At 35.5% G+C, this 72,089-nt stretch overlaps 4 protein-coding genes across 7 annotated transcripts; 2 read left to right on the top strand and 2 right to left on the bottom strand.

Annotated features, from left to right (window-relative positions):
* The first annotated feature begins 21,022 nt into the window (after positions 1–21,022).
* LOC114311862 (protein AUXIN SIGNALING F-BOX 2) lies at positions 21,023–25,514 on the top strand. 2 transcript variants are annotated; one of them, XM_082867712.1, is made up of 4 exons: positions 21,091–21,307; positions 21,879–22,331; positions 23,974–24,469; positions 24,563–25,514. In XM_082867712.1, exons 2-4 carry the CDS (start codon positions 21,880–21,882, stop codon positions 25,325–25,327), a joined length of 1,713 nt encoding a protein of 570 aa, XP_082723838.1. In that variant the 5' UTR covers positions 21,091–21,307; position 21,879; the 3' UTR covers positions 25,328–25,514. The 2 variants fall into 2 exon arrangements, with proteins under 2 accessions (XP_082723837.1, XP_082723838.1); XM_082867711.1 differs by having other exon boundaries at positions 21,023–22,331.
* Positions 25,515–26,450: 936 nt separating this feature from the next.
* On the top strand, positions 26,451–32,680 carry LOC114311778 (uncharacterized). The gene is made up of 6 exons (XM_028257971.2): positions 26,451–26,878; positions 27,790–29,549; positions 29,685–29,933; positions 30,648–30,728; positions 31,489–32,064; positions 32,338–32,680. The coding sequence occupies exons 2-6, from the start codon at positions 28,275–28,277 to the stop codon at positions 32,392–32,394; spliced, it is 2,238 nt and encodes a 745-aa protein (XP_028113772.2). The 5' UTR covers positions 26,451–26,878; positions 27,790–28,274; the 3' UTR covers positions 32,395–32,680.
* Positions 32,681–44,819: 12,139 nt separating this feature from the next.
* Positions 44,820–62,688, bottom strand: LOC114311655 (phytyl ester synthase 2, chloroplastic). 2 transcript variants are annotated; one of them, XM_082867707.1, is made up of 14 exons: positions 61,693–62,688; positions 61,281–61,332; positions 60,955–61,010; positions 59,929–60,087; positions 59,684–59,833; positions 59,014–59,120; positions 58,512–58,633; positions 56,583–56,691; positions 56,198–56,328; positions 51,970–52,339; positions 51,321–51,434; positions 50,829–50,914; positions 46,371–46,480; positions 44,820–45,303 (listed from the first exon to the last, which is right to left on the bottom strand). In XM_082867707.1, exons 1-14 carry the CDS (start codon positions 62,030–62,032, stop codon positions 45,113–45,115), a joined length of 2,097 nt encoding a protein of 698 aa, XP_082723833.1. In that variant the 5' UTR covers positions 62,033–62,688; the 3' UTR covers positions 44,820–45,112. The 2 variants fall into 2 exon arrangements, with proteins under 2 accessions (XP_082723833.1, XP_082723834.1); XM_082867708.1 differs by lacking the exon at positions 59,684–59,833.
* A 535-nt stretch (positions 62,689–63,223) lies between these two features.
* LOC114311503 (Endosomal targeting BRO1-like domain-containing protein) lies at positions 63,224–67,495 on the bottom strand. Of its 2 annotated transcripts, none has more exons than XM_082867710.1 (12): positions 67,201–67,495; positions 66,666–66,905; positions 66,512–66,586; positions 66,354–66,412; positions 65,834–65,969; positions 65,653–65,749; positions 65,491–65,557; positions 65,017–65,115; positions 64,249–64,338; positions 63,985–64,139; positions 63,778–63,879; positions 63,224–63,675 (listed from the first exon to the last, which is right to left on the bottom strand). In XM_082867710.1, the coding sequence occupies exons 2-12, from the start codon at positions 66,865–66,867 to the stop codon at positions 63,507–63,509; spliced, it is 1,251 nt and encodes a 416-aa protein (XP_082723836.1). In that variant the 5' UTR covers positions 66,868–66,905; positions 67,201–67,495; the 3' UTR covers positions 63,224–63,506. The 2 variants fall into 2 exon arrangements, with proteins under 2 accessions (XP_082723836.1, XP_082723835.1); XM_082867709.1 differs by having other exon boundaries at positions 66,666–66,839.
* Positions 67,496–72,089: the final 4,594 nt, after the last annotated feature.

Here is a 72,089-nt window from a genome sequence, read left to right as displayed (position 1 = left end):
ATATACATATACCATGTATAGACAAAGTACATACAAATACGACAATATACACAGACATGCATATACGGTATTCATATATTCATATACAGACAAAAATACACACAGATATGTACATACGGTATACATATATACATATACAGATATATAAATATACAGATACGTACAGACATATACAAAGACATACGGATATATACATAAATGGAGAATATTCTGTTTACAAGCATCAGCGGGAAAATGTCGTTACTGAGAAGGCATATTCCGTTTGCTGACATCAACGCACGTACGCAAAACACGCAAAAAAAAGAAAGGAAAAAAAAAATGCAAAGTGCATAGACACGGGGGTTCGACCCTCTGATCTCAAGTTTGGCCTTCGAGTCCTCAACCACTGAGCCATGCCACTCTTGTGACAAAATATTCAAACATATATATATATATATAGGTATACGAGACATATATATACATAAGACCAAAACAAAACAAAAGAAACATTTGTTTGTGGGGTTCGAACCCCTGACCTCGGGCTCGGCCTTCCAACCTTCAACCACTGAGCCAAACCACTGAACCCAAGCCACTCTTATAACCAAATGTTCAAACAAATATATATAATACATAGATATACAATATATATACATATATGTACAAATATACAATTCTCCTGCCTCTCTCTCTGTTTTTGTCTCACTCTCTCTTCCGTCATCTTCTTCAAGCGTTGTATCTGGCACACGATTTCAACAATCGCGGCGCCTGACCGACAGGCTATCCCATCTTGCCCCGATTGTCAATGATCGTCTCGAGCCTTCCGCCCTCTTTGTTTTCTTCTTTGGCTTCATCCTCTTCTTAAGTTGAGGCCTGCGAAAGAGAGAGGCAGAGCAAAAGCCTGCAAACTTTCTCTGCCACCACTCTGCAACCTCTTTCTTTTGCATTACTCTCTTTTGCCATGGCTTCTTCACACGGTTCTCTCACTCTTTTTCCAGACCTGAACGAGTCCACGATAGAGATGACCGAGTCTGACTCTCCTGAACCTCAACCACGAGCTCCTCCTCCTTCCCCTGTTTTCAACTTTCCAGCGATGTCAATTGAACAAATCATGGCAGCACAGTCTGACATCGAAGCAAACTCATATACACTGAGGTCATGTGTGGAGACCGTGACAGCGGTCTCCAACTTGTCCCGTCGATTGCAGAACAGGACGTGTGAAGTACATCGATTGAATGCACAACTTTCTTTACTTCAACATATGTACAAAGATTCTCGAGGGGAAGTTAGTGGCTTGAAGAAACAAATCAAGGAGTTTAAAAGACAGGTGACCGTCGCAACTCGTCATGGGACTACCTTTGACGGCCAGCGAGGGATAATCTCCTTCGGAAGCTCTGCCAAGGCCGAGGCAAAGTCTTCAAGAGCTTCGAAGAAGTAAAGATGAAGCGAGGTAGCTGATGGTAAAGTCAGGCAACGAAACTGTGTGCAAATGAAGCTGGTTGTAATCTTCGCCGCCGAGCTACTGCCGAAAAACTGAGAAAATGCTACTCTCTCTTTTTTTTTTTTTTTTTGTTTTTTTTTTTTTTTTTTTTGTTTTTGTGTTTTGTTTCTGTTTTTTTGTTTTTGTTTTGTTTTGTGTCTCTGTGATCGGGGATGTCCTTCCCTGACTACAATAAAATCAGTTTAGTTTTTGCACATCGATGGCGTGACTAGCATATCACTTTGAACTTGAAAACATTTTTGTTTGATTGAATTTGAGAGTAATCGAATTTTGAACTTTGAATTAAACATTGATTCTATACTGACCTGAATCAAAGAATGACTTAACGAAAGAAGAACGAAGCAAAAAAAATCCAAACACACTTATATACACGGACTGGTATGAATACACCGACTGGTATAAATATACTGACTGGTATGAAAGGAACACAATTATATACACTGACTGGTATGAATACCCTGATTGGTATGAATACACTAACTGGTATGAATACACACTTATATACACTGACTGGTATGAATACCTTGACTGGTATGAATACACACTCACATACACCGAGGAGTTGACTCGAGTGGTGGAGAAGACAGAATCTCTAACTCGACTATGCCCCTAATTCATTACCTTGATTTTTTTTTTTTTTTTTTTTTTTTTTTTTTTGATTTTTCATAAAAATGTTTTGATCAACATGACAGTTAGATTAGCATACTTATTCCATTTTCTATTTCAAATCATGTAAGCTAAACTGTGAGCACTGAAAATTTTCCATTTTCAAATCCAAAGAATGGTCTAAGTTTTACAAAAATGGAACAATTTTTGAGAAAAATTAGTCAGCTTCATTCAAATTAATCAAAACCTATTTTTACAAATGGCCATTGCTCAACTAACATGGAATCAACCATTGGGGTGCATAGTCCCAAACCAGATAATCAAAGGTGATATCTGAACCAAGCCAACCGAACCAAGCCAATCCGAACCGAATGAAGTCGAGCAAAACTGGACCAGACTGAACCGAACCGCCAAATCGAATCGAACCGAACTGAACCAAGTTAAATCAAACCAATTGATCTGAGCAGAACGAAGATACACCAATCAAACACGAATAGGACAACCAAGTCGACTAAAGACACACCAAGCAAACATGGACGAGATGAATGAGTTGAAAAATTATTGGGGCCGAACTTCAAGATGAAGCTACCTACGTATCCCAAAGATAGGAATCAGGCCATCGTAGTTCCGGTTGGGGGTCACTCTGGTATTGACACTCTCCTTTTGTGCTCTAACTTTTGCCAAAGCCGCCCTTTCGGGTTTTCAACCTTGCGAGCTTTTCATTTTTTCATTTTTCTATTTTTTTTCATTTTGTTCATTTCTTTTTTTTGTTTTTCATTATTTTTTGTTTTTTTGATTTTTTTTTTCTGCTCTAAATTCTGCTTGGGTCGCCCTTCCAGGTTTTCAACCCAACGAGCCTCTCAAGGATGGTACTTTTATTTTAGCTTGTCCATGTTGATTGGGTGTGAAATCTCTAGGCCAATGACTGCTACACTTGACCAGTAGATATGATGATGTAGGGACTAGGCTAATTGGGTCTGAATTTGCCCCTAGTGTAATGGATAGGAACTCGACTGTCCTTCAATAATAAAATTCATTCTCTCAAATTCTGGGTTTTGCCTTTATGGGTGATCTTCATTGGGAAACGATTCAGTTTTAACTCTTTGATCACATCCAACCTTTTGCCCCTAGTTCAAGGACTGCTTCAAATCTTAAATCACATCCGACCTTCTTGCCCCTGGTTCAAGGGCTGTTTCCAATCTGAATCACAAGCCCTACATAGTTTTGGCTAAGGTTCACTCGGGTATTGACATTCTCATTTTACGCTCTAACTTTTGCCAAAGCCGCCCTTTCGGGTTTTCAACCTTGCGAGCTTTTCATTTTTTTATTTTTATTTTTCCTTCTTTTTATTTATTTATTTATTATTATTATTTTTTTTTTGTGCTCTAACTTTTGCCTAGGTCGCCCTTTCGGGTTTTCGGCCCAGCGAGCCTCTCAAGGGTGGTACCTTATTGCCCCTAGTTCAAGGGCTACCTCCATTTCAGCTATGCAAGCCTCATACTTTTGCCCCTAGTTCAAGGGCTGTTTCAAATTGATATCACATTCTCTACCCTGAGTTCAAGGTCTGTTTCCAATCTGGATCACATCATTGCCCCTAGTTCAAGGGCTATTTCCAATCTAAATCATATTCGACCTTATTGCCCCTAGTTGAAGGGCTGCCCCCATTTGAATCACATCATGGCCCCTAGTTCAAGGGCTATTTCCAATTCGGCTATGCAAGCCTTACACTTTGAATGATCATTGAATACTTCGAATCAAGGTTTGAAAGCTAAGGAGCTAAGGAGGTCGGACCATGAGTCAAGAGGGATCTTATGCTGTATAATCAATTCCAAGCATGTCTTCGTAGGACCACACAAAAACAGTTTTTGAAATCTTTTAACAAAGTGACTAATCACCCGTACTCTTACGAAGATAAGATAGAACCAATTTGGACCAAGCTAGGATCATTCTCAGTACCCACATTAACAAAAATGATTTTATTCATCAAAGGCTTAGCACACCTCTCTTCTTCTCAGTTGATCAAAATTTGCAAATCCCGAGGAAATTCTTCCTCTTTGTTTTTATCAGAGTTTTGGAAAATATTTTGAAAAACTTTGGTCAATGTAATGAATTAAGGCACAGAGAAGTAGGCAGACTCTATGGCATTTTATTTTTTTGTTTTTCTGTTTATTGAAAAGAGACTATGACTCAGCAATGGCAACAGACTTTTGACAACATACTCAAAAGAAAATGACAAAGAGGACCTAGACAGGACAGAAATGTCTAGGTTAGCACTATCGAAATCAACAAACTCTGACTCATTAGGCTGACTTGAGCCTGACTCTAACTCTACAAGCTTGGTGGAGTCAAACTTAGACTCAATACTCAATTCAGAACTCAGAATAAAACCATTCTCAATTTTGCTAGTCAAAGTGTGGGCCAGCCACAACATTCAAAATAAATTGCTAGTCAAAGTGTGGGCCAGCCACAACATTCAAAATAAAGCTCATGCAATCAACAGGTGGTCACTCCCCAATCACAGAGATGGTCGACTTTGTAGGATATCGACATTTTTTTTTTTTAACAAATTTTTTTTTTTTTTTTGATTTTATGTTTTTGTTATTTTTTTGTTTTTGAAGTAATGGTGCTAAACTGAATAGCCTGAGCCACTCATTCGAATTTGAGAACTCCTGTATAGATCCAATACATTACACATAAAGCAGGAAAGAGAACAAACACCCCTAAAGAGGGTAGGGTTATCCTGTCCTAGCTTGGAATGATCTAGGGTTTCACTATTTACACAAGCGGTATCATACATCCTAGAAATGGGAAAGCATCCTGTCCTAATTTGAAAGGTACTATAGCTCACTATATGTACAAGGTTGGCTCTATTTTACGGGTTGAAGCCAAGGTGACGTTACCAAAGAGTCCTTTGGGTCATAACCAATAAAGATCCCAGGAAATCAGAAGAGTCAAATAGCCTCTCTTCGGAGTCTGAGAACCTTAGATAGCAAAGCTAGATAGCAGGGCTACATAGCAAAGCTACCCTTTTGACAAATCTCAAAAGGTTACAACACAAGGCCTCTAAAGTATCGTAAAAATAGGTGTAGTGTCACAAAAGGCTTACCTGTGCTCCCACCAGTATCTGGGCAACACAAGGACTTGAAGTGCACCAATGAATGCAATGCAATGAACATATAATTGAAAATAAAGGTCATATCATGGAGTTCGAGTCAAGGTTTCATAAAATCCCCAGCAGAGTCGCCAGAAACTGTAACATGCCCGGGGGTTACCCGCGCGCGTTAAACAGTTCGGACTCCCGAGATCTCTTTGATCTAGTTTCACGAGTGTAATGTGAAACGTAGACGAGAGTCCAGATTTGGAAACTTTTATTGATAATCCATTTTATTGCAATTTTGTCAAAAATGGACTGCGTCATCAGATCTCAGAGTCGCCACCTAATATTTTGGGAAATTAGGAAACCCATGACTCGGTGCCAAGGCCACTGTTCGTCGTAACCAAGGATGCTTGGCTCGGAACCTTAGGTATGAGAGGGGAAGGTCAATAATGAGCACCCCCGCTCACCCGATCAAAAGATCGGCCTCTACTAAACCATGATATGACTTTTTATTTTCTTTATATGTTCATGTTCTGATTATTGAATAAATCCTAAAATTTACTATGTGAAGCATACAAGTATAGACTAGTTTGCTCAAATTGGAACAATTCAATTTTATGTTTGTTTTTCGAAAAGGGTTTGAATTTGCCACTTGACAAAGTGGGCTTAAAGTTTGTGAATTTGCCACTACAAAGTGGGCTTAAAACGTACATTTATTAAATTATTCCAATTCAAACAACAAGCCTTCATCCACAGGCATTCATACAGTTTATCACTTAAGCAAATAGCCACATGGTAGGATGCTAAACATAATAAGAAAATCACATACAAATGAGATGCTAAAGCATAAAAACTCACAAATCGACCGGCATCCCTCGAACAACTACAAAACAAAGTTAGTAAAATATGCATGATCTTATATACAGAATCCTAATGCAATTCACTCATGAGATGCACTAAAGATTCGGCTTCTAAAATATGGCATGTGAATCATCTCAATAACATGAGGTAGCGCATAGAATCACAGAAGAATTGATTAAATCCACACATGTAAATGTAGCCAAATCTTAATGCATGAGACATAAATGTAAAGCATGGATATGCATGGCATGTCAGATATATACATATGTACAGTTAGGGAAAGCGATTAAAGAATGGGATAGAAAGAAGCGGGATGGGAGAATTATTACAATACTTAAATTATTACAGATCCAAGAAAAATAAATAAAATAAAATCCTCACAAACACTCAAAATAAAATAAAATAAAATAAAATAAACTTCAACTCAGTAATCCACTGACAGCTCCCACTCCTTTTCTCTACTGGAAATTGGGCCCAGAGCCCAGAGCCCAAAATTATGAAAGTAAGCCCACTAAGTAAGCCCACTGGACCATGGTTTTCTGTAGCTGCTGGTTGGCTACATTTGCTCCCGAACTTGACTTCGGTTGGTGATGCTGGGTGTGTGAGTTGTTGCTGTCCATGGCTGGACTGCCGTGAGTGAGATGTATGTGTGTCTCCTCTTTTCTCTCCCGTGTGTGTATCTCAAGCTGTGTGTGTCTGGGCCTAAAGAGAGAGAGAGTGCCGTGGGTGTGTGTCTTCTCCCCCCTAACCCGTGTGTCTATCTGTGTTTGTGCTGGGTGTGTTGTGTGCATGGGTCTCTAGAGAGAGAGTGCCGTGGGTGTGTGGGTGTGTGTTTCCTGCATGTGTGTGCTTGTGTATGGGCCTCTAGAGAGAGAGTGCCGTGGGTGTGTGGGTGTGTGTTTCCTGCATGTGTGTGCTTGTGTATGCATGTGTTGTGTATGATCGGGGAGAGAGAGAGAGAGGTGCCGAGATGGTGTGGTGTGCCTTTGTTTTTTTTTTAGAGAGAGAGAGGAGCCTAGGAATGTCTAGAGAGAGAAGAGAGCTGGGTTTGGTGTTGCTGCCATGGTGGTTTACCGTGTGTGAGAAGATGAAGTTGGTGGTGTGTGTGTGTATGAATGTGTAATAGAAGCCGCTGCTGTGTGTGTCAATAGATCAGTGTGTGTGTTCAGCTGTGCCGTGTGTGTGTTCAGCTCCAACCCAAAACTGCCGAGAGAGTCAGAGAGCCCGAGAGCAGATGCATGTGTGTATGTGTGTGATCTCTTCATCTCCGAACCAGTTTCATGCCAGAGAGAAAGAGAGGCCAGGTGCCGAGAGAGATCATGCATCTCTTGTGTGTGTGAGCTCGTCTGTGGTCTGTGTGAACCGTGTGCATGCGTGTGCCTGGTGTATCGGCTGTGTGTGGGTGATGAGTGTGTGGCCTCTCCCTCTAAACCCGTGTGTGTGTGTTCAGTGATGAATGGGTGTGTTGAGTGATGTTGTGCATGTGTGTTGGGATGGCAGTGGTGGTGTGGTGAGAGTGTATGCTGTGCATGTGTGTGGTGTGCTGCTGCCGTGAGTGTGTGTGCCGTGCATGGTGTGTGATGGCAGCGGTGGATGGGTGTGTTGAGTGATGTTGTGCATGGTGTGTGATGGCAGCGGTGGATGGGTGTGTTGAGTGATGTTGTGCATGTGTGACCTAGGTGTCTGTGGTCTCTCTCTGCTGTGTAGTGTCTCCCCCCTGTTTTTATCCCAACACCCCCTAAAACTCCATTGATAGTTGCCATGTGAAGAGAGAGAGAGCTCAATTTTCTATCCTCTTCCGACCCAAGCCCCCGGGAAAGGGAGAGAGAGAGCCAAAAATTCATGTATGTTTCTCCCCTCAAAAATGCTGTCCCTCTCCCCCTTTTGTCCTTTCTCTTGCTCCTTTTCTTTTTATCATCACCTACCAGCTCCTTTAACAATCATTCTCTACCCACTCTCACCTGCTCTCTTTTCTTTTCTTTTTTTTATATCACCCACTCCCTCTTTTTCTTATCACCCACGAGACCACCCGCTATCTCTTAAAATAATTTATCATTTTTCCCACCCAAAACCTCATCACAATGTCCACTCTGTTCCCCTTTGAATCCAACAAAAACAAAATCCTTTTCTATCCTAAAACCCATTATCCTCATCTGACCCTCTCTTTTTCTTTTCTTTATTTTCTTTTTCATTTTTTATTTTTTGTTTGTTTTTTTTTTATTATTTTATATAAAAAACACCTAAAAATGTGTACACACACATAAAATTAGATAAAAAATATAAAATACTACAAATTGATAAAAATATTAGTGATATAAAATAATTTGACCAAAATGGGTGAGGTTTGGGATTAAAGCTTCAATTTGATTCTTCAGCTGAGAAATTCATAGAATGACATATTCTAATTTTTATCAACGGGTGGTCAAAAGAAAGTGCCCAAGTCTTAGGGCCGGTCAAAATGGGGTGTCTACAATGACATTCTCGGAAAGTCCATTGTGCTGGAGGACTCTAAATTTTCGCAACACATCTTGTTTTGAAAGTCCCTTATGCTGGAGGACTCTAAACTTTCGCAGCACATCTTGTTTTGAAAGTCCCTTGTGCTGGAGGACTCTAAACTTTCGCAATACTCTCGTGTTAGAGGGCTACGGGCCTTTGTAACATAGGTCCTTTGTGCTAGAGGACTCTAAACTTTTGTAGCACCCTTGTTTGAGATATCTCCCTTGCCACCGACTGCCTTGTGCGGGTGGGTTTGTCTAATCGATTCCGGGTCGATTATTCCTTTGTTTTGAGGGTCCTTTCGTGCTAGGGGACTTTAAGCCTAGGTAGCACCGTCCTTCCGTGCTAGGGGACGTTAAGCCTAAGTAGCACCCTTGTTAAGATATCGGCCACCAACGGACTATGAACGGGTGTGCTCGATGCCGAGGTTATGTTGTAAGTCGACGTATGTTAAGTAAGTAAGTAAGCAAGTTTTGATAGACCAAGGTTTGATTGATGTTTTGTTTCAAGTCAAGTTAAGCTATGTTATGTATGGTTTTGACAAAGATATACTATGTATTGTTTTGAAAAGGTCTCGGGTATCATTCATTTAAAACCTTTATTACTTGTACCATTCACTGAGTATCCAAGCTCACCCTCCCTATGTATATATGTAGGTAACAAGCAAGAAGTCGGCTTCACCGAGATGTGTGTTTTGCATGTATGTTATGTTGGCAATAGGGATGTCGGCAATCTTGAAGATTAAGCTTCTTAGTTATATTTCATGTATTTTGTATATGTCGGCTTGAGAAGCCCTTTTATTAAGATGTAATATGTGTCCTTGTACTTCATTTTATTTATATTCAAGTTTCAAAGCTATGTAAAGATGTATGCCATTCCATTTGACTTATGCACTGCTCTTATAGACCACTTGTATTTTAGATTATTGCTTCTGCACTTGTGAGCCCCATATATTTATACTCTAATTGTATGTGAATTTTGAAAGTTGGCCTTCGGTAATCTCGGATTACTGGCCATCACGGCACCAAACTACTAGGGGCAGTTTGGGGTCGTGACACTCGCATTCTCCGCTCGAGCGCAGGTTTCCTCGCTCGAGCGGACTGTGAAATTCTGGGTTTTTCAAAACAGAGCTTGAGCTTAAAAATGTGATTTCCCTGGCTATATTCATGCATGGCTTGTTTTTAATGCTCGAAAACCTTTCTAAAACATGAACACTTGGTTGTTTACAAATTCTTTTGCTCAAAGTTCATGAATTTACCAATTTGAACTCAAAAACTCTTGCATGGAAGATTTTCAAACTATGTTCTTGATTTTCTCAAAACATGCAAATGATGATCAACAACCTTATGAATTCTAAAACTATGAGCATGCCCAAAACTCACATGCATGCAAGGACTTCAGAACCCAAACTTAAGATAGTAAAATCAGAGGTGTTCAACCATGAATACATATGCAAATCATTTACATGCCCAAAGACCCACTTCTCTTGCTAATTTCATGAAATTGGTTCCAAGATGAGTTGAAATCGTGATGCATGGAAGTTAACTTGCAGAGGATAATGCTAAGGACTCTTACCTAGAGCTTGATTTCAGAAGTGTGGGGTGAATCTTCCTAGTTTCCATCCTCTTCTTTAACTTCTTGAGCTCACTCACTCACTCTCTAGCTATACTCTCTTTCTCTAACACAAGAGACCAAATGAGCAAATTCTAACACTCCTTTACTCAGCCGAAAATACAAGACACACTCCTCACTTTGAGCACCTGTAGACGTCCCCGAACGTCTCGGGAGGGAATCCCCGTTTTGTTCATTTGGGCTCACTACAGTTCGGACTCAAATTGTCACGGTTCTTAATCTGATCTCACAATGTGCGATGTGAGATTGACAAATCACCAAAGAGTCCAAATCCGGAAAATCGTTTTGAAAAACAGATTTTTAGAAAGAAGTGCCAAACATGGACTGCTTTGTCAGATACAGAGTCGCCACCTAAATATTTTGTTTTGGGGGAATTTAGAAAATCCTAACTCGTTGCCTAAGGCCACGTGTTCATCATCACTAATGTTGCCTCGGCTCGGGAACTTGGATACGATTGGGGAAGGTCAGCTATGAGCACCCCCGCTCGCCCGATCCGAAGATCGGCCTGTACTAAGCATGATATTTTGTTTTGAAAACATATGTGTTCTTATTCCAGTTAATTAGCTAGAATTTACTATGTGATGTGCACAACACACAAGTATAGGCTAGATCACCTAATTTGGAACAAAGCATCGCATATCCGTTTTGTTTGGAAAATGGTTTGAGGTTTGCTACTCGCAAGTAGGCTAAAACACGGGTTTCGACGAATTATTCCAATTCAAGCAACCCAACCTTTACCCACAGGCATTTAGGCAGTAAATCAACTAAGCAATTAGCCTCATGGCAAGCATGCTTTCATGTTAACACTCACATACATGCAATATGCTAAAGCATAAACACTTACAGTGTACTCCGAGCCAAAATAAAGAACATGTTAGCAATCAATGTATGATCCAAGTCCATGTTAAAATGGCTAATGCATCGCATACAAAATGTCACTAGAATAGGCTCGGCTAATCTAAGGATGGCATGTGAAATGTAACAACTCGATGCAAGTATTCAAATTGGAATTGAAATACTATACGGTTAGTATGATGCGCCGAGCCCGATGCATGCAATACAGATGAATGGATGCACGCATGCATAGCATAAGGTATGCTAAATCAAATATGCCCTAAAACTAACCATCATAAGCGGTTAAATAAAAGGGAGAAAGAAGTGGGGGTTGAAAGACATGCATCACACACATGCACGCTTATTACATAATTCGCCCTCTCGATGGAGGGTTTGAATGAATAATACAAATTAATTAACTAACAAGCTAATTAAATATTATAGACCCTTAATTAATTAAACAAATTAATTAAATTACTGAAAGCGGTAAAACAACCTCGGGAAGAGGGACGAATGCAAGCACGCTCGGCCCTCTCGGGAATCCACCGCCATGTCACATGTTGCCTCTGTTTACACTGCTCTGAACCTCTGAAGACTGCACAAGTCTCAAGGTTACTTCTGGACTACTCCCTGAGCACTGTGGGAGGTCACCGACCAAGGGGAAACACCACCGGCCATGGAGAACTGGTCATCGACCAAAAATTATACCACCGGCTGGGTTTTGATAGTCGGCTGGCACTGAAAATTGCCGACCGGCCATTTCTTCCTGCAGAAGGCTGGTTTGCTGCAACAGAGGACAGACAAGACATGGCAATGCATTTTCAAAGCAATTTATGCACCACCACCCTTCTCAGCATGTTTGAGACTTAGAGAAGCATGGTTCTCGACCCTCGGGCCACCAATCGTGCATTTCAATGCATGATAGCCAAATGAGTCAAGTGTACAACTTCAATATTAAATGCCCAAAACACAAAACATACCAAGGGACCCCCAACCTCAATCATGGTTGATCAATAGGCAAGGGATGCATGCTCAATGCTATGCAATCCTAAACATGCAATCACACTAGTGCAACATGGGCATGCCAACAAGCAATGTATAATAAACATGCCAAATGTAATGCAACTTAAACTAATATGCAAACATGCAAGGCATGTGACAATATTCATGGTTATGCAAGCATGTAACAACATGTGAGGGACAAACTCATGCAAATATGCAAAGCAATTTAACGTAAGATGCATGCCAAATGCAACACCACTTAAACATGCAACAACATGTCAATGGGCCAAGTATGCAACAACATACAAGGCAAGCATGCAACAACATGCGGGATTGGTCTTAAACCAATTTGGGCAGCTCTCAAATAAGCCCAAATCAGCGGCCAAAATGCTATGGAGATGAGGACAAAAGTACATACAAACATGCATGCCAATTGGCCTAACACTTAAACAACGAAGGGGCAACTTTTAAGCACACTTAAAAGGGAAGATAAGCATGCAAATGTGACAACATTGCATGCTCTGAAATGATGCTAAAGGTGATGCCAAATCACATGAATAAGCCAAGCATGCATGATTAAGGCTTAAGGCTTAAAACTAGGCAAGGGACTTGGACCGAAGCTACACAAAACAAAGAACATATGGCAAGTATGACCCAAAACAGTCCTAAATCATGGCAAATTAAGCCTAAAACATGCAATGAACCAAGCCAAAACAAGCCAAAACAAAGAGGGCAAGGCATGAGGCATACAAGACCACAAAAGAGGCATTACTCTACACCTAATACAACCAAACATGGCGTGATTTAGGCGATCAAAAACAGAGGTATGACATGTCAAAAGGAGCCCAAAAACGCACTTAGATGGCATCCCAAATACCCATGCATGTTGGCACACACAATGTCACTTCCATGAGGCATACAACCCTAACTCTTTAAAGCATTAAAGGAGTTGTCACGACCCCAAACCGCCCCTAGTAATTTGGTGCCGTGATGGCCAGTAATCCGGGATTACCGAAGGCCAACTTGCAAAATCCACACACAACAGCGTATAAATATATATGGGGCTCACAAGTACGGAAGCGATTTATACAACCAGATTAGTCCATAAGAGCTGTGCATGAGTCAAATGAGATAACAACCATTTACATATGGGTTATAACTTGGTTACAAACAAAGAAAAGTACAAATTGCATTTTTACATATTAGCAAAAGGGCTCCACAAGCCGACATAAACAAAATACATGAAATACAGCTAAATACAAAATCTTCAGGATTGCCGACATCCTCACGGCCGACATAACACGCATACAAAACACACATCTTGATCAAAAGGCTTTTCAACCGACGTATGCAACATATAAGTAGTACAAATCGAGAAGCATAATTTTCAAGACTGCCGACGTAAATACAGGTTAAGCCGACATAATCAAAAACCCAAAATAAGCTCCGAAATCACATCTAGGCGTCACCACCTTCTTGTTCATCACCTACATATATATAGAGAGGGTGAGCTTGGATACTCAGTGAATAGTATAAATAATAAAGGGGTTGCATGAATAATAGCCGAAGTCCTTTCAAAACAATACAAGACAAAACTTTATATATAACAAGGAATGGACCTCGTCCGTCTAACAGATCTTCAAAGCTTCAAGGGATACTTACTAGCATCACATATTACAAATAATAACATTCCGGCAAACGTATCCACGCGGTAAACCGTTCGTGGCAAAACAAGACAAAGCAAGAGAGGCATCTTAGACAAAGGTGCTACAAAAGTTTAGAGTCCTCTAGCACAAGGGACCTATGTTACAAAGGCCCATAGCCTTTTAACACGAGAGTGCTACGAAAGTTTAGAGTCCTCCAGCACAAGGGACTTCCAAGACAAGATGTGCTGCGAAAGTTTAGAGTCCTCCAACACGAGGGACTTCAAAAATGAGATGTGCTGCGAAAGTTTAGAGTCCTCCAGCACAAGGGACTTCAAAAACGAGATGTGCTGCGAAAGTTTAGAGTCCTCCAGCACAAGGGACTTTCCGAGAAGGTCATCATGACAAGATCATACTTGATATACAAAATAGGGACAATTATTCATGCTTAACAAACACTTTCAATACAAAGCATAGCAAAGTCTTTATCAAAACGTATAACATAGCTTTATTAAAAATACCACTCACCTAGTTCTTCAAACGTCGGGGTCAAGGCAAGTCCAAGTCCTACAAACACATGACAAAGTCTATTGAATGCACTACTCAAAACAAGTCTAGCATACATACAAATGACCTCGGCATTCTTCAAAAACTAAGTCAATCAAATCGAAACACAGTTTCTTATCTTTGGGGGAACACGCTAGGCAACTACCAGGTCTAGGCCGAGGTCCCACACCTCCTTGCCGAGGTGTAGTCTCGATGGCCCCACTCAAAAGCGGAGTCGGGAAAATCTGGGTTTCCCTCTTGATAAACATGAAGAACATGAGTATGAAGAAGATGAACGCAAGGATCAAAACTCGCCATTACAAAAGCTGAGATTTCATGCTATAATTTCAAAAACATGGACCTGGGTACCCATACGCAAGGATCTTATCAAAACAAACACAAAGACATGAGCCTTAATGCAAACTTTCGGATCAAACGAGGCTTTTCTTCAAGAACACATGAAAACCATTTTCTCTTTCTAAAACCAATCTTTAAATCAATGTATGATGTGCAGAACAGGTTCGATCGCGCAATGCAGCTAGATGTTCCATAAAAACAACAAGAGTAGGTTATGATTCTAACCTTAAAACTCGAATCTAATGGTTCAAGCTCCAACGATCAAGCTTGGAAGTTCACTCTCTCTAGCTCAAACTTCTCCTTCCTCTTCCTAGAGTTTCTCTCTATAAAAGGCAAGATTGATACAAAAAGATATGCTTCTCATGACAATCACTGACTTAATCCATCTGCCGGGACACGTGGCATTGGCTGATTGGCTCTAACCAAAAAGGTGGCTGGCATGACAAGACAAGACAAGACCAAGATAAAGTGTACTCAACAAGCTAGGCGGCAAGAACACACCGGCAAATAACGACATCGGCTAACAACAAGACTCCGGCAATCAAGGGGCAATGACATCGGCTTGGAAGGACAACACTTGACTAAACTGTGCCATTCCAGGAACAAAATCACTCATGCAAGGATCGAGGATCGAGGATCTAGAACGCCTAGATATTAACATCTCGGCCCAGATGATGCACATCTCGGCCTAGGCGACGCGAACCTCGGCCTAGATGGTGACATCTCGGCCAATATGCCAGGGTGAAGATGGAGGTCAACCAACGGGTTCCAAGATAGTTCTAAGTAACAAGGGTCTCGAAGGTGTCTAGGCTTAAGATGACCTCGGCAACGCACCAGACGAGAACAAAACATGCAAGCAGTCACTCAAGCAAACCAAGACAAGATTTGCAAATGCACATATTAAAACAAGATCATTTATAAATGTATGCAAGTATGACTAAGTCAAAATGAGGGTTGTTACAGGAGTTATAAATGCAAGCATGTGAGCATGAAACAAGGACTGAAATATCATAACTAATGGTGCCAAACCACTGAAATGATGCAAATGAAGCATGGTAGAGGAGCCAACACTCAAAGCATACAAGCTAGGTTACATGGTAGTTATACAAAGCAAGTCATGGATGACCCAAACAACCAAAATTAGACCTAAAGCATGCCAAAACATGCATAAAAACCTCATGTAGTCAAGCCAAAATCATGCTAGAAACAAAGCTCAAAGCACACAACATATTAGGGAAATTTCATGGAATTACAAGACAAGTATACAAAGCATGCATGGCATGTCTAAACCAACTTTGGACAGAGGTATACCATGGCAAAATAGCACTGAATACCCTCTGAAATAAAGCCAAATCAAGCTACGCACACATGCTACAACACAAGCCACTTATGCTAGCATTAAAGACAACATGGAGAGGGGATAAACCTCTCCCATTTAGGACCTCAAAACCACCTCTCCACCACTGAAAATCCTTTGGATTTCAGTGGTAGAGAGGTCATGCAAAGACCAAAACGATGGCCAAAAGGTACGGCCTAAAACAAGGCCTAACAAGGCCTTGGAGGGGGGAGACAACCCCAAACCTCAAAGTGACCTGAAACAAAGTTTAAAAGCAAGTAAAAACAGAACTTTTCTCAGTTATACACTAAGCTTAAAAATAGATGCAAGGTAGGTTAAAAGCTTGTGCAAAAACGAGAAATAAAAGGGTAAGTTTCTCACCCTTGTAGACTTTCTTCAAGAACAATGGTCCAGCAGGTTTTTTGAGTCCAAAGCAACCCAAGAACACCAAAATCAACCTCCAATAGGATGGTGTAATGCTAGGTGTTTGTGTGCAAAAGTATGAACAAAACAACCTTATACACACACAAACATGTAAAGAGAGGGAGATATAGAGATAGATAGATACAACTATTCATAATCCTAATTTCAAACCTCTGGAACCCTTGAGAAGGGAGGAGAAGCTCTCTCTTTATAGAATTCCAATCTTGTAAAGCTTCCAAAACAAGCTAAGCAAAAGACAAATCCCTCCATATACGTGTATGGAGGGGGTGAATTGTGCATGCCAGCTGTGCCAGCTGGCACTAAATATTTGCATAAAGTAGATGAATAGGGGTCAGCTGGAAAATATGGCCGATTGACCAACAAAAATGGCCGGCCGACCAAAAACATTGCCGACCGACCAAAATATTTGGCCGATAGCAAGAAAACTAGGCTGGCGGCCTCAAGCCAAGGCCGGTCAGGTGTGGGGATGACCAACAAGCCATTTCCTACCCTCAGAAGCAAAAACACAAGTGTTTGGTCCATGACCAAGTACAAAACAGTCAAGTTAAGAGATCTTGAGGCAAGGCGCGTAGCTGAGACCTCCGAGAACTCAAAACGAACACGAACATTGATGATCACCGAGTGTTCAAACGGTGACGTCCAAGTCTTGAGGACGGTCAAAAATGGGGTGTCTACAGCACCAAACACGTGCACACACATGCACACTTCCAACACACACACACATGGGTTTTAATCCCCTACACTCAGCACCACAAAATGCCTCAACACATTATACACTCAATCACATCTTAGATCATTAATAGGATTAGATTAGGTACCAATCATGCATTATTTAAATCAAACATAAGTAACCTTAATTTATTCAAGTTAGTGCGAAATTCAATTAATCCAAATTAGTTCCCATCAAGGTTCAATTTAATCACATGCGATTTTTACCGAACCGAATCAATTCTTAATAAAATTTGCCATAAGGTTCTAAAAATTCCAAATAACATATCAGTGTAGTCAATTTCGGTTTCGGATGCCGATAAGGCTTTCAATTTACATATTAAAGTGGAATTCCAAACAGATATTCCTACAAGTAACAGATAGTAAGCCAAATATCATGCAAATCACGAAATAAACCATAATTTATTTTATTCACTTAATTAACATCCTTAACTACCGATTAGTGGCTAATTGTGGATTGGGGTTATTACAACTTCACCTAGCTCGGCTTAGCCCGGTCCAACTTCCAAACCTTGGGCTAACTCAGCCGCATGATCTATAACCTCGGCCAAACTGCCCTCGGCTATGCCAACCCGGTCGCATAATTCAACGGCAAGGCCCAAGTCACAACTAACTCAGCCCGTTTGCTTGGCGCGAACTCCCCTCTCAAAACCTTTTGATGACTTTCCTTGATTAAAACCTAGAGACATCTTTGTTGGCGACACAACAGTATCTATGTATTTATATTTGTCTTTCTTCATTTTCTTTTGACATCGGGGATAAATTTGACATAAAAACTATTATATTTCAATTAAATATTTTATTATTATTACATATTATGTGGCTTTTCAGTATGATAAACTCAACTATTTACTTCATGAATATATATATAGGAAGTGAGAAATAACAATAAATTAAATTCGATAAGAAATAACTTTTTTTTTTTCATACATCTATATATAAATAATTTTGTGCTAATTTTAGCTCCACCACCATCAATACAGTGCAGTGCAGTTGACTAGTTGAGTGGGGGGATGGTGATGAGGGATGGAGCATGGATTGGATTCAAAGAGTGTAGTTGGAAGCAGAGATTAAACAAAAGAGTTAGGCCACTGGAACTAATAAGGAGTACCCCAACGTCACATCTCACATGGCCTCCATTGTTTGCTCTGTTGCCCTCTCTCTATTAATTTCCCTAGGGCTAAGGGATATATGACCAGATGATCAATGATTGATTAGGGGAGACATCCACGCAAAAATTTTTATAATTTGATGTTAAACATTTGAGTCATCAATGATTGATTAAAAAAAATATTTAAGATCCATACAAAAAAAAATTAATTTGATTTACATTAATATGATACGATAGACATTAACATTTGAATTATCAATGATTGATTAAAAAAAATATTTAAAATTCATACAAAATTTCTTATAATTTGACCAACACTGATGTGGTACAATAGAAGTTAATATTTGATTTGTCACACACTCAATTGTGTAGATTACATCTCCTTTGTTACATCATTATAAGTAAATGTAAGAATCTAAATCGTGGATTTCTAACACTTCTCATTAATTAATTAAATAATTTTATACAATATATAGATTATGAGAAATTCTATGATTTGAGGTGTGTACCATATCATGTATTTGTAGACATGATTTTTGTGTATTTAATTATGACTTATTGTATTGTTAATTATGACTTGTGATGTTGATATGGCATTATTTTAATTATAATTAATTTTTTTTATTATATTTTATGTGATGTTTGATTATAACTTAATTTTTTTAATTATAATTTTTATACTATTAAATTATATCATTGTAACAATCAAACACACAAATAATATAAAAAGGGTGTATACATAGATCATATGTAGTTATGGATAAGTGTGATTCAATCTACACAATGGGGGAAGTTGATTACATATATTTTTTGAACTACACATTTTTTAGGAATTTCAAATTATTTTTATAATTTGAAAAAAAACGTCTTTCTAATTGGGTATCTTAATTGAAGCTGCTGTTGGAACTTTCACGAGATTTTATAGAACTCGTTAAATGTTTCATCACTAAAAATAAAAAATAAAAAATAAATCACCACACCCCAACCACTACCACCAGGCCAACACCTCTTGCATCTCTAAACTGCCATGCCCCCCCCCCCCTCTCTTTGCCCTTGTGTTTAAGGTAAAAGGTAAATTTAAAAAAAAAAAATAAGGGTTCTTTTGAGAAGTGAGTTAATTTTTTAATTTTTTGATTTTTTTTAGTTATTTTAATTTGAGACTAAAAAGCTTAGTTTAAGAAAAATTTTAGTCTTTTTTATGAATAAAAGAATATAATAATTATAGATTAGATGTGATATTTTGTCTTATTGAACTAAAAAGCATATTTATTTTTTGTGACTAAAATAATCATAAAAGTCCCAACTTTTGCTTCCTAAACGAAGCCAAAATGACCAATTTTAATTAGAAGCTATAAATTTTGAATCCACGGAGCCTTTTTTTTTTTTTTTTTTTTTTTTGACCATAAAATTTTAGTATTGATTCAATCCGGCCTATTATGAAGGTTGATTTCTAAGACACAAAACAAATCTTCTATAAAAAAAATAAATAAATAAATAATACTTTTTTCGTCTCAAAATATTAATGTCATATTCTATTTTTTATTATTTAAAAACGTAAGTCCAATTTTAAAAATTAAAGACTAAAATAACATGAATTTCTTATTTTATCTTTCTTTTTAATTCATTAATAACACAAAAAGTAAAATTATTATATTGATATTCTAAAAAAATGTAAAATAAAAAGATACTTTTAAAAAATTAATATTTTTAAAGTGTAATAATTGTATTACCAAAAAAAAGTTAGATCCCTCCAAAATAGTTATTATTTTGAGATGGAAAGAGTATATTATTTATTTTTAGTTTCTTATATTTTTTTGTAAGAGACCTTGTTTGTTAGATTTTCAATTTTTTTTTATTTTTAAAACTAAAACTAAATTGGTAAAAATATTAAAAAATAAAAATATTTATTGTATTATTTTCATATGATTTTCTAATTATATGGACGAATATTTGTGTGAGTAGTAAATCGACTCGCGGGTTTGTGGGTTTGTGAGGGAGGGAGGGTCATTTCATCTGATCTCATGTCTTGAGTGTCTGACAAGAGATGCTCTCTCTCACATGGTGATGTTTATCCTTACAGGATATGGACGCTAGTATACTCGTACTTCATGCTTATGATGATCTACCACCGGGGGTGGATGTCAAGTTCGACTCTGCGGGCGCAAAATATTGGATAATTTTGAGTGGTTTTCTCTAGAGATTTTGCACTTTATTTCAAGTAAAATTTGATTTTATTGGAGATGGTCGATGGATGATTTAAATTAGTGTATTTTTTATTTTTTTATAAAAAAATATGTAAAAAAATAAAGAAGTAATGTGATAAAAAAAAAATAAAAAGATGAATTATTTTGAGTATGTCAAACTTGACCTTATCTAAATTTGCAGATATAGGTTTATTTTGGAAAGATGGTAAAAAGTAATTTTTTGGCTTTTAACCAAGCTTTTGGCTTTGTTTAGACAAATGATTTGGAAAGTTGATAAAAAGTGACTTTTGACTTTTTTGATTAATGTTTGTTTATGATGTCAAATCATAATAACATGACCAAATTACCCCATTTATTTAAAATATTTACGACTTCACCTATGTAACACATTTTGACCCATGAGGGTAAAATTGTAATTTTACCGTTGGCTAAAAACCAACTTCCCAAATGAAAAAAAAGACAAAAAAGTCAACTTTTAACTTTTGCTACAAATCAAAAAAAATGACTTTTAACCAACTTTCCAAAATAACCCATAATAATGGCACATCACAACAATCCTTCTTCTTTTTTTTTTTAGTTTAAAAAAATAAATAAATTATGATGATCTTATCGACAAAATGATATTCCTGTAATTTCTACTCAAAACCAGTGTCAATTCCGTTGCATAAAAATCATTTTCCACCATTTAACGGTCAAGATCCCCTTATAACTTTCCACAAATTCGACGCTCTTCATTGATCATATCAACCACCATTACGACTCTCCTTTTAACCATGGTTAGGTATGATTAGTGTTCTCTTCTCTCTCTCTGTCTCTCTGAGCTCTGCTTTACCACGAGTTAGTGACTGATGAGAGAAAGGGGGAGATCTTAGAGAGAGAGAGAGAGAAAGAGAGAGGGGCTTTGGTTTGGTTTGTCTCTCTGATGATCACCCGTGAGTTCTTCTCCTTCCGATTTTTTAGCTCTGATTTACCATAAATGGAAATTTAGATTCTCAGATCTATGAATTTCAATCTGTTTCTCGTTTTTTTTTTTTTTTTTTTTTGGTTGTTGTTGTAATCATCACCTTTTGATTTGTAGATGATAACTCAGCAAGCAATTACCTTCTGTTTCCTTATCCAGTAATCTTTTTCTTTTTGTCGGGAAAATTTGAGTTATTTTCTGCTCTTCTCTCTCAGATCTAATCTGAAAGACTAGGAGATGTAATATTTTATCTTCTCATTTTCCACGAATTCTTAGATCTAGTTGCGCTCAGTCAGTTATCAAGAGCTATTACGCGATCTAGTTCAAATAAAACAATATTTTTTTTGTTTTTGTTTTTTCGATTTTGAATTTTTAGTTAGTTTAGCTTGTAAATTTCTATAGTTTATCAAAGTTGTGTATGGAGCTGAATCGAATCAGTTTATGGTTTTTGTGTTTGTCGACTTGAGTAGTAACTCTCCATCCTTTGGGATTGTTTGTGTATTTTTAGTATCGTGTTTTTGTTTTTGTTTCTGTTTCTGAAGGATGAATTACTTCCCCGATGAGGTTTTAGATCACGTATTTGATTTCTTGACGTCGCACCGAGACCGCAATGCGGTGTCTGTGGTGTGCAAATCATGGCATAGAGTGGAAAGGTTTAGCAGGGAAAGGGTGTTCATAGGGAATTGTTATGCGATCAGCCCAGAGAGGTTGATCGAGAGGTTTCCTAGGCTTAGATCGCTTACCTTGAAAGGAAAGCCCCATTTTGCTGACTTCAATTTGGTCCCTCATGGTTGGGGAGGGTTTGTGTACCCCTGGATTGAGTCAATGGTGAAGAGCGGTCTGAATCTGGAGGAGCTACGGTTGAAGAGAATGGTGGTCTCCGATGAGAGCCTTGAACTACTTTCTCGATCTTTTGTTAATTTCAAATCTTTGGTTTTGGTTAGCTGTGAAGGGTTCACCACCGATGGTCTTGCTGCCATAGCTTCCAATTGCAGGTATATATTATTAATTGAATGCTTAGTATGTTTGCATCACAGTTCTGTTTGTGTGTTCTTTTCTTTATTTGGATATGGCTGCCAATTTATTTTTACGTGATTTACTTTATGCTTTGGTAGGCTTGTGTTTATTTATTAAACAAACAAAAAAATTATGATGTGCTACTATTTGAGATTATATGTATTTTTGTGGCGCATGTAATCTTTGGAAGATATTGTTGAGCTCATAGGAAGGTTAGTTATGTTAGTGATAGACCAATTGGTTGTTGGTCGAGTGGCGATTGGAGCTCGACTTGGTAGGGAGGTCTACGGTTCGATCCCCCGCAACGCCAATTGGGAGGGGGCTTGAGTCTAACCATCCAGAACTGCTCCCCCGAATCCGGATTAGTCGGCCCAAAGTGGGTCGGATACCGGGTGGGTAACCAAAAAAAAAAAAAAAGTTATGTTAGTGATAGTAGCTGATATTCATGGTAGCTGATATTTGATTGAAACCACGTGCTGTTGATTATTGGATTGTCAAATTTTGGAACTTTAAACTTAGTAGCTGTTTGGGAGAACTAAAAAAGTGCAATTTTGTACATACATACACTTTTTTAGGTCACATCAATCAACATTTATCAACATTTATTCTCTATTTTTCTAATCATTTTCTCTACTTTTTTACACATTTTTTTATACGAAGTCAAAAATGCACTTATTTAAAACATTCCAAACCACCCTTAGTTTCAAAAGTTCAAGCTTTCATATTTAGGCCTCGTTTGGGAACAGGCTAATTTAGTAACTTTTTGGCTATTTGGCTAAAATATGTACTAAAAAAAACCAATATATTTGGGGTGACTTTTTGGCTTCTTACGAAAAGATGTGCAAAAAGTAGAAAGAAAAAAGAATTTTTGACTTTTTGGAAAGAGTTATTGGCTTTTTGATTTTTGCAGTGACTTTTTGACTAAACGGATCGCTTGCCAAACGAGGGCTTAGTTATTGCTTGATCAGTTCTTCGGGCACTTCATTTGTTTTTTGTTTTTCAAAAATATATATCATTGGCTTGCTGTGTTTTATGTTACAATAGACCTGTTTACATATCTCTGTGAATTCAAATGCACTCATTTATAAGTAGTGAGCTTTTTTATTTATAAATTTATTATCTTGAATGAAGCCATTGAGAAAGATAAGGGACCTCACCGCATCTTATCCAGAATAGTTTATCAATGTTTCTTAGAAATACGGTTGGCCATGAATGTTGGCTTCAAACTCTAATAACTTTTTCTTTCTCAAATTTTGAACTTTGATTGAGCTTGCTGGCATTGGTCCTTAAGAATCATGATGGTTGTTTTGGTTTTAAAGTATGACTGAATGAGGAGTAATGATAAGCACATTGCATTCCACTCTCAGATTCTCACACTTCCTTTGTGGGGCTAAAAGACCTAAAAAAAGGAATGTGGAAGGCTTAAAGTGGAGTGTTAATGTGATTGCTCCTGAGAGAATGGTACTACTAATAAAACTCTTAATTTGTCCTGTCTGCAAGCTGATAATAATGGTCATACCTTTCAATGAAGTATCATAGTAGATGGGTCCGACGAATTTGGCCGACATTGTCTCTGATCTGACTTTGGTCTGTTCTTTTTCCCCTTACTTGATGATCTAGGTTTCTCAGGGAGCTAGACTTGCAAGAAAATGAAGTTGATGATCACAGAGGCCAGTGGCTTAGTCGCTTTCCTGACAGCTGCACGTCACTTGTCTCTTTAAATTTTGCATGCCTCAAAGGAGAAGTTAACTTGCCAGCCCTTGAGAGACTGGTGGCAAGGTGTCATAGTCTTAGAAGTCTGAGGTTAAACCATGCTGTGCCACTGGCTACTCTTCAAAAGATTGTGGCACAAGCGCCCCAGTTGGTGGACTTAGGTACAGGAGCCTTTGTTCATGATTTGGATACAGAGACTCGCTACATACTAAAGAGTGTCATCACGAAATGCACATCAATTAGGAGTTTGTCAGGGTTCTTGGAGGTTGCTCCCCGTTGCTTGCCTGCTATCTATCCGATTTGCTCGAACCTGACCTCCCTGAACTTGAGCTATGCTCCAGGGATTCATGGTTCTGAGCTTATAAAGCTAATCGGTCATTGCTCCAAACTTCAGCGGTTGTGGGTCTGTTTTCGTAACCCTCCGATAATTGAATTTTGGACTTCTTTTTGCCCCCCTTAATTTTGTGATAATTACAGTTTTGCATCATTTCTACAGATATTGGATTGCATTGGAGATCAAGGTTTAGGTGTTGTGGCTTCCATTTGTAGAGAACTCCAGGAGTTAAGGGTTTTCCCATCTGATCTTCATGGGGTTGGGCATGCTGCTGTAACTGAAGAGGGCTTGGTGGCGATATCTGCTGGTTGCCCCAATCTTCATTCATTGCTATACTTCTGCCAGCAAATGACCAATGCTGCCCTCATAACTGTGGCCAAGAATTGCCCAAATTTTACCCGTTTTAGATTGTGCATCCTCAACCCGACAAGACCAGACCCTGTGACTATGCAGCCACTAGATGAAGGTTTTGGGGCAGTAGTTCAATCTTGCAAGGGTCTCAAGCGCCTGTCGCTCTCTGGCCTCCTGACAGACCAGGTGTTCCTTTACATTGGAATGTATGCTGAGCAGCTTGAAATGCTTTCCATTGCATTTGCTGGAGACAGTGATAAGGGAATGCTTTATGTTTTGAATGGCTGCAAGAAGCTTAGAAAGCTAGAGATCAGGGATAGCCCATTCGGCAATGTGGGACTTCTAACGGACGTGGGAAAGTATGAAACAATGCGATCCCTTTGGATGTCGTCCTGTGAAGTTACCCTTGGAGGCTGCAAGATGCTTGCAAAGACGATGCCGAGGCTCAATGTGGAAATCATAAATGAAAGCGGCCAGGCTACCCTTGATGATAGACAAAAAGTAGAAAAGATGTATCTGTATCGGACGTTGGATGGGCCGAGGAGAGATGCACCAGATTTCGTGTGCACATTGTAGCTGCATCAGTGGGTGTTTTATTACTGGTTCAGCCATGCCTATTTTTTGTTGTTTTGAATTAGTTGTACTCTATTTAGCCAAACTGATGTATGGATTTTTACTTTGATGTTGAATTTGGGTGTACGGTTGGTTGTTGGTTTTATTGATATAGATCTGCTATTCCACATAGGTCTTTTTAATAATATTGGTGAAGCCCATCCAGGGTGAATGGGTGATTGAATATTGATTACCTTTGGGGCAAATCTCATTCGGAACTTCATTTTTCCTCTTGGTTTAGCCCACTTGTGGATAATTCTTATTATTATATTTTTGGATAAAATAATTATTATTATTTGACAGTTGAGTGTATAATTTTTATTTTTTTTAAATTAAGCATGTAAGTTTGAGTTAAATAGGCATTAAACGTGTTATTTGGTCTCCCACCTATTAATCTCGCTATTAGATGGTGGTTAACATTTTCATCAAACGTATTGGCAGAGAATCAAATGAGAAGAAAGTCTCCATAGTATCTGATTTGTTTTATTTTAATGACATAGATGATGGATGGTTTTCTAAGCCTAGTTTAAATTGATACAAAATTGTTCAAGTCTGACTAGATCTAATCTCTCTTCTTGAGTTTATTACCTAAGCTCAATTAAATCTCAATAAATTAAACAGAGGTTGAACTTGAGTTGATTAATACTTCTAATTTTTTGGAGTTAGGCTGTGTTTGTTTTTTGTAGAGTAGTGTTACATCACATTTTATTTATCATGTCCTCATAAATTACCCAAATCGTTCACACAAACAAACCCAAATTGAATTTGTGTTTGAAAATTGAGCTCAAGATCCGTATCAAATTTAAAATTATATCATTCAAATTTAATTATTTTTTAGAGTGGCTCGAGTTAATTCTGTCTGAATTGCAATCTTAGGGGTTGTTTGAGATGTCTTAAATGAGTGTACTTTTTGACTTTTTATAAAATATGGGTTGGGTATGGGTTGGATTTGAAGTAATGTAATAGAGAGATAATGTGATTTAAATAAGATGATGTGACTTAAATAAAATAGTAACTTTTTAACTTTTTAAATTTTTTTAAAGATGCCAAACTTAACGTTAATTTTGAACACTTGCAACTTTTGCTTGGAGGCCCTCGAACTTTTAAAATTACAGTGTAAAATCCTGGGAGACCAACCAAAAGAGACGATGACGCTGGTATTTCTGAGTTTTGTTTTTAAAAAAATTAATAATAAACAAACACACAGACAGAGAGGAGGGATAAGAAGTGAGAAATAGAAGAGAGAGAGAGAGAGAGTGAGGGCCATGGGCTTTCGCCGAACCGCAAAGACGACGCAACCACCTCCATTTCCCAAGAGGCGCAAAAGGAGGAAGATCTTTCTTAATTTCACTCCATTAAAATCTTCATTTCATCATTCTTTTAATAAATTGTTCTTCAACTTTACTAATCAATTTCAAATCCAACTATATATATGTAAGCATAAGATCCGAAGATTGATTGATATACATGCTTATGGAAGATCATCACCGAACATGAATTCAATCTTTGATGATGGTGAGCCTCGACGATCGGACCTTCAATTGTGTTTTGTTTTCCTTATTCTGATTTAGCTGTTGCTGTTATTGTTTGATTCGATTGTTTATATATGCTTTATTTATTTTTATTTTTTGGCTTTTCAAAACGTTGCTTCAAAGTAGAGATGATGATGATGACGACTCAATCCAATTTTGGAAAGGGTCTTGTTTTGTGTGGTGAATGTGTGCCGTGCAATTAAAAGCCCCCTTTCCTCATCTCTTTGTGTTTCGGCCGCCGATCGATTCGCTTTTGGATTTCAGTGCAAACTATTCTTCTTTACATGTCGATCGATGGTTGATTGGATTATGTTTTGTTTGTGTGCTCTTCGTATTTCAAAATATTAGTGCATTTGCTGTACTAGATTCACATTTTGATGGAAGAACTAAGATGAGTAACAACATCACACTAGTGTCTCTTCTCTTTTAGAATTCTTCATCACTGACAGTGGATTGTTTTCTATTTTTCTGTTGTCACAAACTGTTTTCAACAATGATAGAGACCATTAATTTTGAAACTCTAAAAAAGATCACTCAATAAAAAAAGAAAAAAAATACATCAAGGTCAAAACATCAAATCATTTATGATGGGCCCACTGCCACATCATTAGTGGTAGCACTAATTAGTGCTCTCACTCATTTTCCAACTGTTTTTCCTTCTTATTCCTGCGCCAATTGATTTAAGACATTTATGCTTCTGTGTATTTTGTAGGTAGAAAGTGATCTAGTAGTGTCCAGTGGTTTCAAGTTCTGGTTTGGTAAAAAAAAAAGAAGATTTTTTCTTAAAGCAGACACATACACAATAACCCCATTTAGCTGCATATGTTTTAAAGTGCTTCCTCAGATTTTTACAAACACTCTAATAGTTCATTTTTGTTTTGTGTTTGACTTCAGGCATATGCATTGATTCTTTGCACAACCATGAATCCTTTGTGTATCATTGCTTACTGACATGGTGGTCAGAAGATTTGTCCTGTCCGTTGTTTCTGGGGTTTTAGTATGTACTTGGGTTTATCGCCGCATTCTTGGAAGGATAGTGGTAGTTGAAACGAGGATGAACTCTATCTATAGATACCTAGTATTAGCTTCTTATTGGATTGGGAATTGCCTTTCATTGAACTTTTAGCTGAATTTATAGGGTATTTCAATTTCTACAGTGAATTTTTAGCTGAAGTTAGGGGGGAATTTCAGTTTCTGCATTAATTTAGTGGCACGATAGGAGTTCACAACTTGGGTTTCATGCGTTTGTGATGAGGAGTTTCATTTGGCAAAACTAAGCAGAGATTTGCATATGCACGGCAGCAGGAAAGGAGACCATCAACGAGAACTTTTTATGCCTTTTTAAACGAGATAATTATTTGTTACTGCAAAACTTAGTGATGGGCTTGCCACAAGTTTCATCCAGTGAATCTGCTGAGGAGGCTAAAGAGTCTTTGAGCACATCTGTGCATAGTCGACCTCGGTTTGTTAATGTGAGCACTTGTGATTTGGATGGAATGCATGTTGGAAGCATTAGCCGAACTGTTGGAGATTCCTTATGCTCTTCTTTGGGAGATTTTCAGGAAACAACCTCCTTGGAGCAATCAAAGTTGTCAGATGATTCCTTTAAGTGTAAAGGGGCCATGGATGTTGGATCCAATGTTCAAGAATTGAAAATTGGTTCTTTGGACGAACTGGGGTGGTTAACACCTAACACTGGTCAGAATATTCAGAGTCCTGCCTCTAGGATCGTCGGGTTTGAGTGTGGTAGGAAGAATTATTTTTTTGATGGATTAAATGAGGTTTCAAATGATCATGTTCATTCTTCTTCTGGGGTTGGTATCACACTTAATGAAACTGAGTCCAGTGGGTCACTGGTCAAGAAGCGATTGTTGTCATCGAGTAGTATGCTTTCTGCAGATCAATTGGGTGTTGATCCTCTAGATATTAGCTGCCGCAACTTTCAAGTAAACTCCCCTGGTAGTTGTGGGGTTTCTGTGGCTCAAGATTATAAGAAAGCAAATATTGGAAGTAGAAACCATTTGACGAATCAAATCTGGTCCGTATGTAATTGTTCAGAAAGGAAGGATATGTTATACGATTATGGTAGACCAGACTCCATTTTTTTCACTGATGGCCCTTTAGTAGAGGACAAGGAGGTGTTACCTTATACTTGTTTATCTTCACCTGGACTAGATCCTTTCAAAAATTTAAGAAAGGTAAGAACCCGGACTGGGGTGATATCCATATCCCCAGAAAAGGTGATGTCGTCCCCTCTTTCTTCGTCTCCTCTTGGTCCAAAGTTTTCCGAAACAATGAAAGCTGCAAGAGGATGCAGGAATGTCAGGAAAGAGATTGAGGGTGATTATTTAACCTTTAAAAAGGTGGCACGCTCCCTTGACAAAAATATCTCTGGCATTATCTTTGCCCCTGAAGAAGATAATTTTTCAAGGGCAAGTAAACCATTTGAAAATATTGATCTTTTGCAAAAAGAGTCCCATTCGTCTTCCCTGGAAAGTAATAGTGGAAAAAGTTGGCCTTTGTCTCATGATTCCATACCCCACTGCATGAAGTTGGGTAGAAGTTTGAGAGGACTTCCTGTTAGGAGGTCATTGGTTGGTTCGTTTGAGGAATCCCTGCTGTCTGGCCGGTTGTCATCTGGAAAATTCAGTCAGGTTATATTTATGTTACACTATATCTGTAGATTTTCTTGTATGCCCTCTTTATCTTTTCATGTAGTCTTGAGAGTTCACTTTCCAATGTTGTTGATATGAGTGTCAAATGCCCATTTTTGGATCTTGATTGTGCAGAGAATTGATGGCTTTCTAGCTGTACTAAGCATTACAGGAGGCAGCTTCTCTCCAAAATCACAGAAACTTCCTTTTGCAGTAACCAGTGTTGATGGAGATAACTTCTTACTGTACTATGCATCCATAGATCTTAGAAGAACTCCATTGAACAATTACAGATTCCAGAATTTGAAAAGAGACCTTAGTAATGATGATTCACAAGGTGCTAAGAGTTGTTTGCGCATTCCAGTGAAGGGGCGCATACAGCTGGTTATACTTTTCTCCTTCTAACTTATCTATTATTTGGCCCATATGCATTCAGTCTATACAAGAATGCTTTGCGCTTAAAGTACAAATTTATAGCGTGATATGTTACTGTACCTATGTGATTACCTGCTGTTTAATTTACCTATTGTTTCAGCTTCCTTGACATGCTGTGTGACATTTTATTTAGGCAGTTGGTTTAATAAGCCGAGCCTCTGTTGGTGTTAATTTTTCTTGTTTATTCATGTTCTTTTAACATTGATGAGCCAAAGTTGACAAGGTTCTCCTTGTCTCCAATGTTGCATATCATTTGGCTTGCGAGAAGATTGTTGGAACTTGACTCATTATATAAACAAGTGAAGCTTGAAGACATTTTGAAGCTTGTTAGTTTTTTGAGTTTGGCTCGGACTTAGCTGGACAGAGCCATACACATGTTGGAATATATGGGAAGAAAAAAAAAGAAGCAATCTACTTAAGGTTGCCTCGTGATTAACTCAATTGGACACAGTTAATTATTCAAGCCAAGCTTGAATAATTCAGTATTCAGCTCAGCTTGGCTTGATTACCACCCTAGTACCTTTTACAAGATTACCAGTGTTGTTGCTTGCTCATTTCAATTTGTTGTGTTGTTTGTTCTATTGAATATTTTAATGACATAAGTTGTGGATAGATGGTGAAACAATTGGTCCTCACTTTCTATCAATCTGGATGTTTTCTCAGGTACTAAGCAACCCGGAAAAAACACCTCTTCATTTCTTCTTTTGTAACTATGATTTGAGTGACATGCCGGCTGGTACCAAGGTAAGTTGAAACAAATATTTCATTCATATCAGATGTTGATTATTGCTTTTAATTTTAACTTTTCTGCAATTTCCTAAAAAACTTGATATTTAGTCTGCCTGATCACAATCTTAGAAGTGTTTGTGTTTCTCTGAGTTTCTCACTGCCAATCACATGTATTGACCTTACCTCCTCAACTGTCATTTTAAAGGCCTGTTCCTACACAGGTATATCACCTCAAGATCTCCCCCCTTCTAAAGAAAACAGAAAAAGGAAGAAGTAGGTCCCTGGTGGCACTGGGTAGGTACAGTGTTGAAGCCGAATAGGATAATCATGACTTGAATCTTTTGTATGAAAGGAGGGCAAAATGAAAACAAAGAATTAATAGAAGATAAAAGAAAAGGTGATTCTCTTGTGATAATTTGTGAATGCTGCAAGTAGTAAATGGATATTGAGTCTAATATTTATGTGTTGGTCAGAAATTGTGGGTGTTCTATTATGCCTGCACATGTATTGCAAAATGGAGAAAAATGGAGTCACACAGTAGAAAGATAATCGGGCCCAATAATTACCAAATAACAGGAAAATATATCAGGGACCAAAGTCTTGTAAGCGTTGATGCCCACTTCAAATGCATATATGACAAAGAATTGTTTATCAGCACATCATTGCATGCACTGTTGTTTTCTTAATACACATTTATTTTATTTACTTCTAGCAGTAAGACTGGAATTGAATTCAGTCGGTAATTATTTTTGTATCCTTGTTCAATTTGGAGTAGACATTCTTGCGTCAGAAGGTTACCCTAGCCGGTTCTGGCCCAACTTCAATGCGGGTGACAGGAGAGCACAGAAATTTTGATACGAACTACAACGATAAGGTGACTCCCTTGGAAAGAAGTCATCCTGACCAAAGTATCAAAGAAAGTGAGGGCTCTAATTCGATAGGTTCAATGGGTATAACAAATTTTTCAGAAGAACACTATCACATTGGAAATATAGGTTTCCCTTCCCTTATAGATCAGAATGAATGTGACAACACTCTGTGCCACAGAACTGGTCACAAAGATTTCAGTTGGCCAGATTTATGTCATGAAGCCAAAGATAAATCAGAACATGCTTGTTCGAAGGTCAATGAGAATGCTGCGAGTGGTGGCACTCTACGTTATGCTCTTCATGTCCGTTTTCTATGCCCTTTCTCCAAGAGAAGTGTCATATCAGTTCAGAGGTGCAAATCTGATCCTCCATCTGTGCGACAGAAAACAAAGTTAGTTGCCGATAGGAAAAGGAGATTTTATTTATACAATGATATGAGGGTTGTGTTTCCTCAACGCCATTCTGATGCTGACGAGGGGAAGGTATGTTGTTCAATTTCACTTTGTAGGGCTTACGACTGTTTTTAGACCTGATTCTGTTCTTTTTTACTTATTATTTTATTTTTTATTTTTTTTGAGGTATATGGTGTTTATGCTTCTTATATTGCAAATGTTACGAAGTGTGTGTTTCATCAAAGTCTGCAATGTCTTTATAGTGCTAGCGTGCTGAAGATCTGAACAGGAAATAAATGAGGTCTCTTTTTTTAATATCTAAGCTTGTGTACACGTGTGACATTTTTTTGTGTTTCATGGCAGTTGAACGTGGAATACCATTTTCCAGCAGATCCAAAATACTTTGATATCAGCAACTGACCACGGTCACATCCTCTCTCCTGAGTGTATGGTTCATTGTCTATGTATATACCAATAATAACACATTCCGTGGGACATATCGTCTTGTCTTGAAATGGCGGCAACACAATTTCACCTCTGAAGAATTTTAGGAACTCACTAATAATTTGATGAATAAAATGTTGTTTCTTTTGACCTCCTAATGGAAATAGTGGCAAATGTAGGAGAAGTCCTGTTTCAGGGCAATTTGTTGTCTTAATTAAGGTGGAGTGGTTACAATTTGAATGCATGCCCTAAAATCCTTGTCAACTCTCTGTATAGTTTGTGATCACATATGAGCTTGTAGGGCTAGACTTCAGATTTTTTTCAGGCCCGTTTGTAATTGTGGGTTGGGTTGTGGAAGAGAATTTGAAGTCTGATTTGAAATTTCAAATACAATATATTCATGCAGGTATATATATATTAGGATAAATTGGTAATAAATCTAAAAGGGGGAAGAACTCAATGTTCAATCAAGAGCTTGTTTGAGATTTTTTAAATAAGTGTATTTATTTATATAAGTACACTTGTTTAGGTCATATTAATTTTTTTTTTTTTACATGTTTTTTTATGTTAAAAAGTATATTTATTTAAATTATACTAAACAACTTTTAAGTTAATTTATATATATATATATATATATATTTATGTTAAGAATTTATAAAATAAACTATTTAAATTATGATTGCACGTGAGTGAGGATTAAAAAGGGAAAGTTTTGAGAAGATCCCAATAGGATAGTACTTTCATAATTTTTCATGCAAAGATCACGTATGTTATCTATCCTATCAAATCAATCATTTAAAAATATCAGCGTAGCATACGTACAGACATTCTGAAAAGAAACATTTAAAACAAATATTTTAATTTAAACGTGATTCGCTTCACATTTATATATTGAAAAATGAGTGGGGGCATTAATTAGTATTATCACTAATGATGTGACAATAGGTTCTATTATAAATGATTTAATGTTTTGATTTTAGTGTTGTATTTTTTTTTAATTAAGTGTGATGTCATTAATGATCTTTTAAAATTTTAAAATTAGTATATATTCTGGCGCACGTCCTCTCTCTCTCGTAGTGAGTTATGCACAAAAAATACAAAGAAATTGTCTGTTAAGACGCAGTGGCAGCCATACTCAAAAAGAAAAGAGCAAGTTCAGTGGTAGCACACATTCTCTCTCTTCTCTCCACTGTCCAATGTCCTTTCCAGAGACCACGTCCTCTTTTCTCCTCTTTCTGATTCGTACCCTCCCTCTATCCTAACCTCTACCTAACAATGCCCTTTTCTTTTTTACCCTTCTGCCCCTTCTCTTTTTTTCTCTTCTTTTACTTTTTTTTAGACGTATAGGTTTCATTTATTTTGGAGTGTAATTGATGGATTTTAATTAAGACGGAAGTGGAGTTATTTAATATTATGTTTGTTTGTAGAGTGCGAGAAAAGATTAGAATAGAAGAGGGAAAGATGGATGTTGGAAGAAGAATTGGAATGGAGGAAATGGAGGTAGTATTAGAAAAATAGTGAGGGAATTAGAAATTTTTTTATTTTTTACATATTGAGAATTTTTTTTAAAATATTAATATTTAATTTTTTTTATTTATTTTATTATTTTATATAAAAATAATTTAACAATTCTTACATTAACAACTATCATCAAAACAAATATAATTTTATTTAACCCCTCACTATGAATTTTCTCACTATAAATCTCCTCTATTCTACCTCTAAAAACAAACAGGATAATAGTGAAAAACCAAAAAAAAAAAAACAAGGATAATTATCTACTGCTGCTTTTTATTTCCAATCGGCAGGCAATATTTCGATTTAATGATCAGCAGGGCTTTTCCTTTCCTTTCCTTTCCTTTTCTTTCCTTTGTGTGTCTAAGGATTCTCCGTCTCTAAATTATTCTGTTCTCTTATCCTAAATCATTTATAATCATTAGATATGTCTTAAGATTTTTATATTTTGAGATTCTCATATGATCTAATAATTATGAGTAATTTGAGATAGGATGATAAAATTATTTAAAAACCGAAGATCCTTATTGCCTTTGTGTATCAATTTTTATATCGTAGGCATGTTCCCGGCATCGCACTCCACCCTCATATGGTGTATTGTAATGATCACATCACATACAATTAGTTTGAATTTACTAGAGTTAATCTCAATTTTACCATAAAATTCACTCATTATTAAATTAATTTATATTCATTTCAATAATTTAAAACACTCATTTTACATAATTGAATAATAAAATTAGTCATGTAAAAATTTAAATTTATCTAACATTGAGTGTGATTACTTATCCTTGTTTTTAAGAATATGCCATTCATTTGTTATAATATATGTATAAATTGATTATGTGATTATTTACATCTAATCAAGTTAATTTTTTGCATACATATATTCTTTTTAACTTGTTATATGAGATGAACAGTCCAAATTATTGATATAAATATAAATTAGTCTCATAATATGCTAACTTTACGAAGTTAAGATTTTTAACTTTAACAAATTTGAGCTCCATGTACAAGCATAAATACATATCATCTTTGTTTTAAAAGCACTGTAATGTGCCGTTAATTTTAATTTGACAATTAATTGACCCTACCACCATAGTAGTTTGTAATCAAACACCATTATGACTTGTAATTAACACTAAATCATAGTTTGTACATGGTATGCACTATAAATAAATATATTGTAGTATAACCCTAACATTTATAATAGATTTTCTTCTCATAAAAATGAGTTAACTATGTCAATTTTTTCCCTCTACACCAAGTCTTAAAAATTCATACAAGTAGAGAATTTTATTTTTTTTAATTTTTTTGGTGGTTTGGGGCTATACATATGAATTAAAGAAAATCATAAACAAAATAAAAAGTTTATAAGACCTTTGAAGGAAAAAAAAAAATCTATGGCATATGTAATGAGTAGGCTTAAAAATGTATCAATCCCAAGAGATTGCCTTGATAGTCTGGGTTTGGCCATGTGCTTCCCTTATGATTTTTGGTTTGAAATCTCCTAAGCACAGTTAATTTCATAAAATTAGTTATTTTGTTCCGATTTTAAAATGGAAAAATTGATCCCCAAATTAGTTAATTTACTTAACTAGATACCAAATTATCTGGAAAAAAATTAATGAAACATTTGCATCTAATCCCTGAAGAACTTGGTATTTAGACTATATTTAGTTGACGAATTTGAATGTATAGAAATTTAAAAAGAGAAAGAAAAAAAATATATATGTATGCTATCATAAATGCAAATACGAAAGAATATTATTTATGGAAAAGTTAAATAAATTTGTAGGCAGTAAAAGGGCAGTGTAGTCCTTTCTGGTACAGCCAATCATATTTGCACACTTTTGTACATCAAATGCAATGCAATGCAGACAAACCAACAAACAAACAAAAAGCCTAAACACACACCCACACAAACCCCCCATCCATATCCATATCCATATCCATCCGCGTTCAAAAACCCACACACACGGAGTACCCTCTGTCGAATTCGAATTCGAATTCTAATTACTTTGGTGTCTCGTTCGGTGGGTGGGTCAACAATGGCGGACCCTGGTGGGGCATACGAATTCATGATAGAAGAAAGCAACAGGGGAAAAGCAAGTCCGTCGAGGAGAATGTTCTCGTGCCTCTACTGTCCACGCAACTTCCAGACTTCTCAAGCACTTGGCGGCCACCAAAACGCTCACAAGCGTGAAAGAGCTGCAGCTGCTGCTGCTGCTGCTGCTGCTGCTTCTCGACGAAACGAACCACCTACGAATCAACTCCTTCAGAACCAGAACCAGAACCAGAACCAGCCTTATTGGCTGCTGGCCGAACCCACCACCACCATCCAACAACCCTTCTATGCCTCCACCTCCACCTCCTCAGCACCTCTTTGTGTTCGAGGCAGTGCTTCCACTCCTCTGTCTCTCTCTCCTCCTGCCACCGACGACTCTACTAACCCTGTAAATCTAGACCTCTCCCTCCGATTATAATCTCTCTCTCTCTCTCTCTCTAGGTTATATGTTTGTGTTTGATTACTTTTCTGAGGTTGGGTTTGGTTTTGGTTTAGTGGGGGTTTTGAGGCACTGACTGACCTAATTAACTATGCTCCTATGGAAGTAGCTAGAAATGGAGAGAATGGTTTTGATTAGTTTCCTTTTTTCGAATATATTTAATGATGATGATGATATATAGAAAGAAACTTAGCAAGTTGAAGTTTGAGTTAACTTTCTCTTCATTACATTACATCACGGATTTAACATATTGAAAGTGTTAAGGTTTACATGTTTTAATGATCATCATTAAACTTTCTTCAGATGCTTATATTATAATGATTAAACCTCTCTCACTCTCTCTCTTTCTCTCTCTCTCTGAATAGATATATATAGTTACATGGAAATGGAATGGAATGAATGTTGATGGTATATATATGGATGTATCTCATTTTGATATTGCATTGATCTCTAAAATAGGCCTATCTTCCGGCTGACAACTGGCCGGAATTTGAAAGGCCGGCGAGGGATGGTTCGTCGTTGGGTGGCTGCGTCTGCGTCTCAGTCTGAGTGTCTGTGAGAGTACACGTAACACTTTGGTGTTGCTGCGACTTAGCCAGCCGCCACCGTCACCGTCACCGTCACCGTCAGATTTGTCCTTTTTGTTTCTTTTCTTTTCTTTTTTGTCTTTACCTTTCGAGTTACCCTTACCCAGCCCCGAATTGGGATCCTCCCCTTGAGTCCCCTCCTTAATTCCCTCCTTGCAGGGGCCTTCGGGTCCACTTTGAGGCCCAGTTTTGATAATCCGAACCGTTAATATTTTTAGATTTATTCAGTATATCATACCTGTAAAAAATCAAATTGATCGAATATCATAAAGTATGTGTTCGGAAAATTGTTTATTAAAAAATAGTTTGTAGTCCCAATTTTCTGAACGCATACTTTCTGATATCCGATCAACTTGATTTTTTACAGGTATAATATACTGAATAAATCTAAAAATATGAACGGTTCAGATTATCAAAACTGGGCCTCAAAGTAGACCCGAAGGCCCCTGCAAGGAGGGAATTAAGGAGGGGGCTCAAGGAGGGGATCTGGACTCGCCAGCCCCAGCCAATCGTTTTTGGAAGCAACACCTAAAGAAAACAAAACCGGGGCTAAATTAAAGAGGTTTTTTTTTTTTTTTTCTTTTAAGAAAATGTTTTTAACTTAGGCCAAGTTTGACATGATTGAAAAAAGATAAAAAGTTAAAAAGTTACTATCCTATTTAAGTCACATCATCTTATTTAAATCACATCACTTCTCTAACGCATCACTTCAAACTTAACCCAAACCCAACCTATATTTCATAAAAAGTCAAAAAATACACTTATTTAGTCTTCCCAAACTAGACCTTAGCCTCTGTTTATTTAGACATGAAATATTTTATACTCAGAAATAATTTTTAAGTTAATTAATTTTATAAACAAATATTTTGAGTATATTTGGTTTGTGTTTTGAAGCATTTTTTGAAAGAAAATTTTTAAAAACATATTTGGTTACAAATTTTTTCAAAAAAAATTCAAAATTATTTCTCTCTATTATATATTAATCAATCATTTTTTCTCTCTCCTCTCTTCTTCTCAATTATTTTTTCTCTCACGTAAATTTACTCAATTATAACAAAATATCAAATCATCCTAAACTTCCAAACTCAAAAATTATTTTCAAAATATACAATCAAACAAATCAAAAAAAATTAAGCTCTCTCTATTTTTTATTTTTTTTAAAAAAAATTATTTCAAAACACAAATTAAACACACCCTTTATTTTTATTTTTCAGTTAATATGTATTAGCTATAAGTTAATGAAAGGCATTTTTTAACTTTTGAAACAACAACGTACTGAATGGTTGAAGTGACCTTCTAAACTTTGATTTGTGAAATTTTTAACAATAATGATTCATCCCACTAAAAATATCACCACTAATAGCACTAATGCATTAAAAAAGTAAAAAAAAAAAAAAAATACAACTCCAAGACCAAAACATCACATCATTAATGGCGGGACCTAATTAGTGAGAGCACTAATTAGTGCTCCCAAGTATTTTTCAATTTTTAATGATAAGGACTATGACAAAAATATATTATTTCTTCCGTTCTAAAATATTAATCTCTTATTTTATTTTTTATTATTTTAAAATATGAGTCTCTTTTCAAAAATTAAGTATAAAAATAATATAAATTTTTTATTTTACCCTTAAATTCATTAACAGTATAAAAAGTATAATTATAACATTGATATTTTTCAAAAAATATACTATCAAAGAATAATTTTGAAAATTTAATTTTTTTAAGTGTAATAATTATACTACTAAAAAAAGTTAAATTCTCCAAAAGAAACCATTGTTTTGGAATGGATGGAGTATTTATTTTCTACTCAATCGAATAATGAAAAATGTGTAAAATAGTTTTTAGCAAAATATAAAAACAAATAGAACCTTAATTAATAAGATGGTTCCCTTAAAGCTATATTTGGATTATGGTTGAAAATGAGCTTATTCAAGTTTTGATTTGATAGTGTAACGGATTTAAAGTTATATTCACGTCTCGTTTGGAAATAAATTATTTTAATAATTTTTTAATTTTTTAACTAAAATATGATGTAAAAAAATTAGTACCTTTCAAATAATTTTTTAGTTTTTTACGAAAATATGTGACAAAAAATAGAGAGAAAAGAAAATCTTTAACCTTTTGGTATAAATTAAAGACCTTTTGGTTTTTTTATTAACTTTGACTTTTAGACTAAAACTGTTATATGCCAAACGAGGCTTCAAACTTAATTTGTTTACATAATGAGTTGATTTTGAACATGCTTTTCACCAGTCGAGTTAGAGTAACTTAATTTTTTACAATACATATAAAAAAATTATATTCTGGTTTAACTTATTTACATGATATCAAACAAATTTTAATGAAATATGAGTCAAGTTCGACTAACTTTATTCATTTGACAACCTTAATTTGGATAATAGATTTGGACAGAGATTAAAAGGAAAAATGTGAAAAATATGTAAATGAAATATGAATTATTATTTTTTAAAATAGTGTCAAAGTATTTTTTTTCCCCTTGTATTATCATTGTTGTTGTTCAAGTTGCTTACCTTTTATCAAAAAAAGAAAAATATTCTTTTAATTATTATTTTTTAAAATGATCTCATTTCATTTGTTTTACATAAAACTTATAATTCTGTATACCACAAAAATACTATTTCTTGGGTGATTGGTTCAAATTTTGAAAAAATTTACCAATGCTAAAAATAAATAAATAAATACATAAAATAAAATGCAGCACCTGATTATTCAGACATAAACGTACATAAAAACTCAATTCTAAACTACCAAACGAATAAATTAATATACATTCACTTTATAGTACATAAATATGTAGGCTCAATTTGAAAAGTAGGTTAAAATTCATTTCTCAACTTTTAATCTACTTTCTCTCTTGCATAAAAAAGTTAAAAAGAAATCAAAAAATTAATTTTTAATCAGCTTTACAAAACACCGCGTAGTGTCAGTTTGAATAAAAATATGTTTGAGTGCCTAAATATGCATATATGTTCTCTCTTTTTTTCTTTTTCGTTTTTTGGGTAAAGGCCTTACAAGAGCAAGTAAGCATATATATGTTAGGGAGATATACGTGTAACTCTTAATAGATAAACTTATTATTCAATAGGTTCTGTAATAATTAATAATATTTTCATCAAATATTATTACAAAACGTCACTAATTATTGATTTGTAGTGACAATTTGAAAATTTTATTACAAAAAATATCATTAATTATAAATTTTGGAAACAGTTTAAAAAACTCGTCACAAAAAAATTATTAATTTTTAACTTTCAACAACAATTTAAAAATCTAGTCATAAAAAACATTACTAATTGTAAATTTTAATAATAATTTATAAAAATTATGACAAAAAAAGTCATTAATGGTCAATTTTTAACATGTAAAAAATATCACAAATAATTATTTGTAGCAATAATTTTATTAAAATTTATTTTTAATAAAACTTTGTTAGAATTAAATCTAATTATTATAAACTATTGATGATTTAACCTATATGCGTTGTATATGCGCCAGTGTGCTTGGGTATACTGAGATTAGAGCATATATTAGGGGGGGAAAAAAACATGAAAAACAAATCACTTTAAGTTTGGTTATGTTTTTCAGGGAATATTTTTCAAAAAAAATTATTTTTTTATTTTTTCGTATTTTAATATTTTCAATAATTTTTTTTAATATTTTGAATTTTTAAAAAAAAATTTAGACACACCTAACATAAATATATTTAAAAAGTATAATATTTGTGAAAAAAATATTTAAAAAATACACTAAATAACAAAAAATACAAGAATTCAGTACATTTTTCTTATTTATATATATTTATTAATTTTTAAAAATATATTTTTCACAAATATTTTACTATTTAGATGTATCTAAAAAAGTAAAAAAAAAATATATTTAAAATTTTAAAAATATTCATTAAAAATAAAAATACACAAAAAAATTTAAAAAATTAATTTTTTAAAAATTAAATTTAAAAAACTAAAATCAAACACACTGGCCTCTGTTTGGCAAGTTGATTTTCAGGCTTTTTTTGCTATTTTAGCCACAAAAAACAAAATAGGCTTTTTTAGCCATAACAAACAAAACATCACATCCAACCTATAATCATTACATTCTTCTCTCACAAAAAAAGTCAAAAAAGGCAAAAAGCCAAAAAGCCCTTCCCAAACCAAGTTTTTTAGCCCAGGCTAAAATAACTAAAAAAGCCAAAAAACTAAAAAGCCAACCTACTTCCCAAACCAAGCCTGAATAAGTTTATTTCAATAACATTTTTATGAAAATCTGTGTAAACTACTTTATCTCTAACAAGAGGAAAACTATTTAAAATAGCTAAAAAAGGACAATGATATACAAGTCTATTTTTTAGATTCAATGTAAGTGATATAATCTATATATTATATAAGAAAAATAAGATTTTCAATGAGAAATCTTGTGAGAGTTTCAATATCTCATACTAATTTTTTTGATTTTCTTAACTTTAAATAATTAAGAAAATTTCCATTGACTAACTTTTATCTAATAATCCCACATCAGAAAAAGAAGGAAAAAATAAGTTGTTTTACTCATATAAATTAAATCTTATGCTCACATCTCATTTAGTAAGGAGTCTTGTGAGAGTTTCAATATCTCATATTAATTTTCTTGATTTTTTTAATTTTAAACAATTAAAAAAATCTTAATTAGCTAGCTTTTATTTGATAATCTCACATCGAGAAAAATAAGGAAAAAAATGAGTTGTTTTATTCATATAAAGTGAATTTTATACTCTCATCTCATTTAATATTGTAGTGTTGACCTAGTCGATTAGGCTAAATCATTTTTGATTTGATTGATTCGTTGGTTTAACCGCGATTTTAATGATTTTATCAAAATATATTGATTAAATTTGAAATAAACTAATTTATATTAGCAAAAGGAGATTTTTAGTGAGAAACCCTATGATCAATAGCTCATACTCATTTTTTTTTATTTTCTTAATTTTAAGCAATTAAGAAAATCTCCATTAGCTAGTTTATATTTAATTTTTATTTTACAATCTCACATAGACATTTTGATTTTAAAAATAATTTTGTATGAGATTTTAACACTAATAATATTTAACTTTAAAATAATTACAATCCAACATCGAGAAAAGAAATAAAAAGTGAGTTGTTTCACATATATAAAGTGTTACAATCTCACATCGGGGTAAAAAGAAAAAGTGAGCTGTTTCACTTATATAAAGTGAATATTATAAATGAGGTTTTAAGGGAAAAACCTTCTACAAGCTCTAACCCCTCATTCTAAAAGTATTGAATTTTCTTAATTTTAAATAATGAAGAAAATTCTCATTGGTTAACTTCCATTTACCTTTTATTTTATAATCTCCCATTGGGAAAAAAATGAAACAGTGAATTGTTTCATTTAAATTATTCAAAAAAAAAGTTTCATTTACATAAAATGAATCTTATACTCCAATTTATGTAAATTATTGATTTTTTTTTTAATTTTAAACAATTAAGAAAATCCACATTTACTAGCTTTTATTTAACTTTTATTTTACAATCTCACATTGGGAAAGAAGGAAAAAGTGAATTGTTTCACTTATATAAAGTGAATCTTATACTTTCATTTATATAAGCAAAATGAGATTTTTAATGAGATGCTATATAATCAATACTAATTTTTTTTTATTTTCTTAATTTTAAGCAATTAAAAAAATCTCCATTAGTTAATTTATATTTAATTTTTATTTTACAATCTCACATAGAGGTTTTGATTTTAAAAATAATTTTGAAACTCTCATAATATTTAACTTTAAAATAATTACAATCTCACATCAAGAAAGAAAAAAGTAAGTTATTTCACTTATATAAAGTGAATCTTATACTCTCATTTAATATTATAATATCATGTATGTTTCAGTTAAAGATAGTTTAAATTTTAAAATAAAATTTAAAAGTTTTAATTTATTAATTTTATTGTAAATTGGTTGGTTTTTTGACTTAGCTGATTAAGCTGAATCATTTTCAATTTGACTGATTCACTAGTTTAATTGTGATTTTAGTTGTTTTATCAAAATATATTACTTAGATTTGTTTGATTTGAAATAAATCAAGATTTACCATATTAAAAATTAAACAACTAAGATTGTTTAATTAGAAATGAACTTCCCGTCCAAATAACTGTTAACTTTTATTTTACAATCTCACATCAGGAAAATGAGAAAAAAATGAATTGTTTTACTATATAAACCTTATACTTCAATTTAATATTGTAGTGCTGTGTATGTTTAAGTTCAAGACAATTTAAATTTTAAAATTAAAATAAAGTTTAAAAGTTCTAATTAATTAATTTTTCTATAAATTGGTTGGTCCTTTGACCTAGTAGATAGGGTGAACTGTTTTCGATTTGACTGATTCGCTGGTTTGATTGCTATTTTAACAGTTTTATCAAAATATATTAGTTAAATTTGTTTGATTCGAAATAAATTAAAGATTGACCTAATTAAATATTAAACAACTAAGATTGTCTGATTCGAAATAAACTTACTACCCAAACAATTGTTAACTTTTAAACAATTAAGAAAATCTCCATTGACTAGCTTTCATTTAAATTTTATTTTATAATCTCACATTGAGCAAAAAATGAAAAAGTGAATTGTTTCACTTACATAAAGTGAATATTATGCTCTCATTTATCTAAGCAAAAGGAGATCTTTAGTGAGAAGTTTTATGATCAATATCTCATACTAATTTTTTTAATTTTCTTAATTTTAAACAATTAAGAAATCCCGCATTGGCTATTTAACTTTTATTTTATAATCTAACATAGAAGTTTTTATTTAAAAAATAATTTTGTATGGGATTTTGAAACTATCATAATATCTCTACTTAAAAGTATTATTTTATAAAATATATACATATATCGATAATTTCAATGTCACTCTTACTGCTCCTTGATGCAAAAATTATGAGATAATTATGATAATTTTAATTTTGTATTTAAAACTTATAAATTATGAGATAGATTATTACAATTTTAAATTTATATTGTATCAATTTTAATTTAAATTAATAGATTTCTTTCCATGTTTAATGACCGTTTAAATTTTAATAAAACAAAATTTAAAAGTTTTAATTAATTAATTTTTGTATAAACTGATTAATCTTTTAGCCTAACTGATTAAGCTAAACCTTTTTTGATTTGAATGATTTACTAGTTTAACCGTGATTTTAATAATTTTACATGTTACGATAATTCTTTCTTACTCATTAAGTTTTTAAATTTTCTTTAATTATTTCCTTTTTAAAAACCAATATAATAATTTTTTAAAATTCATATATTTTTATTCTAAAATAGTGAAGTATTAGAACTATGTCATTTTTTTTTTTTATATAACAAAGCATAATTTTAATTATTAATTATCAATGCAACAATTTTAATTTATCTATACTATATATTATAGTAAAGAAACATTTGAAACAAAACCTTTAAATTTTTATATAAAATTTTGTTTACAAGAGACGATATATAAAAAGAAATTAAATATAATTATCATATTTTTAATAAATAATATAATATTTTATCCGTACATAGCACGGGTGATATGCTAGTTGATTAATAATTAGTAAAGATAAAAGAGAGATTGTAACTTTTAATATCTTAATTGATTGTCACATGACCAAACTTAAAAATTGAGTCTAATTTTTTTTATCTTGAACAACAATGTTCTTAAAAAAAATTATAAAAATGTTTTCCAAAAAATGTATTTATTTATCTTAAAACAAGGGAAGCAAACAACAGGTTTTACAATTTCTAAACCAGGATATCAATAGCCGAAGCAAGAGCTACAAGAACCATTTCAGTACATGCATCATGTATTACAAATTTGTTAAATAAATCTTTACTTGACAATCACTAACTAAATCAACAACAACATCCTATACGAGCAAGAATCTGAATGCCTAAAATCCAGCCCCACCCTTGAATCTATTTATTAACTTATTTTCTTTCCTTTTTTGAGGGGAAAATGAATCATGCATGGGGTGGGTTGATGTGCTAGCTAAGAATGGAACCCACCTTTGATGGGAACAATGATCAAAGTTCAAATGTTGGAACTTCAGAATCAAAACCATGTGTTGCCTGGAAAATTAATCGAGGCAGTATACTTCTATTAGGATCATGTTCTCTTTTCTCCTTCAAGAAAGCAATGCATTTCTCAACCTCGGACTTGACTTCTACATACAATTCGTGTGCTTTCTCCCTACTCTTTAATTCTTGCTTCCTCCCTTCACCATAGAATGAAAAGGCAAGATTAAGAATTGACAAAATTTACTTTAAAAATAAAACGTTTAGGAAGAAACAATATAATTATATGAAACCTCTAACAGTATTTACTATCCAAGCAGGGGCACAAGCATCTTAGAACTGTTCTGAAGTCTCAAATCTCTGTTAGACAATCTTTTAAAACACATAACTCATTGTGGAAAGCGGACTTGGAAATGTGCACATCACGTAGCAACCACTCATAAATTAATATACGAGTAGGAGTCATTTGGGGTGAGATATCAAACGTGGCTTCTTATTTATGTATAATCAGTAACTTGTGTTACATTATTCTAAGAGCTTGAATTGGTATAGTTGGTTCAGTAAATCCCCACCGAGAACTAAACCAACAAATTCCCTGAAGGTTTGACACAGAACTGAAGCATGAGTGACACAATTAGATCAAAATCAGAATAAAACATCAATCGATTTGTTTTGTCCAAACAATAGGCATATATCAAAGGTATAGGACCCATTTCCATGAGCCAGAAAAAATCAAAGGATTAAAATTCCAAGGTGCATGGAACGGAGACACAAAAACAAATAAAACACTCATACAAGTATTGCAAACATGGTTAAACTTGACACAAGTTCTAATAATGAGTGTAATTAAATATATAAACACAAATTCTCTCTGTTGGTTCTTTGTTAGTTCTCCATTTAATCAAACTAGTCAATGTTGAGAACCAAACAAACCAAACTGGTGATGCCAAGTTGGCTTGACTCTTCGGTTGAGTTGAGCCAGACAGACTTGTATTCCCCACACGATAAGCAAGAGACTCATCATTTTAGAGGGTCAATAAGATAGACATAACTGTTTGCTGCCACCAAGAAGACAGTAATTGTAGAGGTACACAACCAAGTGAACTGAGGTTTTTTACTATATTCATTGATGATTTCTGAATTTGGTGCACTACAGGTAGTTTTCAATTTACATAAATATATTACTTTCATTAAGCACAATTAACTCTAAAGTATTTGAGAGAATTCTACCATCAATCTGAGATTAGGGGGACAGTGAATAACATACCTTCTGTTTCAATTGGTTTCCCAAAAAAGTAATAGAAGCGGCCTGGAAGTTTAGGTAAGATAATTGGAAGGTGCACAGCTTGGTTTGCAACTTCTCCTTCGGTGTCAGTTCTATGAACACAATTTCAGAACAATATTCAAACAAAGAATGAATCAATAAAAATAAATAACAAAGAGATACAAAGAAATATAACTATATTAAGTTGCAACTACAGGAGAAACTAGTGAATTTTCAATCATATTATCAAGAATCAATTTTGAATCCTTGCCTATTTGACTTAGTTATGGATGAATTAACTAAAAAAGTATTCAGGATGATCTTAGTGTATGTTATTTGCAAATGATATTGTTCTATGGGGTAAAACTAAGGGAGGAATTAACACAAAGAATACCAACAAAATTGAAAGAAAAAATTATAGAACTATCGGGTCAACAATGCTTTACGGGATAGAATAAGGGCAGAAACGACACGGTCATAAAATGAGTATAGCTAAAATGAGAATGCTTAGATAGATGTGTGGTAAAATTACGAAAGACAATTAAAAATGAAATTGTAGGAGTAGAGTATCAATTGAGGATCAGTTGAGAGAGAATTGGCTAAAATGGTTCGATCATGTACAATAAAAACCTATAGATGCAACTGTAAGCAAGATTGATATGATCAATTGATCACCTTATTAGGGGGAAGGGAAGACCTAAACTGACATGAAAAAGTAATATCAAATTATTTAATATAATTAAGCATATAGCCCTTGGCAAAGTAAAATGAAGAAAAAAGATTCATGCAGCCGGCCTCACTTGATTGGGACACAAGGCTTACTTTGGTTTGGTTGTAAGAATTTATGTATTTATTGATTGATTGATGTATTACAAGATAGATCAATTACAATTCCTATACAATCTATATATAGAAGAAAATATGGTAGTAGGTGTAGTGGAGGTGATAGTGGGTTAGGTGAAGTGGAGTGTGTGGTGAAGTGGAGGTAGGTGAAGTGGAGTGTGTAGTGGAGTAGGTGAAGGTAAAGATGGGAAATTCTAACAGCCCCCCGCAAACTCAAGGAGGAGAGAAACTAACCAACTTGAGTTTGGAGAGAGTAACAAAACAAGAAAATACATAAAAATAAAAAAGGATAGGAGACACTGTATGGTCGTGTCAGACCGTTGGTGAAGACACTGAATGGTGGTGTCATAACGTTGTAGAGGACACTGTATGGGGGTGTCATAACGTTGTAGAGGACACGGTATGGTGGTGTCATAATGGTGTAGAGGACACTGGATGGCGGTGTCAGACCGCTGTAGAAGACAGTTTATGGGGTCATGTCGGACCGTTGTAGAAAACAGTTTATGGGGTCATGTCGGACCGTTGTAGAAGACAATGTTGTGACAGTTTACGGAGTCTTGCTGGACCCTTGTAGAAACTAACCGGAATCAATGTCGGGACAGTTTACAGAGTCTTGTCGGACCCTTGTAGAAACTAACCGGAATCAATGTCGGGACAGTTTACAGAGTCTTGTCGGACCCATAAAGGAGCTAACCGAAATTAATGTCGGGACAGTTTACAGAGTCTTGTCGGACCCATAAAGGAGCTAACCGGAATCAATGTCGGGACAGTTTACAAAGTCTTGTCGGACCCTTAAAAAGTCGCACCCTCAAAAGGTGTGCCCAATTTTTCAAAAAAAAGGCGTGCCATCAAAAGGCGTGCCGACTTTATTAAAAGATGTGCCATGAAAAGGCGTGCCAGTTTGTCGGGCGTCAAGAGGCGCGCGATGCGCGTGGCTGCCTCTGTGTCATGGTCTTTATAAACCGAAGCGGAGGAGGCAGAAACTGAGACAGAAAAAAACTGAGAGAAACCTCTGAAAAATTCTTCGTTGTGCTGAGAAAGAGAGGTTTTGCTGAGAAGATACTCTGTAACACTCTCTATAACACTCTGTTGCCCAAAAAAAAAAAAAATGGCTTCGTCTTTCCGCGGGCTGCTCACCCTCTTTCCCGACCTCAACGAGTCCACAGGAGAGAGAACTGGTGCGGTGGCCAGTGAACCTCAACCAAACACCGCTGGGTATACTCCGTTGAACTTTCCGATGCGGTCTGTGGAGCAAAGAATGGCAGTGCTGTCGGATGTGGAGGCCAATCAGTATACTTTGAAGGCATGTGTGGAAAGTATGACGGCGGTCACAAATTTGTCAAACCGGCTGCAGAGTAGGACAAATGAGGTGCAGCATGTAAACGCCCAACTGGCTTTGCTCCAACGCATGTATAAGGATGCGCGAGCAGAGATAAGCGTGCTAAGGGCAGAAAACAAGGAGCTGAAGCGGAAGGCCACCGTGATGTTCCGATTTGGAGGGCCACCAGATGCGGGAGTGGAGGAGCAGGGAGGAGGCAACTGGCGTGGTGGTCGAGGAAGCACGGAGGCAGTACCGTCAAAGGCTGTCCAAGACGGAGGCAAGAAAAAGAGACCGGCGGCAGAGTAGGTCGGTGGGTGGCCGTCTGCAGAAAAGAAAACGAAGCTGTTGTTGTTGTGATATTTGTTTTGTGTATTTTTGTGGTTGTTGTTGTTGTTGTTGTTGTTGTTGTTTTTTTTTTTTTTTTTTTTTTTTTTTTTTTTTTTTTTTTTTTTGTAAAATATGGATCGGGGTTGATCCCGATATGAATAAAATGAGTGTATTGTGAAAAGCCGAATGGCGTGAATGGACAAGATGGAGCAGAAAAATTAAACTGGAATGATTTTTTTTTTTTTTTTTTTTTTTAATAAAATAATAATAATAATAATAAAAAATAAAATGAATAAAATGAAGTGGAGGCATGGTCTGAATGATGTCTTTGTGAAGTTGGGGGCATGGTCTGACAACGAGTGGGGTGGCATGTAAAGAAAAAATAAAAAAAATAAAAGAAGAAAAGTAAAATAAAATAATAATAATAATAATAAATAAAATATCCGTAAGCTTTGTTTGTGCAAAAGAGGAGAATAACTCTCCCAACACAAAGCACGTGGGTGGGTTGCAAAAGTGGAGATAGTGGGAACTTTAGTTAATATATTATAAGAAACATGGTCAGGGCACAAAGTTGATTATCCCCAAATGTGAGGTGTTGTAAGAGCACCGAACTGCTGTTGTAAATTCTCTTGGAGATGAAAATGGAGTCCCAGCAGAGGAGAGCAGAGCCAGCTGGACTCCACGCCGCAAAAATTATCCCGGCCACCGGCGATGTAGTCGAAGGAGATCGCCGGTGAGATTTCGATCAACTGGTCGTTGCGCCAGCATTGGATTCGCCGGGTTGTTTGTTCGGCGACGATGCCGCAGACGGTGGCGGAGCCGTAGATCACGGCGATGGTGGAGGAGGAGCCGCCGAGGGCGTGGGCTGGAGAGACGGCGTTGGGTTTAAGAGCGTGGACCATGTCTGGGAACTTCATTCCATCACGGACGAAAAAAAACGGGGAAATTATTTCCCACCAGATCAAAGTTACCCTCTCTGGTGTAAAACTTCACTGCAAAACCTCGAGGATCCCTCAGGGTTTCAGGGCTACCACGCTCATGGATAACAGTGGAGAAACGAACAATAACAGGTGTCTGGACTCCTTTTGCACTGGAGTTATTGTTCCACACTGGAGCTCCAGAATTTGTTGTCCAGAAAGGAGAGTTGAAAGCACTTGAAGGACGGTACTTGTATGGATCCATAGCGGCAGATGAGAGAGAGACAGAGAGGTAAGAGAGAGGAAGATGAAGTTATAGTCTGGGTATGTGTAGAGGTCCGGCGGGCGGCCAAGGCGAGGCTGCCGCCCGCCGGTGAAGCAGAATGAATAGGTTCTTAACCTTGCTCTGATACCATGTAAGAATTTATGTATTTATTGATTGATTGATGTATTACAAGATAGATCAATTACAATTCCTATACAATCTATATATAGAAGAAAATGTGGTAGTAGGTGTAGTGGAGGTGATAGTGGGTTAGGTGAAGTGGAGTGTGTGGTGAAGTGGAGGTAGGTGAAGTGGAGTGTGTAGTGGAGTAGGTGAAGGTAAAGATGGGAAATTCTAACATTGGTTATTAAGTTGCACCTCATAGAGTGCCACATTATTGGATGGATAAACAGATATAGTAAAATTTTAGGGAGTTCGGTCCTTCAATTTCTCCACTTTGCTATTAGAGAGAGGTGTGGGAAAAAGATTTGGTACCTTACTACAATCACATATGGAGCATAAAGATATGAGAAAATGATGAGAAATGAGGTCGAACTCAAGACTAAAGTACATATTTAATGAATTACAACCTATTGTCACTCTCACCATCTTTTGTAATTTTTATTGTCACACCAGGTCCCCCATTGTGGTCATTTTAGCCTACATTATCAGCTTGATATAAAACTTGTTATAGCTCACTTTATTTGAAAACCAAGCCAATTACAAATGCTCAGACTAAGCAAGTTCATCTTGGTGTCAACAGAAGTAATACAAAATATTTAAAATACCTCAACTGCACAGCCTCATCAGTAAGTTCTGCTATTCCAGCCCTAAAATAAGGAATCTTCATGAGATCATGATAATCAAGGACTACCTGATCAAAGAAAACCAGCAACACATTAATCATTAGAGGATCACCCCATTAATTGAGAACAAAAATCACTCGTAAAACGACAGAGACACAGCACATATTGCATCCATCATGTTTCTTAGGCCACGATTGTTTGAAAATTGTATAATAATGAAGGATACTACATACAGACAACAGTAACAACAATGCCATCAAAAATATTCTGCAAGAATTAAACAAAATTTATAACCGAAAATTTATTAGATCTCATTGCTATGCCCTAGAACAACAGATGAATCCATTCTCAAAAGACAATGACTAAGATAAATTTAACTAGGAATGTGGAAATTCAAGCTTTGAAAGGGCACATGTAAATTTGTATGCAGTGGAAAATGGAAACTGATAATAGGGTATTAAATTTCAAGCTTACTTGACCAACATCATCTTCTCCAACAGCACCAAAAGGTACAATTTTTGCTCCAAATCTTGCTGCCATCCTAATGAACTCAGATTGTTGTGGCCAGAATAACTTGTACTCCTCACCCTGATTGGTGCGACACACTTGAGTGTTAAACAAACACACTAAATTTCTCATGTACACATTAACCACACCAAAGATAGAGTAGATGAAATGCACATCAATATCCTTAACTTTAATGAGAGTCGGTAAAATTTTCTCCTGAGTTAAGAAAGTAAAAAGCTCCATTTGGTGAATAGTGCCTCTGCTCAGTTGAGAAATTAAAATAGCTTGGCTAGCAGTGGACTTGTTCATAACATTGGACTTAAGAGCAACATAGGAGAAAAAAATAATTGTCCTATTTAAGTCATGCCAGGGATAAAAATCGTCACAGATAAGAGGCTCTCACTCCTTAAGCTGAAGACTGTCAGTGCTTAGGAAAAGTAAATTAGGTTACTTCATTACCTACCTGTCTTTCAAGTGATTATATCCTACAAGGCAAGCAACAGAATGCTAGCAAGATGGAATGACATACTAGTATAAACATGCCATTATTAAAAGTACGAGAAATATTGGATTTGTAGGATGTAGATCAAGGTAGGATGTAACCTTTAAATCATACCTTTCGGTGAAGAGCCTCACGCATTCCTCCTGGATACAATAGGACATGGGACTTTGAAGCAAAAAGTTTATAGAAGTTAGTTGCTGATACAGGAACTGCACCCATCATTCTGAATGTGTCAAATGATGATAACTCAGGTAACAATCCATCTCTCAACTTTGTGAACATCATGGGATGTGCTATCCCTCGCAGAAGAATATTTCTTTCTTTCCAAATACGGGATACCAAAGGAACCAATTCCAACCCAAGCAACATGTGATAGCCGACAAATAAGACCGGCCCCTCAGAAGGAATCCCTGCAAGGCCTTTCACAATCTTCCCATCCTCTAAAGTTGAGAACATCACAGGACTAGTAGCCAACTCAATCCATCTAAAATATATAATCATTAAACAAAGTAAGAGATAATTGCTGATAATTCTCCAACAGCTAAATTTCAAAGCAACTCACCCAAAAAATGGGTTGAGAATTTTTGAATGGGCTATAGTCCATTAGTGGAATAATGATAAATGTTAGAATTTACCATCACCTACCACACACTTACCATCACCTACCACACACTCACCTACTACACTCACCTACTCCTCACCTACCACCACCTAACCTACATCTATATAATCAATCCATTGTAACAGAACAAACATCAATCAATCAATAATACATACATTTTTCATGGTATCAGAGCTAAATTAACAACCTCATCATTCTGCTTCACCGGCGGGCGGCAGCCTCACCTTGGCCGCTCGCCGGACCTCTACACATACCTTCACTCCGCTGTCACAAATTCCATAACTGAAGAGCGGGGTCTCGATTTCAGCCTCTGATTCCGTCTTCTCTTCCTCCGCTTTTCTTTCCTCTCTCAAAAATTCCCCAAATCAATCGACTTTCCCAAGAAACAAACAAAACCCCCGAATCGACTTTTTCGAGCAGCTTCTCGATTCTGTACCAATCGACGAAGTGATTTCTGGTCTCCTGTTCTTCCCTCGGATTGATCCATTGAATCCACAGCTACAAGTGCTCCATGCTGAACTCCATAGGACTGGTTTTTATCATCAGTGTCAACATCTGTGGAAGTGTCCGTCTGTTGGCTATTGTCAGCCATTCCAGAATCTCCCACCAAACCCTAAAGGAATCATCTTTCAACCCTCAAATTTCCAAATTAGTCCCAGAATCAGATGAGAATAGTAACAAGCCTCTGTTTTTTGGGAACAGAGGGCTCGATATCGACTTGAATCTGGACTTCAGCTCTCCGCCGCATACGGCGGACTCCGGCGGCGGAGGAGTCGATACGGCGCACGTTTCCATGGCCGAGAAGAGTTCAGTCGGTGAATGCGATCTTAAGGAAGAGGTTAACGGTTGCGATTCGTCTGCGAACAAGGATGATGAAGAGGAAGAAGAAGAAGAATCAGTAGTTGAAGAGAGAGGAACAGAGTTCTCAGAGGTCATAAATACGCGATCTCAAAGCTCGGAAATCGATCACAATGGAGTCGCTGAAGACACAACGATGATCAAACCGAACAATAACAATCCACTACCAGAACTCATAAGTGATCACGACTTTCTACATTTGCTAATCGAAGCCGCGAAGTTGATTTCCGGCGACTTCATCGACAGCCGAGCCTATGGATCGGCTTCTGCGACTCAGCTTCAGTATGATTACGACTACGAAGAGTACTTGGACGACTCGGAGGGATCGATTCCAGGAAGAGGAGTGCAGTGGGTGATCATGGGGGATCCACTGGCGAAGAAACAGGTTTATGCTGAGAGGCTCTCGAAGCTTCTTCGAGTCCCTCACATTTCTATGGGCTCGCTTGTTCGCCAAGAGCCACACCCTCAGTCTTCTCTCTACAAACAGATTTCAAATGCTGTGAACCAACGGATTGGGGCACAGATAAACACATTGTTTATCTGTGATTCAGGAGCAGCTCCCATGTCTGCTTTTTCAGAAAGTTAAAAAAATAAAAAAAATAAAAATAAAAATAAATAAATATAAAAAAAAATAAAAAGAGGAATAATCTTGGAGGGGTGGAAGCTCTCTCTCTCTCACTTCCCGTTCTCCCACATGCACGCACTTTATGTTAAAAATATTTTATTTTTAATCCACCCACACCCTCTCTCTCAGGTTCCACCCACTTTAATCATTTCCACCACTATTTTTTTTATCACACTTCTCTTTATATCCTTTATACAGATATATTTTTTTTTCTCTCCACCGCATCTGCTTTCTCTCTTAATATCTTATTATTATTATTATTATTATCACAAAAAAAAAAAAAAAAAAAAAACACGAAGCCGATGACCTGCACACCAAACTCCACCTTATTTTATTCATGTCGGGACTCACCCCGATCACCATTTTACATAAAAAAAAAAAAAACCACACAAACACAACCCAAACAACCACATACACAGGCGGCCTTTTTCTTCTCTACTCTGCCGCCAGTCTCTTCTTCTTGCCTCCGTCCTGGGCGGCCCTTGACGGTACTGCCTCCGTGCTTCCTCGACCACCAAGCCAGTTGCCTCCTCCCTGCTCCTCCACTCCCGCATCTGGTGGCCCTCCAAATCGGAACATCACGGTGGCCTTCCGCTTCAGCTCTTTGTTTTCTGCCTTTAGCACACTTATCTCTGCTCACGCATCCTTATACATGCGTTGGAGCAGAGCCAGCTGGGAGTTCAACTGCTGCACCTCATTTGCCCTACTCTGCAGCCGGTTCGACAAATTTGTGACCGCAGTCATGGTTTCCACGCATGACTTCAAAGTATACTGATTGGCCTCCACATCCGACTGCACTGCCATTCTTTGCTCCACCGACCGCATCGGAAAGTTCAACGGGGCAAACTCCGGGGCACTTGGTTGAGTTTCCAGTGCCACCGCACCAGTTCTCTCTCTCGTTAACTCGTTGAGGTCGGGAAAGAGGGTGAGCAGCCCGCGGGAAGACGATGAAGCCATTTTCTAAGCAACAGAGTGTTACACAGTATCTCTCTCAGAAATCTCTCTCAGAAAACAGAGTGTTACAGAATATCTCTCGCAACAGAGTGTTACAGACTCTCTCTCTCAGCACACCGCAGAGTTTTTCTGACTCTCTCTCTCAGCACAATGAAGTTTTTTTTTTTCAGAGGTTTTTCGCAGCTTTTCTCTGCCTCAGCCTCAGCCTCCGTCTTATAGCCGAGGCAGCCACGCGCATCGCGCGCCTCTTGACAGCCGACAAACGGGCACGCAAGTCAAGGCACTCACGTGCTTCGCCATCATGTCCAGCACACCTTTTGATGATTGGGCACGCCTTTTGATGGCACGCTTTTTGAAAGATTGGCCACACCTTTTAAGGGTGCGACTTTTTAAGGGGTCCGACAAGACTCTGTAAACTGTAAACTGTCCCGACATTGATTCCGGTTAGCTCCTTCAAGGGTCCGACAAGACTCTGTAAACTGTCCCGACATTGATTCCGGTTAGTTTCTACAAGGGTCCAGCAAGACTCTGTAAACTGTCACAACAACTGTCACAACATTGTCTGCTACAACGGTCCGACATGACCCCATAAACTGTCTTCTACATCGGTCTGACACCACATTTCAGTGTCTTCACCAACGGTCTGACACGACCATACCGTGTCTCCTATCTTTTTTTTATTTTTATGTATTTTCTTGTTTTGTTCCTCTCTTCAAACTCAAGTTGGTTAGTTTCTATCCTCCTTGAGTTTGCGGGGGGCTGTTAGAATTTACCATCACCTACCACACACTTACCATCACCTACCACACACTCACCTACTACACTCACCTACTCCTCACCTACCACCACCTAACCTACATCTATATAATCAATCCATTGTAACAGAACAAACATCAATCAATCAATAATACATACATTTTTCAATAAATGTCATACACACACAAGATAAAGAATCAAGCTACGAAAGGAGTTAAACAAGTTGATTTCTAAGTAATAATAATAACAACAATAATATGATTGTTATTAAAAACAATTTGAATTGGCATAAACATTGCTGTCATCAACTTTCTACATCACTTGTACAATAATTTTTTTGATTACATAAAACATATGAGTTTACCTAAGAGATCCAATGATATAACCAGCTCCTTCAGCTGATAACCAAATAGCATGTCCTATACCCATGCATATGTAGGGATATGCCATAAATCGGTAAGAAACCCAAAATTTCTATCATTGTTAATATGTAACGAAAATTAGTTATATTTGCAAATATCAATTACCTGTTTGACTCATATATTTTTTTGAATTCAGAAGGGGTTGGCAGCATGTAATCTGAGGCATAGTCGAGGTATCTTGCACGGCGATAGAAACTCGCACCCTTTATGATGGTTACTAAATCAACATCTTCTTCCTGTCACATATTGGCAGAACTAGAACACATATTAGCCAGACTTGTAGGGTGAAAAATCAAGTAAATTTTCTTTCAGTCAAAACCATGAAGCAATATAATTTAAGAACTTTGTGAGATTATTTATATATTAATACTACATTTGAAATCTCAGGTTTCAGACTTAGAAACATTATTTCAATGTCCACTTAATATTCAAAAATAAAAGACAAAAATTAATGCAAGCCATTTGTTTTATGGCATAGAGTTCATCCTACCAAGAAGAGGGCATGTCCGCTGTCATTAAACCTGCGAATCTCACATTGTGGAAGTGTACGACGAAGTCTTTCACCTTCCTCTTGACTTGGTAGAAACAAATCCCTCCCGCTGTAGAGAAAAACATAACAATGTTTACTATGTTATAACATTAATTGGGTCAGTTCAAGCTCTATTAAAAAAAAAAAAAGTCTACTGATGCAAGGCACAGGAATAAGAAAGGCAAAACTGGATATTGCAAATGGGGCTTACTTGGGACTTTGGACAACTAAAAGTCTTAACGTGCTTTGGTCTAGTTACAGTTGTGTTTACTTATGTTCTAGAAGTTAAAAATTATTTTTAATTTCTAGGTTTACCAACCATGTTTGTTGAACTAGTGGTTCATGCATTGTATTTGGGTCAAATTCTGTTACTGGATCTTTACATGTGGTCTTAGGTAGTTCTAGAAAGGTCTTGCTAGTCGAAGTTTGAAGTAACATGGAAGTTGCAGTCTTTGTAAAAGTAGAATAAATCTCCTAACTTAAAAATTTCTATGTAATCTTCCATTTCAATGGCCTAGAGTTCCAGGATTGTGTGTCATATGATACATTTTAACCCTCAAGGGGTGAAGCCTAAAGCGCTATGCATAAGATTAGCAGCTTCTTCTTCTTATATACAGCTTTTTATTTATTTTTCCTTTTCTTTAATTTTATGCAATTTATTAGCATGCAATCAAACCTTAATCTCACTCTTTTTGACCTCAAATATCCACATTCAACAAGCCTAATCTTTCTCCCCATCCAAATCTTAACCAACAATACAAACCTTTAAAAAAGGAGGAGAAAAGAAATGACGTAACATTGAAGCTCTGATTAGGATTTTATAGTAACTCTGACTACAGTAATTGTCATTCCAAGAGTTGAAGTTGCCAAATCAATGACTTGACAATAAGTAAACTAAGTTTCTCACTTATTTATTGCGAACTCAACTCCAAGGTGGGATATTGTAAATCCATGTTGAATACAATTTAGGGATGGTAATAAGCTACTGCAGAGAAAGGGCAAGTTTTTATTATGTAGCTAAGGTCTTTTGTGACTTGTTGGCCCTTTTGCTATTTGAAACAGGAATTTCAATATCAGTGTCACAGGAATTTTTTACAAATGGTCACCCTACAAGATGATGATGATGATGATGAAGATGATGATGATGATGATGGTAACAATAAACACCATCGCAGTAATAATGACGCAAATGCTGAAAGGAAGTAGCTTGGAAATTATTGCTAAGAATCCACTCTAGAAGAAGGTTTCTCTCACTAGCAACCATTAGCGGGTTATGATTTCTTTTCTAGAATTAATCTCCTCTCTTAAATATTATCTCTTTTCTTCTCAATCTTCTTTTGTCAAAATTGAAATCCTCCAGCATACAAAATAAACTGTGTCAAGCATGTTCGGCTAACTCTTCACAAGCTGCCACACTAAACTCGACAGTCACACAGACAAGATTGACTTCACTCTAAGACAGAGCTAGGAGACTAACAGTTAAAGGAATATGCTGAAGTGGAGTAGAATCATTGCAGTTAGAATTTAAAACAGATAAACAGTATCATTTGCTAGTATGTACCCTGGTAAAATTCATGAAACTAGACGTGTGTTTTAGGCCCCGTTTGGGGACTTACCTTTTTAGCCAAAAAGCCAACAACTCATACCAAAAAGTCAAAGATTCTCTTTTCTCTCTACTTTTGCACATCTTTTCGTAATTAGCCAAAAAGTCATCCCAAACATATAAGTTTTTTTTACTTACTTTTTTAGCCAAATAGCCAAAAAGTTACTAAATTAGCCTGTTCCCAAACGAGGCCTTAGTATCAACTTGTCAACAAATAAGTTCTCACAATATTTGTTCCTCAATATAGTTTGAATAGGTCAAGCTGGAAAAAGCTGAAGAGTGAGAACCTGGAAAGTATCAGTGTCTGTGCTTTGACAGCATGGAGACGTGAATTGGAATCTGCAGAAGCTGAACTGAGCATCTGCAGTTTCCAAAGAATCGTTTCTCTGGGTAGAACATCAGCCAGGACCTGTAATCTCAATCAGTAATCCTTCTCTTCTCTCACAAAATTAACATTTTAGGACAAGAAAATTAAATTCAAGCAACAAGATGAAAGGCATCAATACAGAAATTATAAGCACACATCAGTCATCACTGAGGGAAATCCAGAACTCCTGCATACTCAATATTGTGAGTAATGTAGACAGGTGGGCTATGTCCATGTTGAAACCAAGGCATTGTAAAATTTAACAAATTTGTGTGGATAAGAAGAAGCCATCCACAGAGACACCATGAACAGTATCACTGATGTAATGAACAATATGCGGAACAAAGTCTCATTCATTTTATCAAGAAGAAAATTATTAGCATAGTTCACTTATCTATCCATGGTCAATTGATGAATCTTACAGAAAAGTATGACGACAATGCTCCAACACTCTCTGATAGTTCTCCAACTGTTTCTTGCAGAGGAAGTCTTTTCTCCACAGTAGCCATCACCATCTTGAAAGGAATACCTATACATAACAATTGCTGGTTTCATTGGGAAGCTCTTACGTGCATGGTTAATTTGCAACAAAAGGTTCTGCTTGATTAGGCCCGTGAATAGCTGTAAGTGACTAGATGTGCCAATTTCCGAACATACCAGGAATATATGTATGCATATGAAGTCGGTCAGCAATTGTGGCCAATGGACTGAAATATTGTAGTATGTTTTTGGTAAGTAAATAGCTGTCAGCAATTTCGAATGGTCATAGAAGTCTTGGTTCAGCTTGGCATGTATGTATTCCTAGAAGGCTAGAACACATAATGATGTGGCAATGTCATTATTGTAAATAAATGCATCTTCAATGGTGTTTTGTTTTGAAGTGAATCGTCCATAATGAGCCACATCATTGCGTATGAAAATTATGTATGAATTTTTTGTTTGTATGGCATTACTGATATGTTGAAAGAAAAAATGTCAAACTGTGTCATCATTTGATGTCAAATTATCCACAGTACCTTAATGGCGTCATGCCAGCTTCATTTAATAGTAGTAAAGCTAGAATGAAAAATATGAGCAATGAGGCAAACCAACCTGTCATTGAACTCAGTATATAGGGCAGAGTAAGATGGAGCTGTTCAGGCATTATTTGTAATAAAGGTTTTAGAGGTTGCATCATCTGTTCAGGTATGATTTGTAATAAAGGTATTAGAGGTTGCAGCTGCGATTTGCTGAAACTTGTAGCTACAAGAACACATTGTGCAAAAGGATTGTGGGAGTCAAAAAATCACTCAACCTATGAGCCTTCATCGACATGACAATTTAAGAAGACTTCCCACCTGGGTTTGCCAAGATAAGTATAAGATCGATGTCGGGATTACGGGCAGCAACACTTAGTGCAAGGCATGCTCCAACGGATTCTCCAACAAGATATATGGGTCTTTTTGGTGAACTGCAATTCTCTGACCTTACTGTTCTTTCAACCAGCTCCACCAGGTCTGAACCACAAAAAGTTGGAAGACTAGATCACAATGCTATTCACACATATTTCACACCAATAGTAAAAGACGTGATTGTGTTCTTCATCTTCAAAACTAAACTCAAATTAAGCCATCCCTAGAAGTTCAGATGGCACCTTTTGTGGTCTTCGTGCATTTGATATAGAACAAAATAAAAATAAAAGAAAAAGGGAAGTTCATCACATTTTATAAGATGATATCCTTTTTTAGGTTCACCAGCAATGGAAATGGTTTATTCCTATAACAAGCTTTCTGCACCGTTTGGGAAGATGGTTTGTGGCTATTTTAGCCACAAAAGACAAAATAGACTATTTTAGCACAACAAACAAAACATGACATCCAACCCATAATCATTACACTCTTCTCTCACAAAAAAAACCAAAAAGCCCTTCCCAAACCAAACTTTTTAACCCAGGCTAAAAAAGCCAAAAAACCAACCCACTTCCCAAACGAAGCCGTACATGTCCTGCACTCCGTTCCAGATGATGGAATTTGTAGCACTATGCAATTAGGCTGTAAAATTTCTGTGCAATATTCAAGCACATTTAAGTTTCAAAATCATTTGTCAACTTCTCTTTTATTTTATGAGATACAGAAATTATGGGAAATTGTGGGCACCATTATCCCAATTTCGTTAAGAGAATTCTATTGACAACCTTTAATGTACTTTGGCTAAGACAACTCACCAATTTAAGCTCAAAATCCTTATTATAAACGCAGGGCAAAGGGGCAGGGGAGTGCCAATTATATGATCATTTAGCCAAAAAATTGATGGTGCTTGTATTGTGGCTAATCTTTTGAATATTACAATTACAAAATAAAGAAAAGGAGTTGAGAGCAAGAGACCTGCAAATGGTGTTCGATCCATAACTGGAATGTGCAAGCACCAAATATCAAAGATCCTTCATTAAGAATAAATCATGGATTAGACAGCAAAACCAATCATATTAAATAAAGCAACCTACCATACAAAAGGCATATAAATTCAAGTTCAACAGCGATAATGATACTGACAATTTTTTACATCAACCGTGATACTAAAGAAGAGAGACTAAATTCATTAAGATCTTTCATTCTCTTTTCTTTAATTATTTTTTCCTCCCCTCCACAAGTTCCTCGACAAATCCTTAATCTAAACACAATCTAAAGAAAATTTAAATTTGGGAGCTTACTCTCCAAGTCTTTGATGCTGCAAAATAAGTCCAAGCCCAACACCATCAATCCCTGCAATATTTAAAACCAAACAGAGTCGAGTATTAAAATTTCTTTTCATGAATTTTTATAAAAAAAAAAATGGGAAAAAAATGAAATTATAATTTAACGATAAAATAGAATGCAATAATGTGTAGTGTGACTGTTTTATAATTAATTAATTAATTAGCACGCATACTTTTAGAAATCAAAAGAGAAGGCCAACTTTTTTGGGCAAAGTGATTGCTCATATAATGTAAAAATGATAAGAACAGCAAAAAGAACATCATCATAGGCTATCATACACTCAGTCTATGCCTACTCTCTGTTTGTTTCGATGGAAAATGTTCCAAAATTTTCCCGAGGTCAAACAAGTTTTGGTAAGAAAATGACCGGGTAAAAAGAGCAAGAGAGGAGAGCCGTTTAATCGAGATCCGCACTCGAATGGCGAGAACCAGCGAGGCGGCCCACCGTCCGATCTAATCATGTCCTTGGACAGTTCAAAGTAATCCTTCAAGCTCAACCGTTGATCTTCCGGCATAGCCTCCGAGCTATCGCTGCGTTTGGATACGGTGGCCGCCTCATGCAACCTTCCGTTGTCGGAGACGGTGAAAGCTGGTGGCTGAGTCGGCGTAACAGTCGCCGACACCGGAACTTTCCGTTTGAATTTGAATCTAACGGCGGCCGGCGAGAGAACGGCTGAGAAAAGTCCTGCTCCGGTGGCCGCCGCCATGAAGTTATCTCTCTCTCTCGTTTCGGACAGTTTTAGGACATCTGGTGGCGTGCGGACTTCTGTATTTCAAGGCATTTGACAGTTTAGTTGAGAGATGCTCGATCGATGCAAAATGCTCTTATATAAAAATACAAATACAAATACAAATACAAATACATTTACATTGGTTGAATTTGGGATTCGTCTATTTTTCCTATTAATAATTCAGATTTGTCTTTCTATTTTTATATTAATTCAGATTTATTTTTAAAATAATAAGGGAAATATCATGGGGAAGGTGAAAAAACATAAAAAAAAGATGACTTGTCGTTTGTTACAGCCATATTAGCACAACTCGAACTAATTGATGATGGATGATGATGATGGATAAGCTTATTTATTAGATCCGCTGTTAAATGACATCAACTGAGAAGATAATTTATGCGGTATATCTTTCTTTCTTTTTTTTTCTTTTTTTTTTTTTTGTGATGGTATAAAGTTTTCACTAATTAAAATAATATTTATTTTACTTTTTATTAAAATAATATTTGTTCTTAAAATAATAATACTCATACCATATTTTGCACAAATTTATACTTTAATTTTAACATGTGAACTACCTTCACTCCATTTAATAGTGTAAACTATCATTAATTCATACTACACACGACTAAATGCATTTATATGAAGATGTTGCTATTGGTAGTTTTCTTTCAAGAAAACAAAAACTACCCTTTCAAATGTTTTTAAGAACAATTGAGACAGTCTACAAAAGCGTGAATGATAAAAAAATAAATAAATATAATAAATAAAAGTGTGAATATAACCACTCTTGTATTCTATTGAATATCTAACTTGTTCTTTTTTTTCTTTTTTCTTTTTTCTTTTTTCTTTTTTTTTAAGATTGGAATATCACTATCTAGTGGAGCTTGTTAGAATGCAAATGGTCAACATCTTCATCATGGCTACAATACAACTCATGAAGTCACTAAATTTGATAAAATATGTGCATCAATAGAAAAAAACATACAAAAAAATTATATCGTGAATAGTATATTTCTTAATTATGTTGGAGTATTAAACTTCAAAGGGCACAAAGGCCTACTGGGTGGGGCTAACTCGAGGAAGACAGCCCAGGCCCAGGGCAAAGCAAAGAGGCAAATACTAAACCTCATCAGATACTCACAAATTTCTGTCACAAGTCGCAAAAACTACACATCAATTTATTTTATATTAAAATTTTAAATAAAAGATACAAACTATGGCAAGTTTCAATGATCCATCCATTGGTTTAGCATTAGGGGGGCTGTGCAGAAGTGATAATAATTTGAACAAAACAATCGGGGTATTATTTAGGTTTTCAAAAGCAGAAAATTTACTTATGACTTGTTATGTTTTAGTGATATATAGATATTAGGACGTACAGTCATCACAAAACATTATCACTGGGTAATTTTTTCAACAAGGCAAGATAGAGGTTCCATATGATGATGGGTCATTCAGTTTCCATCTCATCTTCACAATCTTTAAGATGCTCTTTGAGAGGTTGACTTGGTATTTCATATTTTTCACTAGCCCATGCTGAGTCCATCTCAGGCAATTCGTAGTCGTCAGGCCTTAACGACAGCTGGAATTCTGGAAGATCAGGCAAGATTTGGAGACCCCTGTATCATTTTTGAGTAATTAAGTTTGCACATACCTAATATTGTCCAAACAACTTGAATTACAAAAAGGTAGGGGAAAAAGAAAAAAGTGAAAGCTCATACTTCTCTTGGTCTAAAAGGTATCCATACATCTCCGACTTCCTGGATGCTATTTCAGGAACTTTCTTGTTTAAAAGCTTCATAGCACCCCACGGTGGAGGAGACCTTGACAGAAGAAATCAGGGCATCAAATAAACAGTGTTTTGAAATGTAAAGTGGTACAGTGAAAATGTTAATGTGCACTGCATGTAAAGCCAATTCAAAACCAACCTCGTGACAGGAACTGCAAGACAAAAGCTTAGACAAATCTTCTTGCTTTCTAAGAGTAGTTCTTCTGCAGCGAGAAAACAACATACAGCACTAACATGGCAGGATGGTTCAGTGCCCTTGTCAAGGATCAGACCATGGTAGTAGTAAGCTGCAGCCTGATAATGCCCACATGATGATTAAAATCTAAATATTAGAATTAACTTGATGCATGAGAAGAGAAATTTTCGAAATCAGAATTGAAGTTTGATTATGATCAATGTATACCTTTGCTTCAAGATATTTCCATTTGATGAACTGTAGATGCTTCTTTCCATATCCATGATTGAAGTTACATTCAGACAAGCAGCAATGAGCCTGATTAAACAACAAAGAAAAAAAGATTGCATCAACAGATGTGTTAACAGTTGCAATTTAATTCCTAGACATGCAGGCAAATTATTTTCTGGCAAGTACACTTTCCAGCAGAAAAATGAAAGCAATTTGAACTAAGCATTAACATTAAAAAGCCCTTGTTGGAAACAGGGAAAGAAAAACAACAAAGATTGAACATCTTAATGGAAGACTTTAACCTTCTATTGCGTTATAAAAATCCATGTAAAAGCCCAACCTTGCAACAATAAACTCCTACTCACAAAAATTGCTCTAGTCATCTAGAAAATTCTCTTCTGAATAAAATGTCTCAAGCAAACATACAACTGGAGTAAAATGAAACAAAGAACTGTGATGTGATCTCAATCTCATCAAGAAAAATATTACATTCCGCTCAGATAATAAAAAAAGACGTTCTGTTAGAAGCTACAAATATCCAAAGCTACGGCAAAATAGTTTCTCAACAAATACCATTTAAAAATTATCTCAATTCTTTCAGCTGTATTGCTTAGTTGGTGAATCCTGTATTTACCAGATTAAGAATATACATCAAATGTAGGTGGAAGGAGGAATCCCCACACCACAGATGGAGCATGGAAAAATAGCTTAATGATAATGGTAATGATGAGGTAAACTTCAGTTATGAAAAAGAATATCTAATACCTGTCCGAAATAGCTGAGTTGTTCACATGCCAGCCTTCTCTTCACAGATAAAGTAGCATTTTGACTTTCAACAGCTAAACCAAGTTGAATTCCAGTTCCCTGAATTTGTCATATAGCAGTATCAAAGATCAGTTATCTCTTAGACGCTAAGAACCAAATGTCGTGGTTGGTCATTCTTCAATTTGAGGAATCAAATCTCACATGTGGTTTTTGTCTTTTTAATGTTTTTTGTGCTTTTCACTAAATAAGGGAATGATTGTAAATAATATAGTAAAATTTGGTCATTCATGTTCTTAAATTTCTTATCATTTCCACTATGACATTCAAAATGACTCCTGATTCCTTCTTTCTTTCTTTCTTTTCTTTTGGTTTTTCACCTTACTTCCTCCTTTTAGAAGTAGGTGTCTCTTGTTAGTTCCCAGTCGTGGGTCAAAATCAGTGAACTTTGTACTACAGAACTCAAGTCTTATATACCTGGCCTAGTGCTTGAATGGAAAGAGCTTCCAATACACCCTCCTGCAAATCTTTTGGCAACCTCTTCCTGTATATACAAAAATGTGCCCGATAGTAATGGACTGAATCGACTCTTATAAGTAGTAAAAATATCTAGAAGTTTTGGAAAATATGTATACATACTTAATATCAGGTGGTAAGTGAACAAGAACATTCCGGACACAAAATTCCAAGTAACCCGATGCCTTTAGCAATAAATCAACAGCATCACGCATGCAATCTAGAGAACGACATAAACAATTAGTCAAAGCTGAAAACATCACATGTGGATTTTGTCAACCTAAAAAAGAAGTCATATAGAAACCTGCAGATACAAGTCTTTCAGAAGAACCCGAGTGATCTTTAGGAATCAACATGGAATTTGCCTCTGTCAATGCCAACATAGCCATCATGTGGATAACAGATAGTATTTCAAACCAGGAGTTTGCAACACAGATTTCCTGTTCATCACATTGTTGATCCAATTACTAAACGTACAAGTATGCCATGTTCGTTTGAGCGGATTGGATTAAATAGGATTAGTATTCTTGGGAGGGATTTTGTGTCTCAGAATTATGAGGGGCATTGATAAAATCCTATCAATTTTGCAATATAACTAATTAGTCGGAACCTCTTATTGGTCTTTCATTTTGTGTCCCACTCTCTTGAGATTCAATAGTCCCCTGTGTAGGGAATACCATATCTGGATGAATTATCAACGTGGACCCCAATTTTCTTAGTCAAACATCATATTTTGTATTTTGTTAGATTATTAATCTAACCCCAATGCCATGTTCGCCCAAACAAACATGGCGGTGTAAAGTATTACACAGCTAAATACTTACTTGTCGTCCATCCTCTAAATTTTTCCACTTGAACTCCACTACTTGTTGAAGACCATGCTCTGTAAACGCAAGCATTATTTATATTATTATGACAAAAACACACAAATGCCTACATTTAGATATGTATGTCTTATGTAGATGTTGTGTATGAGAGAGACCTTTGGTAGTGAGGCCAAGTAGAAGAGGCAAGTACTCCTCCAATGCTCGCTGTAGTTGGGTAAAAGCAGATCCACCTGCAGAAAATAAAAATGCTCACTTCAACCCACAAAACTAGCTATATCAAACAATGAGCTCATTCATAAGAGAGCAAACCAGTGTCCTCTACAATCAGCACAATCTGATTCCGAAGTGAAACAATCCTATTCGCGAGATCTTTTGGAATTAGGCCTCTGAGCGCTCTCTGAAGATCAGATTGTACCGGAACACGCATTGAGGGAACAAAAATCGCAATTTCGGGGATGCTCAATTTCTTCTTTTTCCTCCCAACTGCATATACAGAAGATGTGCACCCCATAATTGTTCTCGCAGGGCACTAGTTTCGAATTTAACATCCTAGACACATACATCATGAATCATCACATCAATTCTACATTTTAGTCAAACTCACAACAATCAAAATTGCAAAACCATGAAAATTGAAGGTAAAACAAAAACAGAAAGAGTTTTAGGTTAATCCACAATTGAATAAGCTACGAAGCAATAACTGAGAAGTGGAACAGTTGGGTTAGAATTAATGAGAACCTAAATATTGGCACAACAACATCGACAGTTAAAGCGAGCTTGTGATTTGACAGACAAGTGCATACAAGCGTGAGTGTATATATAAATATATAGTGAGAAAACTTACTGGCTTCTGACAGGAGAGGGGAGGAAGAGAAGGGGGAGAGATTGTGAAGGGTTCTTCGAGGTTGGGTTAGAGATGTTGATATCACCATCCATATGAATGAATGAATTGTATGAGAGAGAGAGAGAGAGAGAGAGAGAGGGAGAGGGATCTGGTTAGTGAGTGGGAAGCAGCTCTGGAACCGAGAAATCAATCACATGGCAAATGCGTAGGAAGAAAAACTTGTCTCAGCGACGATGTAGGGGCACTCGCATCGCATTGACTTCTGCAACAACTTTTATATAAATTTCTATATCTTAAAATATAAGGAAATTTGTTAAAACTTCTTATTAGATTTTTATTTGGTAAAAATGGCAGTTTAATTTATTTTATTTCATAAATATTCTAAAAAATATATATATATAATTGAGTAAAAATAAAATAAATTATTTTTTTTTTTCTTGAACAATATTGTTAAAGTAACATATTATTATAAATCAGAATAATATATTACTGTCTAATAGAATAACGTGTTACTGTGAGACAGAATAATATGTTACTTTCACTATTTAAATCAATTTCGACAGTACTATTTTTTTTTTAAAGAATTTCATAGTCAACCTATATCTTATTTGATAGATCTTGATAAAAGAATTCTAAAAATACTAATTTTATTAAAAATCGACATCTATATTAAAGTTATATTATTTTAAATTTTAATATTTTGATAATAATAATATATGTTAAATTTTTTAAGAAATTTTTTTTATACTCACCCTTCCTACATTAAAATTTTATTATAACCTTTGACTAAATTTTCCTAAAATATAGGATAAGACTTTGAAATCATATTTCAGCTTGTTTGGTTTCGTTTTTCTAAAAACAGTTTTTAAAAAATTCTACTTTCTTATTTTTCGTATTTTTTTGTTTTTACTAATTTTTTTAATATTTTAAGCAATTTTTTTAAGTTTTGGACACACTTAACATAAATATACATAAAAAGTATAATTTTTGTGAAAAAATATTTTAAAAATTCAATAAATACCAAAAATACAAAAAAATACAAAAATTTAATATATTTTTCGTATTTTTATGTATTTGTTAATTTTTTAAAATATTTTTTCACAATTTTTTTACTTTTTTGATACATCTAAGTAAGATGTATCTAAAAAAATAAAAAAAAATGCTTAAAATTTTAAAAAAATTACTAAAAATTAAAAAACATAAAAAATAAAAAATTTAATTTTTTAAAAATTTAACCCAAAAAACTCAAATCAAATAAACTAATTGGAGTTTGAAATCATATTGTAAAGCATTATTAGGTTGGGGCAGGGGGGCTAAAATAAAATATAGGGTCAGACATTTTAAACCATATTGGAGTTCGGAATCATATTGGAGACATTTTAAACCATATTGGGCTAAAATAAAAAAAAAAGGACAAGTGGGCATGGGCATTTTAATCAATAACTCGAGTTTCGTTTGTTAATTTTATATTTTAGTTAAAAATTAAAAAATTATTATAAATTATTATATTACTGTTTTTATTTTTTTTGTATATTTTTTCATAAAAAATCAAAAATTATTAAAATTTCATATTTCCAAACGAGGCCAATTATTGTTATCTCTACTTTATCTGCTTATTAGAGCATTTTCAATGCTTGTTGTCATATTGCCATTGTTATTGCTATAATTTGGTAATGAATAGTGTTATTTTGCCAAATTATAGCAATGATGCTCCAATGGTCATTTGTTATTTTGACAAATCTCAACCAACTTTCCCTCCAAATTTGTAGGTGTTGTTTAGATATAAGTTTTTTTGTGATTTTATTTTTGTTTATTTTTTGTCTTTTGTAACCTTTTTTTAACTGTTTGTAAAAAAAAATTATATATTTATATTATTCCCAACTAGACAAATATAAAAAATTGGAAAAAAATATATGTTTAATGTCTTTTTATTATAATAAAATTATCTTCTTTTAATGTATTTTATTATAATATTATTGCCTTCATTTCAAAAAATATATTTATTTTTTCATTATACTTTATTGAAAAGTTTAAATTATACTAAAAAATAGTCAACATTATACATTGCAAAAATAATATTACATTCTGTTGTAGAAAATATTCAAAAATAAAAAATAAAAAATAAAATTTCATTACAAAATAAAAAAATAACATTGCAAATAAAGACTAACAATTACATTAAAAAATAAATGACATTGCAAAAAAAGTACATTATCCTGTAATTATTCATCAGGAGGTATAGGGAAATAGTAATTTGGCCTGCTGACATTTGAGGACCACTTGGCGAAAATCTCATTTTTTCGCATTATGTAATACACTTTCGTCTGAGGGTTCAAATGAGAAATGTCCGTAGTCATTATCTCATGTTCGTGTTTTCTGATCTTAAGTTCTTTCAGCTCCTATAGTGCGTGAATCCTTTTTTTCTTCTCTTTTATCTTTCTTCTTTTCCTTCTTAATAAGGTGTTGGTTAAATGTCCCCAATTGTATGCTCATTTTTTGGACTTCAATTTCAACGACTTGATTTCTCCAAAATAATTCTTTTGAAGTTTTCCTACCCATAGGCCTTTTACCCCTTGCAGAGACACTGCCCCCACCAATAGTTAGATTGTTACCAATACTTGGACTAGTGTCATCTTCAAGAGAAATGTAGTTATCCATAGGAGAATCGGGGGCTGAATCAAAGGAAAACGGTGTATGTATCCTTGATTTCACCATGTTCGTAGGAGCTACATCTTACTACCTGATATTGTTTTGCAAGATTGGCCAACAATGCTCAAAAGGAAAATGTTTGTTTTCATCTTGATGGTATAACAATTTTGCTTGAAGCATCTGTATCAATAAAATATTATATTAATTATTAGTTAATTTTTATATATATAAAAAAAAAAAAACTAACATAATAAATGAAGTTGAAATCTTACTATATCAACTTGAGACATTCCATTTGGGTGTAGATTTTGGACTTGCGCTAAACATCCACGAAATTTTTTATAACATTTCATGATTACACCCCATCGAGATGAGATAGACACTTGTGTTCTTGAGTGATTATTCTGCAATGAACAATAATTTTCAAAAATTCTTCTCCAAAAATGAGCATGAGATTGCGAATTCTCAACAATTGGGTCTTCAATAATGTGACACCAAGCTCTATAAATTGCTACATCTTCTTGAGTGGTGAATGATTTTCCTCTCTTTGTTTTTAATGAACCTTTCATACTAATTGTGTAAAAAATAAAAAAGAAAAATATAATTGACACAAAATATTTTGTTGTGTACTAAAATTGGTAATATAAGGTGCTTGTATTTACACTCTATAAAAATGATATCGTTTTTTTTTTTTCTTTTCTTTTTCTAGCTGTTTAATTTATAGCCGTTGGTGTCTTGTTTGTTTGGAAAACTAGCCGTTTTTTTACTTGCATATTGACATAGAATCGTTGGGCTCATGTCACACATTCCAACATACTACCCTCACCGTTGGATCTTTATATCCAACGGCTGATATCGAGATCTAGAATCCTCTTCATCTCTATCTCTCTCTCTCTCTCTCTCTCTCTCTCTCTCTCTCTCTTACATATCTCATTGCAAAGTCTGTCTTCCTATCTATCTCTCACACATCTCTATCTATCTCTCTATCTCTCTCCATTGCAAAGTCGGTCTCCGTCACTTTCATCTTCTTTCTCTTACTGATCTGGTTTTAGTCACCGATCTAGTTTCAGTCACCGATCTCTCTCCACCGTCTAGTTCAATCACTGATCTCTCTCTACCGATCTGGTTTGTCACCGATCTCTCTCCACTGTCTAGTTTCAATCACTGATCTCTCTCTTTCCTTCTCTCTCTGTCAGTCTCCATCGATTAAATTGTCTCTCTCTCTATATATATATCTCTCTTTATGTCTCTCTCTATACCTCTCTCGGTCTCTATCGATGAAGCTGATGCTTGGTTTCAGTCACCGATCTATATCTCTTCCCGTCTCTCTCTCTGTTAGTCTCTATCGATTAAATCGTCTCTCTCTATATCTCTTTCTGTCTTTCTCTCTATATCTCTTTTTTAGTCACAGATCACCGATGAATTCTCGGTTTCAGTCACCGATCACCGATCAACTCAAGATTTCAGTCACTAAACAAGACTCTCAGTTTTAGTCACCAATCAAGGTATGATATATTTATTTTTTATTTTTTTTATATCGATCTATTAGAGTAAAAATCAAATCTTTTAGATCCTAATGAAGATACAAAAGAATTGATTTTTAGATGTTATTCTGAGAAAAAATTTTATTTTGTTGAATGTTGTTTGAATGTTGTTGTTGCTTGAATGTTGTTGTTGTTGTTGTTGTTGTTGTTTTAGTGAAATTCTGTTTTAAAAAAAATTGTTGTAAAAAAAAAAATTGTGAATTTCGCAAAATGAAAAATTGATCTATTTTTGTTTGAGTTTTTCTACAAATGGATGAGAAAAGGATGGAGGGAAAAAAATAAAATCAATTGGTTTGGGGTGAGCTGGCAGATTTGCCATTTGCCAAAGTTGTTGTCAAATTTGGCAACAGCTTTGGCATTTGGCATTTTTAACAGCTGCTATGTCTCACCATTGGAGAACTATTTTTTCTCAAAGTTGTTATATTTTAGCTTTGACAGCTCCAATGTCAAACCATTGGAGATGCTCTTAGCTCTTTCATGTTTAATGCAAAATCCTTGTTTACCCTATAAAAAAATGAAAATATAAAAATTAAAATTAAAAAGGGTGAATAAAATTATTTTTGATATTTAAGGAAATATTCCAATAATAAGTTGGTGAAAGACTCATGTACATGCGTATCAGATTGTGAGTCGCCAGGAAACTTTTAGATTTAAATTGACGAGGAACAATGGACCACGTCACAGCTTGCACTCTAG

This window comes from Camellia sinensis, chromosome 4, assembly GCF_055761805.1.
Source record: "Camellia sinensis isolate YWXY chromosome 4, ASM5576180v1, whole genome shotgun sequence".
In the NCBI taxonomy this organism is placed as follows: domain Eukaryota; kingdom Viridiplantae; phylum Streptophyta; class Magnoliopsida; order Ericales; family Theaceae; genus Camellia; species Camellia sinensis.
The sequence above is the reverse complement of the archived record's forward strand: the minus strand, read 5'-3'. Positions and strand labels throughout refer to the sequence as shown.

Coding starts and splice junctions, on each gene's coding strand:
- LOC114311655 (XM_082867707.1), bottom strand. CDS start 62,032: ATGGCGGCGGCCACCGGAGCAGGACTTTTCTCAGCCGTTCTCTCGCCG. Junction 56,329..56,582: donor GCGGACATGCCCTCTTCTTG/GTAGGATGAACT, acceptor AATATGTGACAG/GAAGAAGATGTTGATTTAGT. Junction 51,435..51,969: donor GTGAGGCTCTTCACCGAAAG/GTATGATTTAAA, acceptor CGCACCAATCAG/GGTGAGGAGTACAAGTTATT.
- LOC114311862 (XM_082867711.1), top strand. CDS start 21,880: ATGAATTACTTCCCCGATGAGGTTTTAGATCACGTATTTGATTTCTTG. Junction 22,332..23,973: donor GCCATAGCTTCCAATTGCAG/GTATATATTATT, acceptor TTGATGATCTAG/GTTTCTCAGGGAGCTAGACT. Junction 24,470..24,562: donor CCAAACTTCAGCGGTTGTGG/GTCTGTTTTCGT, acceptor TCATTTCTACAG/ATATTGGATTGCATTGGAGA.
- LOC114311778 (XM_028257971.2), top strand. CDS start 28,275: ATGGGCTTGCCACAAGTTTCATCCAGTGAATCTGCTGAGGAGGCTAAA. Junction 29,550..29,684: donor CATCTGGAAAATTCAGTCAG/GTTATATTTATG, acceptor TTGATTGTGCAG/AGAATTGATGGCTTTCTAGC. Junction 29,934..30,647: donor TGAAGGGGCGCATACAGCTG/GTTATACTTTTC, acceptor ATGTTTTCTCAG/GTACTAAGCAACCCGGAAAA.
- LOC114311503 (XM_082867709.1), bottom strand. CDS start 67,288: ATGGTGATATCAACATCTCTAACCCAACCTCGAAGAACCCTTCACAAT. Junction 66,587..66,665: donor GCTGATTGTAGAGGACACTG/GTTTGCTCTCTT, acceptor TATTTTCTGCAG/GTGGATCTGCTTTTACCCAA. Junction 63,880..63,984: donor CTTGCAGTTCCTGTCACGAG/GTTGGTTTTGAA, acceptor TCTTCTGTCAAG/GTCTCCTCCACCGTGGGGTG.